Source organism: Lactuca virosa, chromosome 1, assembly GCF_052849685.1.
Source record: "Lactuca virosa cultivar CGN04683 chromosome 1, Lactuca_virosa_CGN04683_v6, whole genome shotgun sequence".
Classification (NCBI taxonomy): domain Eukaryota; kingdom Viridiplantae; phylum Streptophyta; class Magnoliopsida; order Asterales; family Asteraceae; genus Lactuca; species Lactuca virosa.
This window is the reverse complement of record NC_136426.1, coordinates 276057812-276129900: the sequence shown is the minus strand read 5'-3', so window position 1 is coordinate 276129900 and position 72089 is coordinate 276057812. Positions and strand designations below refer to the sequence as shown.

Here is a 72089-nt window from a genome sequence, read left to right as displayed (position 1 = left end):
TTCTAGGGTTTGCGTTAATCGGTTAACGTGTGCTTCAGACATCGTGTAGCTGCTGCTTATTGAGCTATGTTCTGTTGGCTCGTATGTTTAATTAGGCTTATTATGTTAAGCCGTGAAATGTTAGTCAATGCTGTTGAATGTACTGTACGGTTTAGCTACCAATACATAGGTCGAGATCGTCACCTCAAGACCTTTTAATGTTGTATTATCAGGGGAAAGATTATGAATCTTTTAGAACCCCTTTTTTTGTGCCACTAGTTTGGATTTGTATATTCTCAGCTCTGAGATGCTATTGGCACATTGTAGGTAAAGATTATGACTCTTTTAAGACCTACGGTTGCATTCTTGCATAGATTTTGCTCAAGTAGTGTAGGTGATCAGCCATTGTTGCTACTTGGAAAATACGCACAACCTCTTTACTTTGCGTTTTTGCAATTTGTTAAACAGAATTCTGGAAAGCTCTTTCGAAATGCAAATTATATTAACTCTTAAGAAAAACAAAAGAAGTAAAACATGAGACAATAGACTCTGAATGTCTAATTGTCGGGGCACGTGCCCGGTTTTTGCGTTAGCATCTGGAGTATGGTTATCCTGTGTGGAGTTTGACCATACTCCTTTTTCTCGGCCTCCGCTTTATTTTTCATTGAGTATTTGGCTATGACTACCTCATCGCAGCTGTGCATTCGTTGCCAGTGTTTATTGATAGGTTGGGATTTCTTATTGTTTCCACCATCAGTGTCTGGTGTGAGAGAGGCGAATTTCGCCTTTCTTGCTCCGGAGGCGTTCATTCCTTCCTTTTGTTCTTAACACAGTGTGTGTTGGGAATGTGGGAAGCGCCTCCCCTTAGCCGGGTGAGGGTACCACCTATGCTTTCCTACGTGCCTATCAACAGTGTGTTTCCCATTGTTGCTTTGGATTTCGTTTTGCGCACCAGAGGCTGTTGTTGGTTTTCTTCTATAGGAAGGCTTATGTGGTAGAATAAGTGGCCCTCTGCCTCTAGCTTTGGTGCTCCTGGTGCTTATCTCCTTCATTCCACTAGATTTTGGTTCATGTTCGACATTAGTTAAAATGTGCTTTGAATCCTGAATTGCTCTGTGGCCGGGCCTGGCCCGACCATCGATTGTGGGCCAGGTTGGTGCCCTTGCCTGCGAGTAGGCACTCCTCTGCTCTGCGGTCTTTGCTTCATACTCCGGCTGATCCATCCTTAGGTCAGCTCTTTTTTCTTTCTGTGGGAGAGATGTTGTGAGCCGACTGAATACATCTTTGTGCCTTTTTTTGGACTCGTGGGTCAGCACTTGTGCTATTGCGGTTCTCCGCTGTGAGTTTTCCATCTTCTGGAAACTTTCACTTCGACACAATTGGGTTAGTTGCTTTGCTTCTCGTTCGGCACCGCGTCTGTTGTCTGGCTTGGTTGCCACTACTGTTGTCGATCTATCACTCGTGCTGAATTTGAGAACACCATGAAAAGTAGACGAAATCGCTTGCAACTGGAACAGCGCTGGCCGGCCTAGTAGAATATTGTGGTCGGCCGGGCAGTCGACAACCGAGAATTCAATCGCCCTTGTTATCTGTTTGGTACCATCATGACTGATCAATGTAAATGGGAGGGTGACTGTTCCTGTTGGCCAGATGCCATGACCAGTGAACCCGACTAGCGGGGCTTGGCGTGGTAGCTGGAGGTGCTTTTCCCATTCAATTAGTAACTTCCGGAGGCAGTGTTCATAAATCACGTTGAACCTGCTTCCGGTATCGATGTACACTTGTTTAACACAGTTTTGGCTAAAGAAACCAGAGATGTACAAAGGATCATTTGGATCCTAGTGCTCTGGCCTGGGGTTGTTCATTGAAAATGCTATGTTGAGAATATTTTGATGGTATACCTACGCGCCCACGTGCTGGCGTTGGCGGTTTCTACATGAGTGGGGCCCTGTGATGGTAAGTATCTCTGCCCTCCGGTCATGCTCCTTTCTTCCATCCTTTTGGTTTCTAGGCGGGTGTTTATCCTCGTCGAATTTTACCCTGAGCTCTTTGGCTATGTCGACTATGTTTCCGACTAGTTATTTATCATCGATCTCCCGCTTCAATACTGTGCACTCGCTGGTATCATGAGTTTTGCTTCTATGATATTCACAGAACTTGGTCTTCTCCTTGTTCTCTTTTGCTGGAGTTTTGTTGAGTGCATGGAAATCGTTATGACCGCTCCTATTGTCATCTCTGTTAAACGGTCGATACCACTGTGACATGTGCCTGGAGTGGCGGTTGTGTCTCTGTTGGTTTCCATCTTGCTTCTCTTGTTGGGTTGAGCTTCGTCGGGACGCCGCCTCCTCCTGTTTGATGTATGCGTTGGCCACAGCTTTGAGATTGGCCTCTCTTTTCTCTTCCCCCTCGACTTGACACATGTATTTTTCCACCCGGAACTTGAGTTCGTCCCTCGATCTAGGAACTGTTCCTTGCATCTTGCTCGATAGGGGTCCAGGAAGCAGACCTTGGGCGAAGGCTCATGTCACCAGGAACTCTTCATGTCCTGGGATGTTCAAGGTAGCTAGCGTGAATCGTTCGTAATAGTCACGAATCAATTCTCCTTCCTTTTGCTTGCACGCCATCATAAAGTTGGCGTCCCCTTTTCCTTTCCTCAATTGCATGAAGTTGTTAAGGAAAAGGTATTTTCGCTGCTCAAAGCTTTAGATACTGCCTGGCCATAGAGACTTGAACCACTTGCCTGCGTTCCTTACAGGGGAAATAAGTGCACGTGAAGCGGCGATCCATCATAAGAGATGTCATCGTCCACTCATAGTTGTCGATGTGGTTATCTAGGCCTGTTGTACCATCGTACTTTGGCATGTTTGGTATCATCACAGTGTGCGGAATCTCGTACTGAAGTAGTTTGTGGCTGAAATTGGAGCTTGCGCTGTGCATGGGGTTGTCCATGTATGAGTAAGATATACCACCATATACCATGTGTTGTTGCATCTGGTAGGGGCTCACGTACATCTGGTTGTGCATGGCCGCCTGCGAGATGTACGGTTGATACTACAGTAGGTTTGGCTGCAATCCAAAATGCTGGATTGCGTATGGCCCTGTCGGGGGAGCCATGCATGGGCTTGCTCATATGTATTGTTGTGTGTACAGTTTGAACGGTTACGCGGATGCCATGAAGGGGTTGAATTCAGAGGCTGCTAAGAACTGAACACCGGATCCACAGGAGCCGGATCCCTGACTAGTCGAGGTCTGCACTCTTGTTACTTGCGGCTGACACAGTGTGGGGATAGAACATGGGGGCGGTTGTACAAGCTGGTTGAAGATCGGTGGTTGTTGTACAAATAGAGGCACATGAGGCATCCCTGCCATGGTGGCGCAGTGGGTGGACCATCGGGGAATATTGTGGCTATGACTGAATAGTGTGAGGGATCCAGGTTCCGGCGCCTGAAGTGTGCGGGAAGGATTGTTGTTGCGAAATGGGGATCTCTGTTTATTGCGTTGCGATGATTTGTGGAGTTGTGGTTGTGATTTCCACTTGTGGAGTTGAGCTAGCTGTTGGGCGCCATAAACCGACTATGTAAGTCGCCGCCGTTTCAGCTGCCGAACTGAGTGGTATCTGTGAGATTGGTGTGCGGTTTGAAGTGTGTTCTTCCTGAACAGAAGTTTTCCCACCATCTAGTGACTGCATTAGACGTAGCAGACTTTTCTCTGTTGTTCCTGATGTCACTGGAATGTCGCCCGCAATCGTTGCTTTCTGGGTTTGCTTCGTGGATGTATCGTTCTAGAGATACGACCGGATGGGGCCAAATGTTGTGATATGTTGGAGATGGTTGAGTAGGGATTGTAGATGAGATCCGTGCCAGTTTCTTCTCCTGATATCACAGTACAAAAGAGAGGGGTGATCGTTAGTTGACGTCCCGGAGGAATTCCCGGGACGAAGCTCCGACGATCAAGTTAGTATAAGGTCTAGGAGAGGTAAGAATATATTTACAGGAAAAAGAGTTCCGTCCCTTCCTCGTGAGGAAGAAGGATCCTTTTATACCTGTTTAGGGGGCGTGTGCCCCTCAACTGATTCTGTTGAGCATTCCCTCGTGAGGTGCGACGTGGAAGACCCATACTGGAGGATCTTCTGTCACGCCTTTTTGCCTCTTCCCCTCATTGGCTAGAGGGGGATCTTTTAATTATTTAGAGGATCGTGGCTATTCTATGAAGGGAAAGTGGGACTCTCTGATTGGTCCTACGTTTGTCGGGGTATAATTCCTTGGGGAAGAGGCACTACAAGAAAAACGCGATTTTGCTACGGAAGGAATCCGTTGCGAAAAGCTAAAACTCGGTTGCAAAATACGAATAGCGACGGAATTTGCAACGACCTATTTCCGTCCCTAAAAATGTCGTAGCAAGGAGTTTGCAACGGAAACGATAATTTCGTCGCAAATGTGACAACGGAATGAAATACGTGGTAGATGGTATTCCGTCGTGTATATCGTAGTAGGTTTCCATCACAATTTCCGTGGTAGTTCTTCCGTCACAAATTCCGTTGTAGTTAATCCCTAGCAAAATCCGTGGTGATGAATCCCTAGCTAAATCTGTGGTGATGAATCCCTAGGAAATTTCGTGGTCATGAATCTCTAGCAAATTCCGTTTGATCACTTCCTAGCAAATTTCGTGGTCATGAATCCCTAGCAATTTTAGTGGTGTATATATTATATACCAGATTCAATATGGACCGATGGATAATTGATTTATAAATTATATCCAAATAATTTTGTAGTAATATATGAAAAACAAAAAAAAAACAAAAAAAAATCATAACCATCATATCATAAAATAACAAAATAATTATTTATTACATTGAAAAAAGAAAGTTGCTACTCTAAAATACATAATCTTCGATAAACATATATCAACCTACTACTCTTGTTGTTTTGTAAATCCATTAATAAGATCCAATGCCATTTGAAGTTGTTTTTCAAGATGTTCGACCCTTACTTTGTTTTCCTCTTGTTGGGCGTTCATCATTTCTTTATGCTCTTCGTTTTGCTGTTGTTGTTTAGCAACAAGCTCCTTCATTTCTTCTATTTCATCATTTTTTTTCCGAAATGTAAGTTACATCCGTTTTACCATTCCTATTGGGAACCGCCATTGCAAAAGAGCCTAATTCATAAAGTCTTCTTTTTTTATCATGACCACCTACAACAACATAAAATAGCTTGTCCTCCTCAAATTCAATACCTTCAGTTTCCAACTCTTCCTGTTTTTCTGTATAGGCCGCCTATAAAATAAAAATATTATAAGTTAAAAGATATCAAATTTAGGAATGATATTATGGAGTAGCTACAATATAAAAGTTAATTTAAACTGAAATGAATATTACATGAATTTGTCTATCTTTTTCATTTGTGAAAGTGACTCCATCGTGTATACAGGAACAATTCACTATGGGGTGGCTCATGTCCTAATTTCCTCTTCTGCATAAATACCATATAAAAAGTCAAATATACAGATAAACATATGCAAACATTGATACGATGTACAATTTAAAAAATTACCAAATCAGAAGCTATCTTCAAATGACATGCGGATCCAGCATTATGTGTGGGTTTTGCTACTCCATCAGCCACACCATTAAGCCTATTCTTCTTGTTCTGCTCAGATTTTAGCTTGTATTCTTCTGTACTCCATTTTAATTGCCAGGAGTTCCAGCCTGTGGAATATGAGCTGGTTTAAAGCCATGTTTGTTTCTTTTTGGGCTCCTCATGTTAAAGAGATATTGACCATAAGTTTGTGCCGTTTTCCTTGCCCAAGCCTGCCTCACCAACGAGTCTATTGTCTCATCCCAAAAACATTTTTTCTACACATTAACAATATAAACATAAGTTGAAGTGTAAATGTTTACCAAACAACAATTTATGACTTATAGTTACCTGAAACTCCTCCCAATATAATTCATGCATTTCTTTGCTTACTTTTGCCCAAGCGTACCCTTCTGGATCTACTCTTTGTTTAAATGACTGACTAATAACGTGTGCACAAGGGCCTGGTGGCATTAGCCTGCAAGTAATCATGTGATGTGTTAAGTTATGAATTGATATGTAGGTGTAAACCAAAATTTAATACATAAAAAAAAGTTGTAATTAAGATTTGAATTGGTAACTCACGTATTTTTCCAAACATGAACATTAAAACGTCCATCTGGTCCACAATCTTCAGAGGAATTGTTTTCACCTTCTACACTTTCCACTACAGATCCATTCATGGGTGGTTGTGTTGGTGATGGGGTATATTCTGCGATAGGTATTGTTGATGGTGTATATTCTGGGGTAGGTGTTGGGATAGATATATATGTTGAGGATGTGGTAGTTCCTTTACTTAAGGAGGGTGTGGTAGTTATTATAGTTGTGGAGGATGGTAGTGTAGATGCAGGTTTTGAGGTTATGGTAGTAGATATATGTGTTAATGATGTGGTAGTGGGTGTTGGTGTTGATGATGGTTTAGATAATGTAGGTTCTGACGTTTTCGTTATTGATGTTCGTGTTGACGATTGTATTGTTCCAGTTTCTGAAGTTTTAAATGTTTTTTCTAAGGAGGGTGTGGATGTTTTAAGTGATGTCGAGGAAGTGGTAGTCATGGTGATGTTAATGATATAGGTTTAGGGGTTTTGTTGGTAGATGTTATAGGTGTTTTGGATGTGGTTGTTGGTATTGGCAAGTCGATTCCTTCATCTTGTAACTGTCTGTTTAGGAATTTTGCAGCAGAAATCCTATTGCGTTTCATAACTTGTCGTGCAATGAATTTAGTTGGCTTCACACCGGATGCTCATTTTGGTTTCGGGGTCGACATATTTCTGACACAAACAATAAAAATAAATTATATATGAAGACATTACTTTGCATGCAACCTATTGAATACAATTAAAACCAATTTACATGAGGATGATCAGAGAACAAAAAACGATCGATCATCACGACAACAGTAAATTAAAAAAATATAAATTTTAGACGAGTGACAACCTATATCGCCAAAGTCAGTGCACAAACGTATAATTAACAAAGATTTCGATGAATAAGCCGCTGGAGATGATGATTACAGAAAATTTAAACCCTATTTCTAATCGGTAAACTTAATTACCCTAATATGTAGCATAAACGTGTGTAGGTTGGAGGGAAACGAATTGTGAAATACTTTGAATCTCCGCTAATAAAAAATTTAAACTGTGCTAATTACCGCTAAATATTTAGTAATTCAAATTTATTTAAAGTAGTTACAGATTGATAAATAGGGTATATACATATAAATAACGTCAAGAAAGAACATAGAGTAACGATGTGTTCATAGTATAATTGTAACTTAAAATTATATACGAGGACTAAACATTAATAAACTATACATCTTTATGTTTTTCTGTTTAAACCGAAATTTATATACAAAAGACGTAGGGATCATGTCAATATATATGATAGTGGCTTATGGTTTCCATGGTAGTGGCTTATTGTGTCCATGGATGACATATGGTTGATTGGTGCACATGGTAATGGCTTATGGTGTCCATGGATGAAATACGGGTCATTAGTCAACATGGTGGTTGCTTATGGTGTCCATGGATGACATATGGATGACATATGGGCCATTGGTCAAGATGGTAGTTGCTTATGTTGTCCATAGATGAAATCCGGGTCATTGGTCAACATATATCATTTGTGCCGGTTGTGTATTAAAATTTAAAATTTTCAAATACTTAATTTTGTAGGAAATATTAATTTTTTTAAATAATTTTATTAATAATTTAGGGTCCCCGATTAATCCCCACTGAGTCTGATTAATCGCTTATCCCCAGTCGACCGTCGAGCGACGGACGAGCGATTTTTACAACCTTGATTAAAATAGAAATTGATTTTTCTTTTAAATATGACTTTTTACAAAACCACCCTTACTAATTAAATACGAGTCATTGTATGTATTAGGACAATTTGATCATTTTATAATGGAACATCTTCTAGGCGCCATAATGTTTTCCGACGAAACACGTTGTTTCAGTTCTTCACTCTTATTTCAGTCACTTGCAAACAACCCCAATTTTAAAATTCCGACAGTCAAAAAACCCTAAAATCATTTTCGCATAATCGTTATCTTAGTGAATGTTTATTATTATGGAAGCCAGTACTTCTTCTAAGAATCAATCAAGAAATCAAACAAAATCGCTAACAGACATGCCATTTGAAGTGATGGAGAAAATAATAGTCGACTTGGCAAAAATTTCAACAATCGAGGCTTTCAGGATGAAGAGTGCGTAAGTTTTGCCTTTGATCATTCTATTTCACAAGTGTATTTTAGTTATCTTTACATTATGGAGCGAATATTGTGTTTCGTTTGCAGTTGCACATTCTTCAACGAGGCAGGAAAAACGGATGAAGTATATAAACATATGGAGTTAGATGGATTACGATTTCGTGTTTGGTATGACAAGAAACATGCAGTTGTCAATAAATGTATAGAGATGAGAAACCCAAATATTCTATTCAGGAATGGATTGGTACGTTGTTATATATATGCATAGTAGTAATTAATCTGTTACTTGTTTTGCATAACTTTAACTAGAAATTATGTGTTTAATGTTTTTTTTCAGATGAAGTTATTTTTCTTAGAAGCTGAACATGAAGGGAAAACGATGCTTGAAGAAGCATCTGCATTGGGACATTTGGATTCAATATTTGTCCTGGGAATGATGCTGATGACTGAAGGGAGACATAGGAAGAAGGAAGCTTTGGACATGTTGAACAATGCTTACCGCCGAGCAAATGGTAAGTGGAATCTTAGAGCAACTTGTTCTAAGGTTCATCTCCACTTAAATAGGGAGGGGAGGAAACATGTACACTTCCATGGCTTCCATAGATCTTGTGCATTGCATAAGTCTGTAGTTAGTGTGTCAGACGCTTTTGTGAATGGATACAAATGGGTGTTTATGTGTGAAATTTGTTTATGGGATGCTTGTTTCGTTAGGTTTTCTAGGGAGTTTGGTATAAATTATGAGTAGTTTGTTGATATGTACTTTCATATTATGACAATTAATGCTTTGTAGATTCTTTTGGTTTAATATACCAATATATAGTAATTTACTTGATAAGTAATTATTTGATGTTGTTACTTGATTAGTAAATATGTTGTGTTGTTAATAAGGGACTAAAAGACTTAAAGTTTGGAATGATGTTTAAATAATGTTTGAATAATGTATTTTGGACTTTTAATATTAGTGTTTATATTGTATTGTGATTATAGTTGTATGTAGCAAATGTTTGTTCTTTCCTAGTATTAAATATATATAAAATACAATTGTAAAGGCATAAACAAACATGTATTTTATTTTGGAGTTCGTAATTTGGTTTAATATCAACTAGTGGAGAACCCATGCTTTTCATACGGTAAAATTGTAAAGGAGTAAACATAGGGACTAAAAGTGGCAACAAAGAAAAAGTATTGTGGCTAAAATCAAAGTAAAAAAAGTTACTATAAACATAGGGACTAAAAGTGGCAACAAAAGAAAACTATTGTGTCCAAAATCTAAAATAAATAAGTTTACTGTTAAAATCTTGTTCCACTTTTACTATGTATATTACTACATGAATATATACTAGTAATTTGGTGAAATGTTAATATAAATGTATTACATTATGGATTATGATATATATGTTATTTTTGTCTTTTTCATTTCAACAATCAAAAGTCCAATGTTACCTAGCTATAAAAGACTATAATATTTGAATATGTGTTTTGACACAAATACCCTTAGTATTCAAATATTTGGAATGATTTCAGGGGCAATTTGGTCTTTTTGCACTCTAAATTGTTAAGGCGCCATCATACCTCTGACGTCACGCCGGCGTTCCAGTTCTTCAACCATTCAGAACATCTCAACTTTTCCGAACGATAAATCTGCATACAAACACAAAAACCCCCAAATCGTCGAAGGATAATCGTTCTCAAAAACGATTTTCTCCGATAATAGAGACTCCTGTACTCCTCTCGACCAGATCAGCATAAAGTAAGTTTTTTTCCATACCTTGTTACACTGTCTTTCATAGTTACGCTTAATTTTTTTTAAAAAAATTAAAACCAACTACTCCAATGTGTATTTTGAAAGTAGAATGTCGAATACTAGAAGCCTCCGTTCGTTAGATGGTCTCCCACTAGAGCTTTTGAGTCGAATATTTGTAGTATTAGGTTCAGAATCTGCGAAAGACATCGTCTCTGCAAGACTTTGGTAATTCTCAATAAACATCAACTAATGAATGTATAATTGATGAAATAAAACTTTATTTGTTTGTTATTTACTATGTATTTAAATTTTTGAAGTTCAAAGAAGATGTATGAAGCAGGGGGTGATCCTCAAGTGTACAGAACAACATGCATTGACATGTTTGAAGGAATGGGTCCCAAAAATCTGAAAGTTGATGTATTTATACGCACATGTGCATTGCATAATAACATTGAAGCCATGTTCAAACAAGGAATTGTATGTGTAGTTTCAGTAATTATATGTAATCTATGCCATTTATTAATATTTAGTGTCATTGATGTTATATAGTGATATTGTTATTCTGTCAACAGGATGAGTGCTTTTATTATGGCAATTTTGATTTAGGAATGACTTTGTTGAGACAAGCAGCAGATCAAGATCATCTTGAGGCAATTTATTTGCTTGGAATGATCTACATTTCAAGAGGGTCTCATCAATGTGATGAAGGTATGTATATATGGTATATATGTAAATTAAATTATATATATAGTTAATTAAGGCATGTTTGTAGTTTGGGGTTAGTATTTAGTTGTGTTGTGTTGTATAATATTTACTGTTTTATTGAAAAGGGTACATTGGATTAATTGATGGATATTTTAATGTGTAGGTTTACAATTACTTGATGCCTATTTTGGCTGGGCAGTTCCGGATGATGGGGAGTACACGAGTGTTGTTGATAGTGCCAAAGAGTTGTTGCGGGCTGTTGATGTTGTTCATAGACTTACAACGAATAACATCACTTTCCAATGTGAAGACCCGCGTCATTCTGTTAAAAGGTGCATTGGCAATAGGCCATGAAGAGGATGATGATCGACAAAGATATTGCACAGTTTGTCGTTGGTATGTAGAGTATGGTAGGTTTTGTATATTTCTTAAAAATATTAATGGTTGATAATAGAATGGACATTGAATATTAGTGTTCTTATTGTATTGTATATGAAGTTCTATAGTACTACTATAATTTTATTTTGGTTTTGTGTTTACATCGTTCTGTTAAAAGGGCATTTTAGTCATTTTTGCTTGCTTTGCTGTTTGAGTAGGATGAAGCATACGTAAAACCCATGTTATTTTTGTGATGAAGTATAGTTAATGTAATTAAAAATAAGTTTGTAATGAATTCGTTATTAAGGAAAATTAATCGACATAGATTATATATACTTTAACATGCCCGGTTACTGTAATTAAAAATAACTTTGTAATGAATGCGTTGTTAATTATTCATTATATACTATGTTTTCAAGAAATTATACACAACTTGATTAGCACAACTGGCTTAACCGCGCCCTTTTCTAGCATAAGCTTAAGTTCGAGTCTGCTTGCCAGCAATATCTACTTTATAATTCATTTTTACATTTTTTATCCATTAGTTTATGCCACATATTACCAATTCAAAAACATTTCATTCAAACCATATCTTACAAATTCCATTGATCATAATAATAATTCATCCATAGTATAAGAATATTAATTAAGCATACAACATCCCAACAAATGCCATCACAAATTAGCTATGCGTTTTGTTCCATAGCAAACAAGCAAACGAAATCATATTCCATAGCAGAATTCCCTAGCAAATACCTACGAATGGTACCTTCGTAGCAATTTGTGACAACCGTCAATTTTGGCCAAGTCAAAGTCAACTTAAGTCAGCAAGTCAAACCGGTCAACTCATCTAACCCTTGTATATTAGGGTTTCCATTATGTTTCTTATTGAACAACTCGCAATCTTAATACAAAGTATCACTTAGAGTTTTCACGTGTTTGGAAATTCTAAACCCTAATCAGGGCAAGTGATGAAACTACTCGATAAAACACGGTTCCTTGACCCTCGGGGGCATATAACAATCATAACAAGACTTAACGAGGTTTGCGAACCTTGAATTTCAGAGCCAAACACTCAAAAAGGTCACAAAAGAAGTCTCTCCCAAATCTCTATCACTCTAACTCTCCCAAAACTCTCTAAGTAGGAGAAATCTCTCCAAGTATGTCAAATCTCTCCCAAATCTCTCTCTGTGTGAGAAACCTCTCCAAAAATGTGAAATCTCTCCCAAATCTCTCCAAGTATGTCAAATCTCTCCCAACTCTCTCTCTGTATGAGAAATCTCTCCAAAAATGTGAAATCTCTCTCAAATCTCCCTCTGTATGAGAAATCTCTCCAAGAATGTGAAATCTCTCCCAAATCTCTCTCTGTATGAGAAATCTCTCCAAGAATGTGAAATCTCTCCCAAAACTCTCTCTGTATGAGAAACCTCTCCAAGAGTGTGAAATCTCTCCCAAATCTCTCTCAAAACCTCTTTTGATTTTTTTTGTAATCATTTGGGGCATCCCGACACTTGACTTGGTGAAAAACCATTCGAAACGGGATGATACCTTGGAAAATAGCATTTTAGGGCCGAAGTCCCTCTATAGGGACCAAACCCTCCTTGAGCCGAAGCCCCAAGAACCAGAACCGAAGTCTCCTTGAGGAACCGCAGCCATCGGACCGGAACGACTAAGGACCGGAACTATTGAGGACCGAGGCTGATGAAGACCGCAACGCTGAACCGCACCCGCAACTGGAGCACCGCACCTGACCCCGCCTTCGGTCCCTTCGGATGAGTCCGCCTGCGGTACCTGCTCGGACCGAAGTCCCTTCCCCTCGGTTCCAATGCACCCACCCAAAACATCACTCCGCTTCTAAGGCTGCTGAGACCGGACCCTCGCCCTGACTTCGGATTTTCCATTTTCCACCCGGTTTTCGACAACGACTCCGTTTTAAGCCGGTTTTTAATTATTTTAACGAGGGATTTTCACCCAAACTTATATTTTGACATATAAGACCCCATATATTCATAAATTAAGCATATTTTTAGGGAAATCCTTATTTAAGAATAAAAATCTATTAAGTAAGATCTTGTGGTGGAGTGTTGACTTTGCCTTAGTGTATGACACAAGCAACCACCCCCATGCCCACTCCATGACCAACCATTGTCCTTCCACCATACCTAGTCACTTCCATCGTCCTTCCCATCATTTTCTTCCAGCCATACACTTGAACAAAAGATAGAAACATTATCTCTCCTCTCTCATTTCTCTCATTTCCACCAAAGAACAAACACCTTTCTCTCTCACTTCTCTCTCTCAAATTCGAGACTCAAGGGCTCATCCTCAAGTTTTCTTTCACTTTTGGTAAGTAATATTATCCTCCTTATGATTATTTCATTTCCTTCTACTCAAATCATAGATATCTTACACAAACATCATCACATTCATGTTAGATCTTCGAACCTTCAAGGCATCTTCTTAGTGTTCTTGAGTTGAACACTACCTTTCTCTATCATCCATCTACTGAAATCACTCAAGGTGAGTTCATACCCCTATCTTTTCACGTTTTTCTCAAGTTTTAAAGGGGGGAATACAAGTTAAAACACCAAGAACACAACTAAACTCAAACAACAGCTTTCATCAGAAAATTGAGTCTTATTCACCGACTGTTCTGACTATCTTATACTTAATATCTTTCAAAAATGTTTAATATGCAAATAGCTCAGGTTCATACCTTTAAAATGACTACTTGCGCATCTCCATACGATTTTTCGACCATTTATGGTGATTTTTACAAAACTGTCTATCATTTCAGAAACGAATTCGGACCAGTCTGTGAATATGAACATGTTAATACAAGTTAAAGACTTTCAAAAATCATAATAAAAATTATGAATAAACTAGACACATTTTGTGAACTTTCAGAATTTACGGATTCAGTTTTCGACTTCGTATGATTTTTCTATAGTTTCTCTAAAACAGTGTAGAAATGTTAAAAACTAGTTAACACCTTACAACTTTCATAACACTTTGTAGTATGTTGAGCAAAGTGTATAACCATAAGTTTTAAATGTTGAAAGTATTTTCTTGTTAATTTATCATCATAAACTGAAATTTAGTCATTCATGATAAGGTTTACTCATTCATTTCGAACACATATAATAAACTTCAATAAACATAGTTTATGGATTTTACTACATGAAAAAGGTTTTACACTCAAAACAAATGGGTTTTTCATATCCTACGTGATAAACTATAATAGTAATAGTTTAAGGATTTCATATCACTATTTATTCAGAAAAGGTGATTTTACTTCCTCCACGGAAGAGGTTTTAATATCAAACTATGTGTAAACTAGTTAACTTAGGTTGTGAGGCAATTCTCTCCCCGTACGTTCGAGTACGGGATCCCAATTCCTGTAAGTTATAACCAGAGTCTCTTGTAGGGAGAGCGTGATAATTGTGTATAGATCTATATTGGGTTTGACACCTTACACCTTGCTGCTAGCTACAGCGGGACCTGCAGGTCTACGGGTGACAAGAGTCATAGTATCTTAACGTCTGAAAAACGTTGTGCAGGTTATTTCTCGTTATAGTATGGTTATAGCGACTCACATAGGTAGTTAACAATCTTTCAAGTTTACATGGAAAATTCTACTTTGAAAAAGGGTTTACTTCTAAATCAAACGAGTTTATGTCGATTTAAACTTGCATGAATCACTTTAAGTATGGAAAATACTTGTTTACTTTCGGTCCTGGGATTTAGGACCCCATAACTTTTATAAAGAAAATATAGGATTTTCTTTGGAACATATTTCTATTAAAACTACATAAAACTAGAATTGTTAGACTTCAGCTATAATTGCTAAGTGTATATGATAGAGTTATATAAGAATCTAGTCACAATCGACTTAGAATTGGTGGACCCGCCTCATCTCCTGTTCCTTGTTTGGTTGTGGACCTAGGGCAGACCCATTATATTCAACGGTCTATTTAACTAAAAATTTATATAACTTATATACGATGGGCGATTATAGAAAGAATCTATGGGTCCTTCTAGGGTTCAGTACCGCATAACCAAGGAGCATTCATTCCACGCTTAACTAAGAAAATATTGGATTTTCTGGAAGCATACTTTGTCGCTTTTACAAGGAAAACGGTTTCTTTCTCAAACAAAACTCTTATGAACTCACTAACTTAATTGTTGACACTTTTTCAAAACTACTTGTATTCTCAGGAAATCAGTGAAACAGGAAAACCAACAGCATTTTGAGGATGGGACGATAAATCGTCAAACAGTTCATTTTGTCATCATAATGTAATTGATTTTGAAACATGTAAAATTATTCTATGGTGTAATCTTTTCAATTATATTTATGATGGTTGTATTTACTTTGAGCACTATTATACTTGTTATTGGGATACTATACATGAAGTCCTCCACCCCCGGACGTTTCCGCCATCCTTGGTTTGGGGGTGTGACAGATTGGTATCAGAGCATTGTTTATAGTGAACGAAGTATATCGAACCACATAAGATATACAAACTATAAATGCATTGGGACTAAAGTCTCTGATTAAACATTTTCAAAAGACTATTTTTAGAAATAAATAGTTTCGTGTTAAAAGTATACATGCATGCATACGTATTAAGGACAACATTATACTAGAACAAAACAAAAGTAATGATTGTTGAACGACACAAGTAGGCTTTGGGATGAATGGTCAGGTCTAGGAATGACATAGCCTGATCAACTATGTCTGACCCAGAAGTGAATAGCATATGCCCGGGAATGGTTGTGGCATTGCAACAAGTCTAAAAACTTACCAACTCTATCTACAAACAAACATCGAAAACATAAGACAAACATTAAAATACTATAGGAGTATTTGGTGATACTATAACCAACTTATGTGAGAACTAAAGACCCCTATTAGTAGGTCTATAATGACTGAGTGCATACGCTAAGGTTATACATAATTAAAGATATTATAGACTCAGAATCTATGACTATTGCTCTACTTCCTGTTCCTTGTTTGGTTGTGGACTTAGAGTAGAGTCATTTATTCGAAGGTCTATTCCATCTCAGATTATGTATAACTGGTATGCACTAGGTGATTATAGACATGACTAATAAGGATCACCCCCTATAAGTAATTATAGAATTAGGCGTCTATTAATTATCTCTTCTACCCCTATTCTCGCACGAGCAACGTGATGGGTAAATCTTAACGCCCGTACAAAACCTACTTCTACCCACTACCATACCTCCGTCTCAGGGACGTTAGCAGAAACACCGAGAATAGTTCAGTAAAGTGCGAAATTTATACGTGTGTATATAAATGGTAAGGATATAACTAGAGTATATCAATAAAAATTGGCATGCATTTTATTTCAGTGGGAGTTTACCACATATCTTATAACCTGTTATTACAAACGATTTGCTTATGGTAACTCTAAGATTACTTAATGTATACCTCAAGGTTATGTGTAATTAAGAGACGATCGACTTAGAAATGGTAAGTCCGCCTTAGGTCCTGTTCCTTGTTTGGTTGTGGACTTAAGGCAGACTCATTAAGTACAACGGCCTATTAAACCTTAATTACGCACAACTGGTATACATTGGGTGATCCTAGGAGTGGATCGGGCATGGAACAAATCACAAGATTACATTCGAGTCATTTCTACTAAATTCATAAGTTTATTTATATAAACCTCTACCATGAATTGTTTGCCACATTCGAAAAATCGGGAAATACTATACTTGAAAACTAATAACCTAGTCTTACGACGCCCGACTAATAACCATTACTAAAAGACTTATACCCATTTCGTCTCTGAAATTTTTATAACAGAAAAATGCCGCCTCGAAGGTCTGTTAGACGCACTAGCGGAACGCAAACAAATCCACCACCGCCGCCTCCCCAATATGATCCTGTTATATTCCAAGCTGCGGTCACGGCCGCGGTGGCAGCTGCTATGTCCCAAATCAGCACTGATGGTGCAGGACGGGCAGGGAGCGGTACTAATAACTCCACTCAAGGAGATAGCCAAGGGCGTTCTAGAGAATGCTCCTTTAAGGACTTCACCAATGGTAAACCCGATTCGTTCAATGGTAGTGGGGGAGTCATCGATTTGATGTAGTGGTTTGAGAAGACCGAATCTGTCTTCGAGATCTGTGTGTGCCCCGAAGCGAGCAAGGTCAAATTCGCAGCTCGTACTTTCTCCGGACGGGCCCTTACTTGGTGGAACGGCCACGTTAAGTCACTGACGCTTACAGTGGCTAACTCGATGAGTTAGGAGGACTTGAAGGCAAGGATGCTGAAAGAGTATTGCCCAAGGGGCGAGGTGCAAAAGCTAGAGCAAGAACTGTGGAACCTCAAAATGACAGACTCTGACCTTGCAACCTATACCGTCTGATTCTGTGATCTAGCACTCCTTTGTCCCGCTATGGTTACCCCGGAAAGCAAAAAGTTGGAGCGATACCTCTGGGGATTGTCCCCCCAAATTCAGGATAGCGTGTTGGCCTCAAGACCAACTACCTTTGAGAGTGCCAAGGAATTGGCACAACAACTCATAGACCAACGTGCCAACCATGACACTACGACAACCACCCCTGATCAAACAAGAGGAGGAAACAACAAAAGGAAGTTCTGGGACAACAAGAAGGACCAACCAGCCCAGGACTTCACTAAGAAGCAACAGATCGTTGTTGTTCATGCTGCCACAACCCACGCCGCGCCAACACCCATAAATCGATACGCTGGAACCCTCCCGAAATGCAACAAGTGTAACTTCCATCACGCTGGTGTTTGTCGAGAAATACATTGCAAAAATTGCAACAGGAAGGGGCACACTGCCCGTTTCTGTAAAGCACCGACACAACCCATCAACCAGGTCCCTGGCACTAGAGTAAGCTCAGCTTGTTATGAGTGCGGCGAAGCAGTGCACTTTAAAAGGGACTGCCCAAGAGCAAGGAATGTCGGTGATGGTGGAAGAGTGCTCGCGATCACCGCAGGAGAGACCACACCGGAACCACCCGAAAATATCAGTACGTGTTTCTAACGTCGACGTTCAAATTTTAAATTTCTTTTATCACTAAGTCTAGCATCGATTAAAGTATACCAACCATAAATCTCGAGAACACGATAAAACCCGAATAAGTCTTATCATCTATATAAAAACGCAGGGTTTTACTGGTGAATCTATGATGGCTAGTGTAAACATTATGGTCATGTATCATTAAGATTCTATGGACTTATAATGTGTGATTCCGCCTCAATTTCCTGTTCCTTGTTTGGTTGTGGGCTTAAGGCGGGGTCACCCATCCGAATGCCCTTGTAATCTTAATGATATACGACTAGTTTACATCAAGCAATTATAAAAGAACTAGTAGGACTTATAATGCGAATTTCATCACAATTTGTTGAAGCATTCGTAATAATAGTACTCACAAATTATATTGTAAAATATTCATAGTGGTAATACCAAGTATAAAGCGGAGAGCATAAAGGCACACGTAGAATACACTATCATTCCAAAACAATAACTCCTTTAAATCGACTCAGCTCAAGTTACAATAAGAAATTCCAAGGTCGTCATTTAACATCAGGCGGGTTGTTCCCCACCATATCAATTTCTTATACTACGAAAAGTTCCCCCCATCTTTCTTCCAAATTCTTGAAGTCCCAGTCAAAACACTAATTTCGAGACGAAATTCTTTCTAACAGGGGGATGATGTGACAACCGTCAATTTTGGCCAAGTCAAAGTCAACTTAAGTCAACAAGTCAAACCGGTCAACTCATCTAACCCTTGTATATTAGGGTTTCCATTATGTTTCTTATTGAACAACTCGCAATCTTAATACAAAGTATCACTTAGAGTTTTCACATGTTCGGAAATTCTAAACCCTAATCAGGGCAAGTGATGAAACTACTCGATAAAACACTGTTCCTTGACCCTCGGGGGCATATAACAATCATAACAAGACTTAACGAGGTTTGCGAACCTTGAATTTCAGAGCCAAACACTCAAAAAGGTCACAAAAGAAGTCTCTCCCAAATCTTTTTCACTCTAACTCTCCCAAAACTCTCTAAGTAGGAGAAATCTCTCCAAGTATGTCAAATCTCTCTCAAATCTCTCTCTGTGTGAGAAACCTCTCCAAGAATGTGAAATCTCTCCAAGTATGTCAAATCTCTCCCAAATCTCTCTCTGTATGAGAAATCTCTCCAAAAATGTGAAATCTCTCTCAAATCTCTCTCTGTATGAGAAATCTCTCCAAGAATGTGAAATCTCTCCCAAATCTCTCTCTGTATGAGAAATCTCTCCAAGAATGTGAAATCTCTCCCAAATCTCTCTCTGTATGAGAAACCTCTCCAAGAGTGTGAAATCTCTCCCAAATCTCTCTCAAAACCTCTTTTGATTTTTTTTGTAATCATTTGGGGCATCCCGACACTTGACTAGGTGAAAAATCATTCGAAACGGGATGATACCTTGGAAAATAGCCATTTAGGGCCGAAGTCCCTCTATAGGGACCAAACCCTCCTTGAGCCGAAGCCCCAAGAACCAGAACCGAAGTCTCCTTGAGGAACCGCAGCCATCGGACCGGAACGACTAAGGACCGGAACTACTGAGGACCGAGGCTGATGAAGACCGCAGCGCTGAACCGCACCCGCAACTGGAGCACCGCACTTGACCCCGCCTTCGGTCCCTTCGGATGAGTCCGCCTGCGGTACCTGCTCGGACCGAAGTCCCTTCCCCTCGGTTCCAATGCACCCACCCAAAACATCACTTCGGTTCTAAGGCTGCTAAGACCGGACCCTCGCCCTGACTTCGGATTTTCCATTTTCCACCCGGTTTTCGACAACGACTCTGTTTTAAGCCCGTTTTTAATTATTTTAACGAGGGATTTTCACCCAAACTTATATTTTGACATATAAGACCCCATATATTCATAAATTAAGTATATTTTTAGGGAAACCCTTATTTAAGAATAAAAATCTATTAAGTAAGATCTTGTGGTGGAGTGTTGACTTTGCCTTAGTGTATGACGCAAGCAACCACCCCCATGCCCACTCCATGACCAACCATTATCCTTCCACCATACCTAGTCACTTCCATCGTCTTTCCCATCATTTTCTTCCACCCATACACTTGAACAAAAGATAGAAACATTATCTCTCCTCTCTCATTTCTCTCATTTCCACCAAAGAACAAACACCTTTCTCTCTCACTTCTCTCTCTCAAATTCGAGACTTAAGGGCTGATCCTCAAGTTTTCTTTCACTTTTGGTAAGTAATATTATCCTCCTTATGATTATTTCACTTCCTTCTACTCAAATCATAGATATCTTACACAAACATCATCACATTCATGTTAGATCTTCGAACCTTCAAGGCATCTTCTTAGTGTTCTTGAGTTGAACACTACCTTTCTCTATCATCCATCTACTGAAATCACTCAAGGTGAGTTCATACCCCTATCTTTTCACGTTTTTCTCAAGTTTTAAAGGGGGGAATACAAGTTAAAACACCAAGAACACAACTAAACTCAAACAACAGCTTTCATCAGAAAAGTTGAGTCTTATTCACGGACTTTTTTGACTATCTTATGCTTAATATCTTTCAAAACTGTTTAATATGGAAATAGTTCAGGTTCATACCTTTAAAATGGCTACTTGCACATCTCCATACGATTTTTCTACGATTTATGGTGATTTTTACAAAACTGCCTATCATTTCAGAAACGAATTCGGACCAGTCTGTAAATATGAACATGTTAATACAAGTTAAAGACTTTCAAAAATCATAATAAAAATTATGAATAAACTAGACACATTTTGTGAACTCTCAGAATTTACGGATTCAGTTTTCGACTTCGTATGATTTTTCTATAGTTTCTCTAAAACAGTGTAGAAATGTTAAAAACTAGTTAACACCTTCCAACTTTCATAACACTTTGTAGTATGTTGAGCAAAGTGTATAACCATAAGTTCTAAATGTTGAAAGTATTTTCTTGTTAATTTATCATCATAAACTGAAATTTAGTCATTCATGATAAGGTTTACTCATTCATTTCGAACACATATAATAAACTTCAATAAACATAGTTTATGGATTTTACTACATGAAAAAGGTTTTACTCTCAAAACAAATGGGTTTTTCATATCCTACGTGATAAACTATAATAGTAATAGTTTAAGGATTTCATATCACTATTTATTCAGAAAAGGTGATTTTACTTCCTCCACGGAAGAGGTTTTAATATCAAACTATGTGTAAACTAGTTAACTTAGGTTGTGAGGCAATTCTCTCCCCGTACGTTCGAGTACGGGATCCCAATTCCTGTAAGTCATAACCAGAGTCTCTTGTAGGGAGAGCGTGATAATTGTGTATAGATCTATATTGGATTTGACACCCCACACCTTGCTGCTAGCTACAGCGGGACCTACAGGTCTACGGGTGACAAGAGTCATAGTATCTTAACGTCTGAAAAACGTTGTGCAGGTTATTTCTCGTTATAGTATGGTTATAGCGACTCACATAGGTAGTTAACAATCTTTCAAGTTTACATGGAAAAATTCTACTTTGAAAAAGGGTTTACTTCTAAATCAAACGAGTTTATGTCGATTTAAACTTGCATGAATCACTTTAAGTATGGAAAATACTTGTTTACTTTCGGTCCTGGGATTTAGGACCCCATAACTTTTATAAAGAAAATATAGGATTTTCTTTGGAACATATTTCTATTAAAACTACATAAAACTAGAATTGTTAGACTTCAACTATAATTGCTAAGTGTATATGATAGAGTTATATAAGAATCTAGTCACAATCGACTTAGAATTGGTGGACCCGCCTCATCTCCTGTTCCTTGTTTGGTTGTGGACCTAGGGCAGACCCATTATATTCAACGGTCTATTTAACTAAAATTTTATATAACTTATATACGCTGGGCGATTATAGAAGGAATCTATGGGTCCTTCTAGGGTTCAGTACCGCATAACCAATGAGCATTCATTCCACGCTTAACTAAGAAAATATTGGATTTTCTGGAAGCATACTTTGTCGCTTTTACAAGGAAAACGGTTTCTTTCTCAAACAAAACTCTTATGAACTCACCAACTTAATTGTTGACACTTTTTCAAAACTACTTGTATTCTCAGGAAATCAGTGAAACAGGAAAACCAACAGCATTTTGAGGATGGGACGATAAATCGTCAAACAGTTCATTTTGTCATCATAATGTAATTGATTTTGAAACATGTAAACTTATTCTATGGTGTAATCTTTTCAATTATATTTATGATGGTTGTATTTACTTTGAGCACTATTATACTTGTTGTTGGGATACTATACATGAAGTCCTCCACCCCCGGACGTTTCCGCCATCCTTGGTTTGGGGGTGTGACACAATTCAACTATGGAATTGGTTTTCGTCACAAACTCCGTTGCATAGCAACCACGATGATGAATTCCATACCAGCAGTACAACGGAAAGTGATTTGGTAACAAATGTCGTTGGAAAATTGCTACGGATTTTTGTTCCATAGCACTATCGGTAGCATAATACCAATGGATATGGAGTCGGTAGCATTTTCCCTAGCAACTCCCACTCTCGTTACCAGAAATAAAATTCGTAGACAATGTGGTAGCAACATTGCTATGGAACGACATTCCATAGCACGATCCATTGCAGATTAACAACGAAAATACGTTTCATAGTAACCTTCCCTAGCAAAATCGCGTTTTTCTTGTAGTGAGGTTAAGGCACGGTTCTGCACCTTAACCGCCACACCAGCGATCTTCGCGTTGGCGAAGGCCCGATCTTGGCCTCGGACTGGGTTCTGACCAGGCCAAGCCCGACGTTAGTTTGACTTCTCCTTTTTTGACGTTCTCCCTGAGAGATACGTTAACAGTGCCCTAATCAATGTTGAAGGGTAAAGGAAGTATGAAAAATTATAAAGATGAAGATATCTGTATGAAGGCATTTGGAATTGTTTTTATGGGGAAAAAACAGAAAGGGAAAAAAACTAAGTTCCTTTTTCAATCTTGTTATATTGAAAGATATACAAGTTCTCAGTATACGAATATTTTGGTTCGTATGAATAGCTGCAAAAAGAACAATGATGGTGACAAAGCAGAAATTCGAAAAAAAAATCAATTGGTATGCTGAGATAAGGAGAGTTATACATCAAGCAGCCCACATGCTGATGACTTAAGATTCGACACTGCTTACAAAAGGAGAGAATGTTGGGTTCATAATTCTACATTTTCTCTGTATCTCTCAATAGCATAATCGAGCCAACCAGATCATATTTACTCTCTGTGCTCATAATTCATTCAAAACTTTGATTTCGTTTCTTGTACTCGATTAATAACAACTATAACTGCTCTCTCTTTTTTCTTTTGTCCATTGAAATTAGACAAACACTTTTCTTGTATTCTTAGTAAAGTTGTACAACTTATGAGTTGTAATTTTCGAGTTTCGTTTCTAAGATGTATTTTGGAGAGAGTGGTAAATATGAACATGGTTCTTGAAACTTTGCTGAGTTTTATGATATGTACAAGTTTTGCAGCTGTATGTACAAACAAAAGTTCAAAGGATGATGTCTTACACAGAATATCACCAACTAAAAGGGATTTTCGTGTGATATGAACTGCCAAGAGTTTAAAAACTCATAAAATTTCCTTTCTTCTTCCCACTTTTCTGAACAAGTACCCAAAAGATGAACGAACACTGATCTGAGAGGCTTTTCTTATGCTTGAAAAACATTATGATTAGCTGAGAGTGGATTTTGTTGATCATATGAACTGGAAATGGTGTAAGAACTAATGTGAACTTCCGTTCTTTCCAAGTTGTTGGATAAAACACCAAAATATGAACAAAGAATGGGTAAAAGCTCATAAAAACTTGTTGTCTTCCTATCTTGCTGAACAACCCACCAAAGCAGGAACGAAAATTTATCTGAGAAGATCTTTGCAAGCTTGGAAAATGTTCAAATGAGCAAAAAACGGAGCAGATTTAGAGATCTGAGGCAAGAAACGAAGCAGATATAGAGATCTGAGCATTCGGTAAACAGATCTGGTCAGATCTTGTCGAGAGCCAAACGGATCTGAACAGATGATGGTTGAAATGAACAGATCTGAGTAGCCATGAGGTGAAGAACAACAGATCTGAACGTTTGGTAAGCAGATTTGGATAGATCTTGACGCGGGTCGAACGGATCTGAACAGATAATGGTTTAAATGAACGAATCTAAGCGGATCTGAGGTGAAGAATAACAAATCGGAGACGAAAATGAGGTTGAGACCAAGAGACGATAGTTATTCGTTCTTGGTCCCACGGATGGCGCCAAATGTTGCGACATATCACCTGGTCTTTAGGTCTTGGAGTCTTGGATCCGGATCGGAGATCAGTGATGTCGTTTGCGTGTTCCTCACTTGATATCTGGCAATAATCACAACAAATCGTTAGAGCTGCCCCAGGACATAAGCCATGGAGCAGGCTCCGATGATCAACTTAGATCGTTGTTGAGGATGAACGAGTTTCTCCTAGCCGGAGAGAACGACTTTGGTGTGTGGGGTGTGAGTTTAGCCATGGCGGCTGGTTAGATGCTAAGTGACTAAGGGGAAGTCTGAGGGTTTAGATCTCTAGGAAAAGTCCAAAGGAAGCTCCCCTTTATGGGGGAGAACATGTTTTATTTATGGGGGGACAATTAGGTCTAAGGAAAGTTAGGTCAGGCCTTGGGCCGGCCCAACTCAGGCCCAACTAGCAAGGAGCTGGGTAAGGCCTCATGGGGTCGTCAGGCGAACGCCAGGAGCAGGCACTAGTCGAGCCCTAGTCAAGGCTGGCAGGCGAGCGCCAGGAGAGCATCAGGCTAGGCTAGCATGCCAAGTCTTGATGCCTGGACCATGCTAATGGACCATACGTTAACAAACATCTTAGAACCTTTATAACAAATACCAATATTTCATTTTCACTCTCAAGTTCTTCGATTTTTTAATATCTTCGACAATTTACATTCTTTTTTTTAGAACGGCAAATACAATATTATATTAAAATACTCCTAAATTATTCCACCTATGTCCATAGTGGGACTTAAACCCTCAACATTAAGGAGGGAGGGCAACACCTGATACCGCTGAGTTAGAAGCTCTTTGATGACAATTTACATTCTATTCCTTAAAAATCTTTACTCAAACATTACAACACATTTATTAATTTGGTTGCGAAGTTATTAAGTTGATTTTTTACCAAAACAGTATCTTGTTTGTTTTTTTAAGTAAGTAGTTTCTATTTAATTGTTTATTTGTTGTGGTAATTTTGGTTGAAGACATTTCTTTGTGGTCAACATGGATAGGAGAACCCTTTTCGACATTGTGCATTATTATAATAAGAATACACTTCATTTGCAAGTTATTTTAGGAATATCATATAAAGAGGTTTGCACATTTTCGTTTTTTAGTAATTGTTTTTACAACCTCAAAATAGTAAATAAGATCAATAGACAAAGTAGGATGTTAATCATGAGATAACATTTATCCTATGTATTGTCGGATGGGAGTTTCAAGAGACTTGAAGATAAAGTAGTATGCTCTCTCAGTTGGATGAAAAGAATCCCAAAATACGTACTTTGAGACATCAGTGCACACCGGAGATTTTTGATTACACATGAAGTCAGCTTCAATTAGTCCACTCCCTTAACAACCTCTATGGACTTCTTCAAAATCTTTTAGGTTTACAACAAGAGAAAAGGGAGCTTGTGTTAAACAAAAAAACATGATCCTTATACCCACAAAATCGAAAACTATGAATGGTTTATAAAAATGGTTTGAATTGCATGCTGGGTAGTGGCAACATGCGAGAAAAATAACATACTAAATTGTATTTTTTATTTTAGGGGAAAAATTACTTAAATTTTTGTTTTCCACTAGAAAGTTCTTAAAGCAAAATGATCATTATATATATATATATATATATATATATATATATATATATATATATATATATATATATATATATATATATAATAGTAATCTGCAATCATATATTTACCAATTTGACGGTTTCTTGTAACCATATCCATGACGGGCTTGTATATATCAGCATAAATAATCCTCGTATCCCATCTTTGAAGACCCATTAATTTATTTTCCAGAAGTTTATTATAATCTCTTGAAATAGAATTAAAACGTTCAATGCATTTACGGCCATAAATAGGGTCCTTGGAGTTAGCGGTAATGATAGCAGGCAAACATCCAATTGGAGGCGCACTCACCACCCCTACTTTCTTTGCACCCTCATCCATCAAGCCCTGTCATCCAAAGTAACAAGAATGATCAGCTTGTAGGTTGTCTATCTATTATTACAATGAGTGTACCATTATATATTTTGTTAACTAGAAACTAAAACTGAGAAGAAATTTCTTATATGTATTCTCAACTCTTTGTTATTATTAGGTCACTCATATCCGGATTTGCAAGTTAATAGATATGGATTGTTACCTAGTTCTGCTTAACACACCCAAAATGATAAATGAGTTGAACATCCGTGCCATATGTTGAAGAATCAATATGCATATATATGGACGTTAAACCCTATCTTGCCGCATAGTCAATTAAATATATTATTATCAAATATTTTTAACAAGATTTTGTAACTAACATATTACAGTTATTTGTTTTAGTTATTTTTGTGTTTTTAGAACCTCAGCTTGTACATTTTGGTATAAAAAATAGAGTTTTTTTCTTTATTAACCCAAAGAGGAATAGCGTAAAAAGGGAAAGCAAAACATCAAACATATTGTTCCGCCGATATTTTTTACATGTTCGCAACATCCAACTGCCAATAGAAATATTCTATGAAAATTTTATATAGATGGACTACTAAATTCACAATTATCCAGTGTCGATTGATTTGAAGCATCTCCATAGTATAATACTTGAATATACCACATCTTTAAGTGTGGTTTCACATTTCGTAAAATAAAAAAATTACTCTACTTTTTACCAAATGGACGTGATAATTCAAAGTTCCCTGTATGGGAAAAAATTATGGCGAAAAGTGTATTTCAGAATAAACGAAAAAAGGCATGTACTTCTCTTCCGATAATATTCGTACTTATAGATTTTAAATTAGACATGTTTCCACATTGAATAAGCATATGTTTATGGGGCGAGTTTAATGTTTCACTGCTCTGTATTATGCTCTATTCCCAAAGTTGAAATCAAAAGTCTGCTGTCTCAGCATCCGGATGTAATTAATGAACGATATTAATTAAAGAACTGTATAAATATTTTAGAAAGAAAGAAATAAGAAACTGCAGACCTGTATGAAGCTTTCAATGTTCTGCCACAAGAAATTCTGATAACTAGAGATGGTCGGATAGGCTGTTCGTCGAACAACTATGGCCCCATAATAGTTGAAAGCGAAATCGTTTGTTCCTGAGCTCAAGATGTATACTGCTCTACTAATCAAATCATCTGTTCTTTCCTTGCCAATCGCCATCGCCATTTTTCTTTTATAGTCTCTGAATAAGTCCAATTGCTGTGATGTAGTGAGTGCACCCTGATTTGATAATATCGGCATAATAAGAAACAATGAAACATCATATTTATGGAAACCATATAACTTCACTAACATAGAAAATATTTCTATGTGACAAATTTTTGTATATACGATAATGGAAATCATTAGGAAACTAATATATCTCAGGGAGCTAATATATCCATCACAAGATTGCATTTTGTTTGCTAGCTAGGATTCATGCATAAAATCTTTTTTCTAGAAGAGCATGCTCGTACTTTATTAAATATGGTGACCATGTGACTCATTGATAAAATTGATTGATAGTGATAGAGTACAAATAAAGGTATGAGAGAGAGAGAGAGAGAGAGAGAGAGAGAGAGAGAGAGAGAGAGAGAGAGAGAGATACACTTAGTTTCGATGTAAATGGATCAAAACCACCACCAGAGGAGGCAAAGCTAACTCCAGTCATCAGATCGTCAATTGTTAAAGTTGGATCCAAGTAAGGTTGCAAGTTCTCCTTAACACCCAGAAATGAAGCTGACATGCGACCAAATCAACAGAACCATAAAAAAAATAATTCATGCAGTGCGCCAAAACACAGATCCACAACTATAATTACAGGTGTGCTGAAAAAGCGTGTATTCGAGGCTCTTGGTGTATAAGTTTTCTATTATAATGCACATCAAGGAAAATAAATAAGTTATAAAACATACCAATGAAATCTGTAACAAGACGACCATTACTAAACCTTCCAGTAGGTTTATGATTCACAAAATCCTTCCCGTAAGGTGGGAAGTTTGCTCTAGCAACGGTGGGAAGGTAGTTGTTGTTACCCGGGTCAACGGTAGAATCTCCAAACACAAATACAGCAGAGATTCGGTGGCTCTTAGCATTACAAAATTGATATAGTAGGGATACAACATTGATCAAGAAAAGTAAAAAGACAATATTAGGGATGGTATATCCTATTTTAGACCTCATGATATTCCCGAAGAGAAATAAAAGAGCCAATACGATCAAGTAATGTAGCCAATTGGTTTTATGTTTCTTTAGGAATTAGAAGTTCAAAGTTTGGATCCCTTTCAAGCCAAATTATTCATGTATATATTGTTGTGCATGGGACATGCTCCAACTATTTTAATTTATTGCGAATAATTTTTTTTAAGTTTCAGATTTGGAGGTTGTTTGTTGAGCACATTTAGTGTACCCCATGCTGTTGTGGCTGTGGTGCTTCAAGAAAGGTTACATTTGAAGAAGAAATTATGAAGAAGTGATGGGCGCTAAAGAAAGATCGTCGTATTTGTTTTTTTAATCAGTGGATCAGTAGACAATGAACATGAATTGACGTGTCACTTTTAAAATACTATCTAATTTACATTTTCAACACATAGACTATTAAAACACGAATATCAAAACAGAAACTATATATAAACACCAACAAAACTAGAACGTAAATGTAAAACAACGGGGGATGGCGGACACGTACGCTTTGCCGCGGTTATTAAGAGTTCTTGCAAAAATAGTGTTGTTTTGGAAACCCTTTGTATAAATGGGGTTGTTTTAAATTGTTTTGCATAAATGGGTTATTAAGAGTTTTTGAAAAAACGGTGATGTTTTGGAAACCTAGGTTGTTTCAAATTGTTTTGCACAAATACGGCTATTGGCCCAATATTTCGATTGATTTTTTAAAAGTTATATAAATGGTCTTTATATGTTACAATTCAATTCCAGCTTTATTTTATATAATAACTTATAAATTTATCCTTTAAACTATTTTTTAAATAACTATCATATGATCATATATTTATAAAAACTATTCATTTAATGTTTACACATTTAACCCTTTATTTTATATAATATGTTGTAAATATATCATTAGTATTTTTAATTTTTATTTTATAACTTTATTAAAATTTTAAATATAATCTTATTTGTTTTAAATATATTATTAAGTTCTACGTATTATTTTTAATATTTAATATTATTATAATTACGTAATACAAGAAACAAACACATAATTTACATCACGATGATAATATTCAGAAATTACAACCGTTCAGAATTAAATTCAGAAATTACAATACCAATTAGACATGAAATTAAAAGATCACTAAAACTAAAATAACAAGATCAGTAAAAAAAGAGTACATAGTTTATGTCACATGGAATTGTGGTTGAGAATTTGAACAATTTCTTCTATTATGACATGGTTGATGGCAAAATCCATATTTTCGAGGTTCATCAGGATGACAGGTATCCATCTCGTTATGAATTCGATTTTCAGGCCTCCAACCTCGACAAATAGACAGTTTTGAGTAATTTGCTTCAATTGCCCAATTTGAATCCAACTGATACTCATAATGAGGAAGTGGTATAAAAGCAGCGTTGTATTGTTGTTTGTACGTCATACTAGTGTACACATCATTCATAATTGAAAAAAGGTTATTTCCTCTATATCGGCAAAATGCAATTGTATGTGAACATAGAAACCTTTCCATTTTCCATTTATCACATGTGCATGTATGTTGAAAATAATGGACAGTATGCGTATTCATCATGTGTCATTTATTTGTGACCTTGTGTCAATTCTATAAACACCTTCGTTGTAGTTAAATTCAGATAAAGTATGGCTTTGTGCATGAGTTTCCCGATTAGCAAAGATACACCGCATACCTGGTGTTAGAGGTGTATTACAATTCATTGCAATATTACTATATTTTCTGAAAAGTTGCACATTTTTATTGAATGTAAGGTCAATACATGCCTTAATCGGTAAATGTCTTGCTCCTCGTAGTGTATTGTTCGTACTCTCAGAGATATTTGTTGTTAAAACCCCCCATCGACGATCTTCATCATATAAGAGATACCAATGATTTTTTTTTTAATTTTCCTTAAATACTGTCAAGCTTCATGATTGATTTCTTTTATTGATTTCCTATATTTAACAAACTTTATTTTTTTGTGGTGCTGCCAATAGACCAACACAATTTCTTAAGGCTCAAGTTCTTGTACCTTTTCATCAGATTACTTCTTATGCGTCGAGGACATAATCGAAGGTATGCCAATGGCTCTTTCCATTCCTCTATATTTTCCATTGCATGAATTGTTCGCTAATGGTTGTCTGAAGTTACACATAATTGTCTATTTTGAGCAACAAAATATCTAAATTGATATAAAAACCAACACCAACTATGCACAGTCTCTTCATCAATAATTGCATATGCAATTACTAATATATGATTGTTAGCATCTTTTGAAACAGCAATAAACATTTTTCCCTTATGCGAACCCTTCAAATGAGTACTATCGATAGAAACAACAGATCGACATATACGAAATGCATTGATAGTTGGTCCGAAAGCCCAAAAATCATACATGAATGTAGCACCTATGACGAGACACTTGGATTATGAAACCACTGCACAACTGTATCGGGGTTTGAATCCTACAAAGCTTATAATAGAGAAGACTTGGAATGTGAGCACACATGTTCTCAAGATGAAAATCTATTTGGATCAACTGGAGAGATTGGACTCTCCATATCCCCAAGACTTGGCTGCATATTTAATTCTAAACTCATTACATAAGTCTTATGATACTTTCATCATGAAATATAACATGAATGAGTGGGAAAAGCCTATCTTTGAGTTTCACTCGATGCACAAAACTGCTAAGAAAAACATCCCAAGGTAAACCCCTCAAGTGCTCATGATTCATCAAGGACAAGTCAAGAAAAAGAAACAGGGCAAGAACTTCAATGGGAATCCACGAGAAAATATGTTTGTTGATGATAATATTCATTCCTTCTTGAATGAAGTATTCTATTTTGAGGTTAGACCAATAAATGGAATTTATGAATTAATCCTTGACGAATCTTTATAAAATTCATTTATCATGATAACAACAAAAGGCTTAAACAAGATTTAAACCAAACATATCTATGACATTATCGCATTGGTCACACAAACTAGAAGCCCATATCCTAACTTCAAAAGAGTGGACTTTCTAGGGACAAATGACACTAAGTCATTTGATATATGTGAAGCTTGTTTATGTGGTAATATGATAAAGTCACCTTTCTCTCGTTCGAGTGATAGGGCAAGTGTTTTCTTAGGCATCATACATACCGATGTATGTGGTCCTTTCAAAATAATGTCTAGATATGGTGAAAGATATTGCATCACCTTTACTGACTACTTCAGTCGTTTTAGTTATGTTAATGAAACACAAACATGAAGCATTTGAAAAGTTCAAATTATTACAAAGTGAAGTTGAAAATCAACTCGACAAGACAATCAAAGTCCTTCGTTCAGATAGAGGTAGCGAGAACTTGAGCTAAGATTTCGAATATCATCTTAAAATTCATGGGATTATCTCACAGCTTACTCCAACCCAGAACACCACAGACTAATCATGTGTATGAGAGGAGAAATTAGACCTTACTTGATATGGTTCAATCTATGACGAGAAAAGGTACTCTCCCTTCATCATTTTGGAGTTATGCCTTACTCACCGCAACCCGTATCTTGAATATGGTACCAACTAAAAGGTAGACAAAACACCTTAAGAGATGTGGTATAGAAACAGCCCATCCTTATCTTATATAAAACTTTGGGGTTGTGAAGCTTATTTTACAAAGGAATCTTCAAGCAAACTTGAACCTAGGTCTACTAAATGCATCTTTATAGGATACCATAAATATTGTTTAGGTTATTACTTCTACACCCCTAGTGAGAATAAGATCTTAATTTCACAAAAAGCTGAATTCTTAGAAAACAAGTTTCTAATGGATGAAGTAACTGGGAGGCACATAGAACTTGAAGAAGATCAAGAACCACAAACCGATGCAACTCAAGTTGGCACTAGTACCGAACAAGAGGTTGTTGAAAATGAAGAGATTATTGTTCTTCAATCTATTGAAACACTAGGCGTTAGTAGATCCGGTAGGACTCATTATGAGCCTGAGTGATATGGATTTCTCGTTGATGAGTGCTTCATGATGATGAATGTTGATGATTCGATCATCTATCGATATGAAATTGCAGATCTTGAATCTTATAAATGGCTTGAAGCCATGAACGCAGAGATGCAATCCATGAGAGAAAACCAAGAATGAGATTTTGTTGAGCTTCCTCCCCATTATAAGACTGTTGGGATTAAGTGGGTCTTAAAGAAAAGACTGACATGGATGGAAATTTACATACATTCAAAGAAAGACTTGTTTCAAAAGGATTCACTAAGTCCTTAGGAGTTGATTATGATGAAACCTTTTTACCATTCGCTACGATTAAATCTATTAGGGTACTATTTGCAATAGGCGGATATTATGACTATGAGATATGGCAGATAGATGTCAAAATTGCTTTTCTTAATGGACACTTGAAAGAAGATGTCTATATGGTTCAACCTGAAGGTTTTGTCGATCAAAATAATCCTAATAAAGTTTGTAAGATCAAGAGATGCATTTATGGGTTAAAACAAGCATCTTGAAACTGGAATCATCATTTCGATGAAATCACAAAGTTTGGTTTCTTAGAAACGAAGATGAATCTTGTGTTTACATGAAAACTAGTGGGAACTTAGTGACCTTCATGGTTATATATATATGGATGACATACTTATAATCAGAAATCACATCCAACTATACAAGGTGTAAATTTTTGGCTTGGAAAGTGTTTTTCGGTGAATGATCTAGGTGACGCAACATACATTCTTGGCATTAAAATCTATAGAGATAGTACAAAATGATTAATGGCTTTAAGCCAACATACATAAATTTACAAAGTCTTGAAGTGGTTCAAGATGGAAAACTCCAAGAGAGGATATGTATCAATGGTACATGGCACAATACTAAGTTATTATTAATGTTCTAAAGCAAAGGTTGAGCTAGAGAAGATGAAAGATGTTCCATATGCTTTGGCAGTTGGTTCCATCATGTGTGTTATGAATTGTATTAGGCCTGGTCTTGCTTGTGCTATAATCATGACAAGCAAGTATATACAAAATCTAGGATAAAGTTATCAAATGGCTGCGAAGAAGATCCTTAAATACTTGCAAAGAACTAAGGATATGTTCCCCATGTATGTAGGTGTAAATCAAGACATAAGTGTAAGGTGATATATTGATGCTTATTCCACAATAGATCGAGATGATTGTAAGTCACAATCAGGATATGTTTTTATCATCAATAGGGGTGCAGTGTCTTGAAAAAGTTCCAAACAAAGTGTCATAGCACAATCCTCTACAGAGTCAGAATACATCATTGCTTCAGAAGCTGCACAAGAAGATGCTTGGATAAAGAAATCCATTGGAGATCTAGGGGTTTTTCCTACCATTCATGATCCCCTAAAAATGTTCTGTGACAAATAGGGTGCTATTGCTTTGGCCAAAGAACCCAGATCACATGAGAATACCATGCACGTTAACTGAATGTTCAACTATATTTGTGATGAATTTGGAAGTGGTGAAATCATTATTCTCAAAGTACACACAAATCAGAGGTTGGCGGACCCTTTCACGAAGCCCCTTCCTCAAGCCAATCTTGTAGGTAATTTTCGAGGAATCGGACTTTGCTATTTTAGTGATCGGATTTGATCTCTATTTTGGTATTCCTATTAGAACTATATAAGACAAAAACTAATGTAATGAACTTGATATATTTGGAATATGATCTTTCTCATTAATTACTTGTTTGAGTTTTATATTAACATGTTTAATCCTTGAGCAATTTTATTCACTCTAAAATCCATAGTAGGTTATTATTGTGGGAAAAAATAATGAAGTAAGACTAATATGAATTGGAATGGTTTAAAAAGCATTGGAACTAGATTCATTGGTACTTGGTGGAGAACAAGTATTTGATTGAACCATTCAAGATCACTTCATGGATCGTTTTCAAGAATGATGCTTGATAAATTTAATATCTTTATATCCTTAAAACCCTGAGATACATATTTGGGACTTAAGTACATGGAATGTTATGTTTTAATGTAGTAAAATGTTGTTCTTTAATCAAGCAAATATAAAGGCTATTTTTAGGTATGATGCAAACCATACGAGTGACGTATGTAGTTGAGGTAAGATTTGTTCCTCTTATTCGTTGAGAGTTAGATATCTAAGGCATTATAAAAGGTTGAACACTGAAATGAGATTGACCGCGATTTGTGTCTCGTGTTCAACATGATGTATGCAACAAAGGGGTGACTGGTTACTTACGTGATACATCAATTGTATCTTTGATCTTTTAAAAAATTGGATATTGATGGATGGAAATTCGTCGTGTGTTATTGAGGACAATGAAATGTTGCTAGATGTTCACCACTATTTAATATGAGTTCATAATGAAACATGTGCAAGTGGGGGATTGAAAGATCTTTATGCTCAAGGATCCTTATGAAATGATATTTCCTAACATAATATGATCCTATAGGGTCACACGATATAACAGGTATACACTGATTGATTATTTATTAAGTAATATGATTATTAATAAATTAAATCATCATTTCTATTTAATTGGGGAATTATTCTTTTATGAAAATAATAATTCAAATGAGTATAACTTGTGACAATTAATCACTTAGTGTTATTTAATTGTCACGTTTATTCATGATTCTCACACGTTTATTTATATGATTGTTTTATTCATGCATTAGTAGATTGATTTAGATTTATAATTTTTTAGCTAGTGAATCTTTGAGTTCATTAGATGATGCACAATATTGTGGTGATGTACGCGGAAAACATGTCTATAAGCCATATGTACTTGTTCAACTTATTCCATTTAAAGGTTTAATCTTCAAATCATTAAAGTTGGCCATCAAAATGTATTCTGAGTATGCTGAAATTGGTGGTTTTAATGTGAGATTGAGCACACAGGTAAGGTTTGATAACAAGATTATAAAGAAGAAACATCTTATATGTAATCGTGGTGGCATACAGAAAAAGAAATCTTGTGACACATTGGGTACAAGTGGTGTTAGGAGGAAACGAAATTCAAATTCAAGAGCTATTGGTTGTCAAGCAAAGATTATATTTGAATATGTGTATGGAACTCTAGATTATAAAGTTTTCAGTTTAATGAACTTCAAAACTATCCACTTGAGAAGAGAAGTGATTTAAAAAAAGCGAGGCAAATGTCATATTCAGAAAAAGAGTTTATAGTGCGTGCTTCCACATCAAAAATAGGTCTCACTATGGCTCATAAGTTGAGGGCAAGTCTGAGAGGTGGGTATGAGTTTGTAAAGCCCAAAGTAGTTGACTATAAAAATTTATGTAGAGATATCAACAATGCTATAGGTTATAAAGATGCCCAAATGATAGTAAACACAATGAATGTCTGTCGAGCTCGCTATTTAAATTACTCATTTGAGTTTAAGTGTCAAGATGATGTTTTGGACTCTATGTTTTGGGTTGATGAAATGGAGAAGGCATATTATGCTGAATTTGGTGATCTTATCTCGTTTAATGCGACTTTCCGAACAAACAAGTAAGTTATTTTATCTACTTTTTTAAAGCTTATTCATATATGAGTATTTTAACTTTATGTTCAATGTTTAGTTTTTATTGTTGAAATTATTTTAATAATATATTGTAACTGTATTCATACATGAATATTTATATATTCACTTATAAATACATCAAAAATTGACTTTAATGAACACTTTTTTTGTGTGTTAGGTATCGAATGGTTTTTGTTCCATTTACTACTATTGACAATCATAAAAAATCAGTTACTATTGGAGCGTGGTTGCTATGCAATGAAAGCATTGATTCCTGCTCTTGGTTGCTTAAAGAGTTTCTTAAAACTAATGGGAAAGAGCCAACACTTGTTTTAGCCGATCAAGATGTTGCAATAAAACAAGCTATTGAGAATGTGTTTCCTAATTCAAAGCACCGATTATGTATGTGGAATATAATGAAGAAGTTGAAAAACAAGGTGTTATAGTATTTAGTTATTCATAGATGAATATACTAATTTTTTCAAATACTAGTATATTCATTTATGAATATTTATTATTATTTTACTTATGAATATTTATTCATTTATGAATATATATAGAAGCTTATTTTATTTGTGTTTTAATACAGATATCAGATGATTTATTTACGAACACACACTTTAGAAAAAGATTCTCGAAGCTTGTTTGGGACATTAATATGAAATATGATGTCTTTGAGGTGAAGTGGAGTTTGCTTATGAAGGAATTCAATCTTGAAGACACGAGATGGTTTAAAGACATGTTTACAAAACGAGATTCATAGATACCTGTATATTTTAATGATATTCCAATGTGTGGGTTGATGAAGACTACGTCGAGGTCAGAGAGTATGAATTCATTCTTTAATACCTACTCAGAAAGTGGTAATTTACTTTTGAATTTCATGATGAATTACGACACTGCCACTCAAAAGCAAAGGAATACTCAACGAGAGCTTGATAAGACATCAAAGAAAGCATCATATAAAATGCAAAAACCTCGAGAAATAGAACTACAAGCATCAAAGGTTTATACAAGTACATTATTTTTTGACGTGCAAAAGGAAATATATAAAGCAAGTTTTTTCTGTACATACTCGTATGTTGGTATTGAAGATGGGTAGGAAGTTTACATTGTGCTACACAACAGCAGTAAAAGCAAATTTAAAAATGAATTTAAGGTAATTTAATAGTTTTTTTATGAAAAATGTAATGTTTATATACGAATATGAGAATATTCATATATGAATATGAGAATATGCATATATGAATATTCTGATCATTTTAAAATTAGAACATGTTCATATATGAATTTAAATTAATATCTTATATGAATATTTACAATGTGATTATTCATATATGAATATTTATTTATTATTTTTCATATATGAATATGTATTATTGTATATGATTAGAATGTAATATTCATATATGACTACTTATATATGATTGTTCATATATGAGTATTCATATATGAATGTAAATGTGTAAATTTTGTTTAAATTGTTTTTTCATTTTTTATTATGTTTTTGTATCAGGTTGAAATAAAAGCTGAAGAGAAAGAAATAAATTGCAGTTGTGAACATTTCAAGCATATGGGTGTTTTATGCAGACATGCTTTTACAATAATAATGAGATGTGGTGTTAAAGAAATTCCTGGAAGGTACATTCTGAAAAGATGGAGAAAGGATGTAATATCAAGAAATTATTGTTTTAGTTATGTTCAATCTAATTCAGGGGATTGTGAGAATGTGAAGCTAGTCAATGATTCACATTATAGTTTTGAATCATGTGTGGATATTGTAAGAGATGAAAAAAAGAAATTGGATTTGTTTGCTGAGAAACAACAAATGTTGTTGAAGGAATTTGAGAGTGATTATGCATCTGGTGGATTGAAAAGCAAGACGGATGGTAAAGTCGTATGCAAGCTTATGGGTGTTTCTATTCCTATTCCAAAAGAGATTAATATTCATCTTCCTCAAGTTCAAAGCAATAAAGGTTCTGGAATCAAGAAAAGAATTCCAAGTGCAGGTGAAGTAGCATATGAAAATTCTAAAAAAGAACATAGAATGTGCTCAGGATGTGGAAAACGAGTTCCTCACAATTTACGTACATGTCCAGTAAGAATTGTAGCTGCTCAAACAACAAAATACATTTAGGGTTTTTTTTATGTTTTTTGGTTTGATTCATTTATGAATATATGCAGATGATAACTATAAACAATAATATTCATGTACGAATAATAAACATTTATATTGATATGGTGAATTGATATGTGAAATATATGTTTTTTTTAAAATGAATATATCATATTTGTTTTTTTAATTTACTATTAAATAAGTTATATTGATATGGTAAATTGATATGTGAAATACACATATTATTTGTAAATTATTCATAAATGAATACATAATATGTGGATTCATTTATCATTGAAGATGTTATTATTTACATATAAAAGGTAAATTAATATATCATGTTGGTATTCAATTATGAATAAACTTAAATAAAATTGATAATTAGTAGAAATGAATACATCATAAATGAATACAAATATGTGAACTGTGTTATACTAACAAATAAGATATATTCATATATTAACTTTGTTATATTCATATATGAACTTTGTTATATTGACATATTACTGCTAACTTAATTATAAATGAATATATATCATATTGGTATTCAATTATGAATAAACATAAATAAAATTTGAAAATATTTAAATATAAAAAACTAACAAAAATAAGCAAACTTGTTTCTATTACATAATCATCCAACACAAGATAATAAAACTTGTTCATAAGAATTTCACAAACTATTTAAACGATTTTTAATAACATTTAGCAAACGATCTAAAATTTGTTTCACAGAACCATCTTACATGTCCTCAAAATTCATTCAACTTCAACAAAAATTGTTCAACACCATCACACTTCATCACAAGCACTCCTCAATATTCTTTTAACCTTTTTTGAATTGTTTGCATAGCCTTGTATGTATGAGCGATACACACTTTGAATTCAACATTTTGATATTTTTCAGCAAGATCCAACACCTTAGCCTTCAACATGTTAATTTTAGAAGTTAGCATTCGGTGTGCATACCATTTGCCTGAGCTTCTCTAAAGTAGTTTGTTGAATTGCACTTTCTTTATGAAGACCTGGTTTCCACTTTGAGATTGGTTGTCCCATATAGGTCTCCATATGTCTCATTGCAATGACCCCATAATCAACTTTGTTTTTAACTGTTCTCCATGACATTTCAAGTCGTTGGGGTGTGATACTTTCTTTTGAGATGGCATTGGCTCTTGGATGGTTTATTTCTTTAAAGTATCTCACAAACAAATTTTTCTGATCATTAAATAAAATAAAAGATAGATATGTAATAAATTGGTTCTTATATGTTGTTGTGAATTGGGTACTTACCAAAGGTTTCAATAGTACTCCATATTTCCCTTCATAATCCCCCTCAACTGCACTGTTGTCTAGAATTTCAATTGATGGTTTCTTTAAGTTGAAGACAATCACAAAAATGTGAGCACTTCTAACAATTGGAAAGAATACATGTTTTTATGTATATAATGGTAAGTATTTTGTTGATAAAATATATATATAAAAACAAGTTTAATTAACATACCATGTCAATTTCTTTTATGTTCAAGATTTTTTTGTACCCATCAGTACTGTCATGAAAGTTCTCCTTGAATTTTTCGTACTTTCTTTCATCAGACAATGTTGAAGATACATAAGCATTCTGTAACCAATATAATTTTAAAGGACTAGTAAGTTTTTAATCATAAATGAATACATCATGTTGGTATATTAACCATAAGTATATACTAAAGATATTTATTTTTGATTTTTATATTCTAAGATGAATACATCATTTTGTTATAATCGTATGTGAATTTCAGTTGCATATACATAATTATCTTAAAGAATACATCATATTTGTATAATCATATGTGAATTTCAGTTGTAAATAAATATAATATTCATAAATGAATACATCGTATTGGTATATTCATTTATCAATAAAGAAGAAATTAATGTTAGAACATAAACTTACAGAAACTCCAACTTTCAAGAAGAGTTTGTATGGTGAATTTCCGAAATCCCTTCCCAGTTCATGGTGGTTAAGTAAATCAGCCCAAGTGTCTAAAACTTCTACAAAAATCTCTGTGTTTGTATATAGAATTTCCATAATTGCTCTTTTTGTTATCTGACCATATTATTTCTTGACAACCACATCTCTACAAATATATAATCAAAATGTCTTACATTATTATCTATATAATAATCATGTATGCATATGTCTATAAAATAAAGTCACTTACGATGTATTCCCTTGCAAGTTGAACAACCACTCACAGACAATACTCTCCTGATGTGTCAGCTTAGCTTTTGTGTCTATTATCCTGCATTTGTAAGGTGATTTGAAAGCATCAGCAAGCTTCATCTCTCTTGGTTCATCCAGATCATGCTTTGATGGTCCTACTTCTATAGGAATTGCTACAGAGATTGGATTTGGATTAAGAACATTTGTATTTGCTAATCTGATCACAACCCTCTAATGGTCGTCTTTGATTTGTTTCTTTGTAAGTCGTTTTTTGGTGAAGATTTATTAGATTTTTACTTGAAGTTTGATCTGAATTATGACTGAGACCTAGACTAAAGCTTGGATGAGTATTATCTGCATGCCAGGAGATTTATCATATAAATAGCTGTATGTTAATTATCATATTTCTTTATATTTTGAAATGTTTTTCCAAATTGTTACCTCCTTCATTTTCTTTTGTCTTGTCAACTTCTCCTCCTTTTTTGTTTTCATTTTCAGACTTTTTCTTTCCTGAAAGATAAAGAACATATATGAATATTGTATCTATATTCAAAAAATTGTATTAGTTATCCATAAATGAATATAAATATTGCAATATATTAATTTTCGAATAAGTAATGCATAGCATTACTTATGAACAAGTAATTCTATATTTTACTTATTAATAAATGAAAAGTGTGTTATTCAAAAAATAAATGTATGCATTACTTACATTGTCTTATTCACTTGTGAATAAGTAATGTATTCAGTTATGAATAAGTAATGGATATCATTATTTATGAATAAGTAATACTTTATTTTTTATTTATTCGTTTATTGTGTTATTCATTTGTGAATAATCAAACTTATTATATTCATTTATTAGTGAATCAACTATTTACCTCTATCATCTGCATTTCCTTTCTCAATTTCTGTTTGTTTATCTGCACCTCCATCTTTTGTGTTCTTAGCTTCTTCTCCTCCTTTATTTCCATGTTCGGAGTTTCCCTTGCCTGAAACATATACATCATATATGAATATTCTATCTTTTTTTACTCATTTATATAGTGTCTTATTCACTTATGAATAAACAATGTTATTAAAAAATGAATACAAATATTGTAATATATATTGAATCATTCATTTACCTGTATCATCTCCCTTTCTTTTTTCAACTTCTTCTCCTTATTTATATACACCTTTTGATATTCCCTTTTCTGCAAGATCCATTTAGTATTATATATTAAATATAATTAATTAATGAATTAGTAAATATATAATAAGTTGATAGTAACATACCTTGAATAGCTTGACTGATCAGAGTATTAGTTTTACTTCTAGTCATTGGTGGCCCTGGTCAAAATTTAATAAAAAAATTTGTTATTGTGTATTAATATTTTTATAAAATAAAAGTAAGTCAAAATTTAACTATATCAATATTATCCAAAATAGTTTTCATTTCAGGGTCATTTCAGATTTCATCTTCTTGATTATTTAAACTTGAAAATCCAATTCCAATGATATTATCCACAATGTTGTTAACAACTTTATCCAACATATTTTCATTTTCACTTTGTTCAATAGTCTCTCCATGATTATTTGTTTCTTCAGCCTCATCATCATTTTTCTCTTCATCATTCTCATTTTCATTGTTCATTCCATCTTTCTCTTTTACTTCAGTTTCACCTTCTTTTTTATTGTTATCTCCATCATTCTTTATTCCTTCATTCTCTGCTTCGTTTGAATCAAGCAAATAATCTACTTCTGGTTAACTTCCATCATTATCATTGTCTTCTTCACCATTTCCCTCTTTATCTTCATTTTCTTTTTGATCATTTGTTTTTTGACCCATTATTGGTGTCAAATTGATACCTTCAACTCCAGTTTCATTACTTGGAAACTCAAAAAGTGTTGTGCTTTCAGTTTTTCTTCAACAATTATATTTGTCATCTTTTCTTTGAAAATCGTAAAACTTTCCTATTCAGGGAACTTTGTTATCGCATCATTGAGTTTTGAATTCAGCTTTTCCTTCATCCACTCAAAACTATTAAGCATTTTAGATAATTTTGATTCATATGCCTATGTAATAAAAAGAAGTATGATTAGAAATTTAATAATAATTTAACGTAATAATATATTATTAACATGTTCAAAATAATTACCTCAACAGTATCATCTTCATCTTTATCAGAATCACTGTCTTCGAGATCTGTATCTCCTTCATCTTGTTCATTAACAAATTTTCATTTAATTCTCTAAGTCCAAATCTACCTTTTTCTTGTTCAAATGTATCTCGATATCTAATCTTCTCTGAACTCCAATAAAAAGATGTTGGACGTTTATGTGTTACCGTTAAAGCTTCTAATGGATGTTATCAGCATAGAACAACGGCAGATAAATGATAATTAATTGATATTCATAAATGAATTTTATATATATATATATATATATATATATATATATATATATATATATATATATATATTCATATATTAATAAGTAATGCAAACCACTACTGATTCATATATGAATATATATATATATATATATATATATATATATATATATATATATATATATTATATATGAATAAGTAATATTATCTTTTACTTATTCATATATGAATATGTGCTATTCAGCTATGAATAATTAATATTATTAAAAATTGAATATAAATATTATAATAACTTACCACCAATAAAGCTGAAGGTCCAACAAAGTAGTTGGTATCTGAGTATAGTATGTATGAGCTCTTTGTTCTGACAAGACAGTCCAAAACATAGTTGCACTAGTCTATGTTGCTGATATCTATTTTTCTTGAAATATAACTCAAAGGAATCAGGTTGCTTCTTCCCATTGATGTTGACTCACAAAACGTGTTGACAAAAAGAACTAAGAAGTTCAATTTGAAATTGAAATCAACTTTTGTGGTACAAACAATAACTTTTTTGATTGCATTCAGTCGGATGATTGCTCCATCTTTAAATTGTTGCTTCCATTCATCATAATTTGTATCATCTTTAGGCCATTGATCCAGTTGTGTAAGTATGGTTCCACCAGTTGTAATGCCCAACATGTCATGAACAGACTCTGTTGTTACTTTCAGTTCCATTTCTTCAACATCTATCACCATTCTCTCATAATCAAATTCTTGAAGAATATAAAATCCCAGCTTCAGTGGTATATCTGTGATTTCCATTTTTAACAGACTTCCAAAACCCATAGATCTTACACATTCTTTTTTTTGTTTGGTCAACCCAAGGATTATAGATAGCAATGACTCTGGTGAACATCTGTTTTTCATCGAGTAAAATTCCTTTACCATTGTTTTTTTCTCTTTCTTGATTGTTGACTCCTTTTTTGCCTTCTTTGATAAACGACTACTTTCAAAAACAGAGTCTGAATCATGTAGTTGTCGTTTTTCAGGAGTTTTTCTTTTTGATGGACTTTTTTTTTGCTTTGATACGCTGTTTTCTTTGGTGTTTTTGTTTCTTTTTTTTTTCCTGGGAAATGAAAACATATAATACTTGAATAAGTTGTAATTATTCATATATGAGTAGTGCAAATATATAACATGTATATACAAGTTATTGATATATGAATATTATATATATATATATATATATATATATATATATATATATATATATAAGCCATATATAGTTATTCATATACGAATATCCTTGTTGATTTATTAATATTTATTTATTAAAAAAATATAACAGAGATATACAAGTTTATTCATATATGAATATATTAGATATGATAGGAATTTTGTGATGGATTTTAGTATACTACAACATCCTATGGTGCACATACAACCCTAAATACCTTGGATCTATGTTTTCACTAATTATACATGCAAATGGTTTCCAAGGCATTAAACCTATAACTAGCATGCAATTTGTCATAAACAATACAAGATACTAGTTAGAGTAACATACTTTTTATGTGGCTTGAAGTCTTGATGTATTTGATGTTGCTTGAAAACACTTTGGCCTTTAAGAACTTAGTGCCCCAAGTGTTGCACCTCAAATGGAATCACAAATCACCTAGGACAAATGTGACTATTGAGAGAGAATTCATGCACCAAAAACACCTTCAAGAACTCCAAGAACTTCTAGTGGCTTTTTAGGCAATGGACTACATATTTATATGTGGGATGTCAAGAGTCATGGATATAATCCAATTCCATACCCATTGGTTTTATGATCAATGGTTCATGTGGCACAACTCTTTATGTATCCATACATAAACTTGGTCCAACATGGATCAAAGTCCAACACATATAAATATAACTAATTACCATAATTAGTCCCCATAGATTTAATTAGTCTCTTTTGATCATTAAATTAATTCCAAATTAATTCTTGATCAATACTAATTAAAACATATGATTTCATATTAATATATTATAACTTATAATATATTAACAAATCATATATATATAACCTTCTCTCAAGAGTCCATCCTAACAAATTGTCCTGGTGTTATGCAACCCAAATGGACCATGCTACTCTCGGGTCGAGTACATACCAATAATTGTTATGGGCATAGACACCTAATCCAACAGTCTCCCACTTGGATAAGTCTAAAACTATTATTGCATATGACTCCATGATCCCGACTAGCAATCGTAGCTCTTAAAAGCCGCTGTCGAACTCAGACCTAGTCAATGACTTGTCCATTATATAAGGGATCGTATATTCCTCCATTATAGATATCATATGGACTGAGACATGGATTATAATCATTCTCTCTGTCCATTTTTTGTTTCTCGATTTCCGATTTATGACGACCAACTAATTGAACAAATCAAATCAGTCCAGGCCCGGCTGAGCACTTACGTTTGTAATCACTAACTCACCGAGGGGCCCACAGATATCACTTTTATCCCTCCAAGGGTAAAAGGAATAGATAAACTTCGACTCATATGCTTGCTCTATATACGCACCAAATTACACACAAAAATGCGTTTTATAACACCAAGTTCCTGGTGCGTTTTCACATAGTCAATGTGTAACCGACTTGTAGACTGCAACTCATATCTCTTGGTTTGAGGAATATAAGATATTATCGTCTCATGATCACTCGTGATAAAATCCATTAAATGAGTCAAATGAGTGTGGGTTTAATGCAATACTCGAATCTCATTCCAGGAGCACTCACGAGTGTTGCAGCAACTTTTGATATATCTAAACACTTTAGACATCTACAAACCCAATTCATGACAGTCTTGCCTTAATACCTACTTCCAACGTATTATCGACTGTGGATGGTTTGAATAACTTAGTCATTCGGGAAGAATAACCTAGTTATTCTGGAAGTCAAAACATGCAAAGTGAAACACAAGAATAATCGAATCCAATATGGTCTCAGAACTTATGAATATAAATAAAACACCCTTTATTTATCACCATATTGATTACACATTATTCATTGTATAATGTTTCGATTTATCAACCTAATACTTGAATTAAAACAATAGTCATGACACGCTCCAAGCATGCACACTATGTTTGTCCAAACAATAGTTATGCCATGCTCCAAGTATGTACACTATGTTTGTCTATGATCCTTACTTTGTGAAATAGATCAATTGACCATGATTCCAATTATTCTCATTCACAATCCCAAATCCTTACCGCAAATGTATGATTACAAGATTCTTTGCCATTTACTGAAATCTGTTAGATTCTAAACTTATATGCATTGATCCTCTTGTAATGACTATGCACAAAAGTCACAAAGACTTGACAACAAACATTTACAAAGTATTCCAATGGAGAGCAATTCCATGGAAACGAAGTCTCAAATTCAAAGTACATTCCTTTGAACATCCTTCTTGCATTAAGTTTTCTAATCTTACATAGATTTAATGAATAACTTCCACCTATGGAAACATTTCCACATTCCCATTTTGACTATCACTTCTGAACAAGAGTTGCCTCCTTTCAGAATATGTCAATATGGTCCTTCAAAATTAACACTATACTTCTAATTGTCCATGAGCAACCAATCTTTGATAAACCTCAGATCGTCCTCGGCAATTTCTTAATCATTTAGTCATACCCAGTTCTAGTACTTTTTCCCTCTTAATGCCCTAGGCATTTGGAAAATTCAGAACAGATTAATATTACAGCACATGTAATCGATCCTATATCTGAAGCATATGGGACACGATTCATGATGTCTCACATAAAGACATGATACTAGACCAGTCTTTTGCTATAATATTTCTATTTCTATTTTCCATGTTCTCAAAATTCAGATTATGAAAAAGGGATGTCGTAATCATAATCGAATTTTAGAACGTAAATAATGACTATGACTAAAGTTGATTAAAATCTCACAATCTAAGCTTTTAGATTTGAAATTAAGTATAATTTCCTCTTCCTTAATTATAGAAAAACAACCTTTTCAACCCCTACAACTTCACAAATTGAAACTTTTGTTTTCTATAATTAACATTGCTCACTTGCAATATTTACCATAACTAATTATGCTCTCACTAGCATAATAATTATTATATTACTAGCATAACACTTATGCTCCCACTAGCTCTGACATGTATCCAGAAATCAGCTGGACTTCTAGAAATCAATACTTTATTGACTTTCTTACCAAAGTTCAGATTTCTGATACGAGATGCTTTGATAAAACTTTATCAAAATCATACACCTTTCCTTAGATAGCTCACATGTGTGTCTAAACAATTTTTAGAACTATGAAAAGGGATTTCGTAATCATAGTCTCAATTGTTTAGACCTTTTCCATTTCTCACAAGTCCATGTTAATGTACCGGTTAACCACACATACTCCACTAACGACTTTGAGAATGCAAATATCATAATTTTTATCTACTTAAAATCTACTTAGTGAAAGCGTTTCCTCACCATCATTTTCATGAATCAAAGAGAAACCTTATGACACTTAGATTTTATGGTGTATGTGTTCCTATCCATGTAAATTTGTCAGAACCATAATCACAAGACAAGGTTAGTGACAAATCCAAACTCATATGGACTGAACTTGTGTAATCTTAACTTCTTGCCACTTGGCAGCACAAGGGCCTACCATTGCTTCCAGGTTGTTATGCAAACAATTGAGAACTCATAGAACTCATATGCATAGTCAACTTTAACTGGAATGGGCACATCAACAAGAATATGTCAACATGATAAGTTGCAAACCTCAAGTTGTGTGCTAGTGATAAATAATAAGTTTCAACCTTGATTAGTTCTTGAGACTTTCAAGACCTTTAAGACTCCCACTGTCCTCTTGACATATAAGACTCTCTTGTCAAGAATCATTACTTGACAAACAAATATTCAAGAGTTAGTGCGGATTGTTTATGAAGACAAACACTTCACACAATTGGTCACAGTTGGTCTTTGTCTTATCCAAGACATCACAACTTGCCAATTTCAAATGCACAAAAGTAAGACAACATTTTACTCTACATTTGACAAGTGTTATAAACCTTCTCAAGATTATGTCACTCAAGTTAAAATCTTGGAGTATTACTCTAAGACTCAATTTAGGAACGAAGTATGACTTATCCTTTTGATTTAACCAATTCAACAAATCACGCTTCCTCTTCTTAGTCAAACAAATGCACTAAGATGTCCTTAGAGAATCAATTGTGATACGGTTTCATAATCACTAAGATAATCATAAAACAAGATACTCAAGTACTCTCCCATCTTTTCAGATTGGAGAAACTTTTATCTTTCTGCCTAATTTGATTATTCTTATTCGTTCTGCCTTACATTGAAACTTTTCCAATGTACCAGAATTACACTTAAACTTGTAAGTATAACCATATTCACTAAACTTTAGTCACGACGAATAGCCTTATCGATCTTTGTGGTGGACCTGACCAACGCACAACCAAGTGTACCCGATCTCCTAGTCCTTCACTTGACTCACATATACATGTGCACAAGGAGTTAGCCTTAATTTCCCAAAGATGAAAATTCTCATTCATCATACAATACAAGTTGCATGATTCCAAGTTTCTATCCAACTGAAACTTGGGTGGTGAGAATCTTTCCTTATTTGGTAAATTATGACACTACCACAAACGAAAGAATCAAATCCATTTTCCAATATTGCTATCAATGGAATCATATAAACAACAATTTTTCATAAATGCCATTGTAAGGATATTTAAAATAAATAAAATCAAAACTTTTATTTTATTTTAAAACTTGCGGAAAATTTATCCTTACAATGAAAATGCATATGAAAACTATGTTGTAATCTATTCCTAAGCAATCTATCATAACTTTAAGTAGCAGCTCAAAATTCTGATCTTCACGATCAGAATCAGCTTACTCTTCCTTTAAGCTTCCTTTCTTTGATTCTACAAAACATCAAAATGTGACCCAGTCACATCATGTAATAGGAATCTCAAAATAGGAACTTAATAGAGTTAGATAGTGGACTTTACCCGAAGTAGAGTCAAACTTTTTGACTTTACCATCCTTATGATCTTTCAGGTAAATAGGGCAGCTTCGCAACCAATGCCCCTTCCTTTGGCAATAGAAACATACGGACTCTTTGGGAATGGCACACGGGACTATCTCAGACTTAGCCTTTCTCTTTACCATTTGGTCAACTAAGTTAACTATGGCCGATCCCTTTCCATTGGGAAGAGAAAGCTTTTCTGGGTTTCCAATGTTACCGTTGTCAATGTCCATTGAAATTTGGGAAGTAGATCTTCCAATCAAATTTGCTTTACCAGTGCCCCAAATCATTGTTGATTCAGCAGCATCAAGCAAATAGGTAAGATCATTAAGGGTCATGTCATAGTCTATTACATAGTAGTCCTTAAAGAACTCACTATGTGACTTAGGAAGTGATTGAAGGACCTAGTCCACAACCAACTTCCTCAAGACTTTGACATCCAACTCTCCCGACTTGTCAATATGTGACTTCATCTCCAAGAGGTGAGCACACACAGACTTTGCTTGCCAATAAGGCTTGAGTGACCTTGACCTTGTGGGTTATGGAGAATAATTAGAGGAGGTGGAGGAAGTGAAGTATGATTTCCATGATCCAACCACGGGACATCATCTTCATTAGGAAAGCTTGTTCCAAGAAATTTGGGAAGATCATAGTTGTCTTAACTAGACATCTATGCGGTAGAAATTCAAGTTTAGTTTATTTAAGTCCTTAATTTAACACCTAATATGAAATATTAAGGCTAGGACCCAACACAATATTTTATAACTTGGAAGAGGGATGCCGTAATCCAAGCTATAAATTATTTGAAGGTAAGCGAATGACGATTTACCAATTTCCACCATGAAAAATGAAAAAGATTTTTAGGTCTTAAGTGAATTGAAACTCCTAGATCCTTTGAGATTCATTGAACTTTTCAATGGCATATTTAAAGCTCGATTGTGCCCTCTCAAGTTTGTGACTGGGATGTCGAGGATCACAAACAAGGTGTGAATAACCATGAAAATTGACTTGGTACCATTAATATTTATCACCTAATCGATGTGTCGGTTACCCACACGCGCTCCACCGATCTATGATAGACATTAAGTCACCCTTTGCCACTCTTACTAGTCCATGTTAGTGTTCCGGTTACCCACATACGCTCCACCAACGACTTGGTAAGGTACAAAGTGTAATTTCATGGGTTAGCACCAAATTCACATTTTCCTAAGTAACTAAGATTGGAAATTTATAAGTGTTTAGTTACTTAGTATTTATCATTATACTTTTAATGAAGGGAGAATTAATGTCCTGTCAAACACGTTCGGCTAACGACCCTCCACCAGTCAAGGAAGCGGTGGGTGAGAGTGGACACCCATTAAACTGCCATTTTATAGGCAGTAACCTTATACCCCCCTTATAAACCGGCTTCATGAATGAGGCCACTAACGGTAAGACTGACTTTGTTCTTATACATATATATAACTATTAACTATTAATATTATAATAGTATATGGGTTGAATTTTAACTTTTAAAATTCTATGGGTTTAACTTGGAATTAAAATATTCATGGGGGGAAACTTTACAAATTCCAAAACTTGAGGGCAAGTTTTGAACAATTCAAAAGCTTTTGGTTTCCATAACTTATGAGTTTAAAGTAGTTTTAATGAAAAAACTCTTCAAGTTCCATAACTTGAGGACAAGTTATGGAAGACTTTAAAACATTTTAAAATGAGACTCTTCATTTTCATAACTTATGGAAATCTTATGAGTTTTAAAAATCATAAATGTTACTTTTCATATAACTTGAGGAGAAGTTACAAAAACACATTTTATGAAAAACTTTTAGATCAATTTGGATTGAAAACAAATTATCACATAATTTTTCTATTAATCTAAACTAACTCATAAGAACAAGATAATTCAAATCATCAATCTTCAAGAAATTAGCATGAACATATAAACTAATACAAATCTTGAAATTATGACAATTATCTTTGAAATTGGATTAGCATGAACATTAACACATCAAAAAACAGGTTTATAAGTTCAAAAACAGCTTAGGGTAATGCTCCAAGTCCAATTCCAGGCTTAAATGTCAAATAACTGCACTCTGGAGCACCAACTCGTCGAGTACATGAACTAACTCGGCGAGTTGGTCAGATTAGTACATGGACTCGGCGAGTCCATCAGTGGACTCGGCGATTCCAAGGAAAAATGCATGCTACTCGACGAGTATGTCAGTGGACTCGGCGAGTCCACTGTCCAGACAGCCAGAAAATCGATTTTTTTTAGCAATTTCCATCAAGTATAATTGACAACAAACCAGGCTTTGATACCACTGATGGATTTTAGTATACTACAACATCCTATGGTGCACATACAACCCTAAATACCTTGGATCTATGTTTTCACTAATTATACATGCAAATGGTTTCCAAGGCATTAAACCTATAACTAGCATGCAATTTGTCATAAACAATACAAGATACTAGTTAGAGTAACATACTTTTTATGTGGCTTGAAGTCTTGATGTATTTGATGTTGCTTGAAAACACTTTGGCCTTTAAGAACTTAGTGCCCCAAGTGTTGCACCTCAAATGGAATCACAAATCACCTAGGACAAATGTGACTATTGAGAGAGAATTCATGCACCAAAAACACCTTCAAGAACTCCAAGAACTTCTAGTGGCTTTTTAGGCAATGGACTACATATTTATATGTGGGATGTCAAGAGTCATGGATATAATCCAATTCCATACCCATTGGTTTTATGATCAATGGTTCATGTGGCACAACTCTTTATGTATCCATACATAAACTTGGTCCAACATGGATCATAAGCCCAACACATATAAATATAACTAATTACCATAATTAGTCCCCATAGATTTAATTAGTCTCTTTTGATCACTAAATTAATTCCAAATTAATTCTTGATCAATACTAATTAAAACATATGATTTCATATTAATATATTATAACTTATAATATATTAACAAATCATATATATAATCTTCTCTCAAGAGTCCATCCTAACAAATTGTCTTGGTGTTATGCAACCCAAATGGACCATGCTACTCTCGGGTCGAGTACATATCAATAATAGTTATGGGCTTAGACACCTAATCCAACATTTTGTACCTTTGGCATTTTTCCTCTTCGAATCTGTTTCTCTCATTGTTGTTTGTTCTTTATCAGAAATGACAATCTTCTTACCTTCATACATTAGTGAGTAGAAGATAAATAAATTTTAAATACATTTTACAAAGAAACTATTTTATATTCATAAATGGATAAATGAATATAACAGATAAATCCATATTTATATATTTACATATGAATATATATGTTATATTCATATGTGAAGATATTGAAGATCAATCACCAATTTCAAAAGAAAAATGTTCCAAAACAAAACAACATAAAGGTATGAATAATTGTTTCCATTCACATATGATTAGCTTTTGAATACAAACAAAGCCAAGCCATACATATTTATTCTTATATGAATACAGGAATTCAATAGCTTTTTTATTATAAAACATATCCAGATTGAAGTATTCATGTGTTAATAGAAGAAAATTATAGCATGTATATACAAGTTATTCATAAATGAATATAACAGATATATTCATATTTATATATTCACATATATTCATATGTGAATATATATGTTATATTCATATTTGAAGATACTGAAGATCAATCACCAATTTCAAAAGAAAAATGTTCCAAAACAAAACAACATAAAGGTATGAATAATTGTTTCCATTTACATATGATTATCTTTTGAACACAAACAAAGCCAAGCCTTATATATTTATTCATATATGAATACAGGAATTCAATAGTTTTTTCTAATATAAAAAATTTCCAGATTGAAGTATTCATATGTTAATCGAAGAAAATTATAGCAGAGATATACAAGTTATTCATAAATGAATATAACAGATATATCCATATTTATATATTCACATATGAATATATATGGTATATTAATATGTGAAGATACTGAAGATCAATCACCAATTTCAAAATAAAAATGTTCCAAAACAAAACAACATAAAGGTATGAATAATTGTTTCCATTCACATATGATTAGTTTTTGAATACAAACAAAGCTAAGCCATATATATTTATTCATATACGAATATAGGAATTCAATAGTTTTTTTTAATATAAAACATATATAGATTAAAGTATTCATATGTGAATAGAAGAAAATTATAGCAGAGATATACAAGTTATTCATAAATGAATATAACAAATATATCCATATTTATATACTCACATATGAATATATATCTTATATTCATATGTGAAGATACTGAATATCAATCACCAATTTCAAAAGAAAAATGTTCCAAAACAACACAACATAAAGGTATGAATAATTTATTCCATTCACATATTATTAGCTTTTAAATACAAAGAAAGCTAAGCCATATATATTTATTCATATATGAATACAGGAATTCAATAGTTTTTTTTAATATAAAACATATACAGATTGAAGTATTCATATGTAATTAGAAGAAAATTATAGCAGGGATATACAAGTTATTCATAAATGAATATAACAGAAATATCCATATTTATATGTATTGACATATGAATATAGATGTTATATTCATATGTGAAGATACTGATGATCAACCATCAATTTTAAAAGAAAAATGTGCCAAAACAAAACATCATAAATGTATTAATAACTGTTTCCATTCACATATGATTAACTTTTGAATACAAACAAAGCTAAGCCATATATATTTATTCATATATGAATATAGGAATTCAATAGTTTTTTTTAATATAAAACATATACGGTTTGAAGTATTCATATGTTAATAGAAGAAAATTATAGCAGGGATATACAGGTTATTCATAAATTTTAGCAGGGATATACAAGATATGATATGAATTTTATACCTTTGTGACTTTTCTACATTATTCATGTTTCTCTCATTGTTGATGGTCTTTATCAGAAATGTTAATCTTTTTACCTTTATTCATTAGTGAGTAGGAGATAAATGAATTTGATATACATTTTACAAAGAAACTATTTTATATTCATAAATGAATATATGAATGAAACATATATTCATATTTTTTATTCACATATGAATATATATGTTATATATTCATATGTGAATAGAACATATATAAGTCATTTTTGTTGTATTCATATTTGAATAATGTATATATGACAGGAAATTATGTTCTATTCACATGTGAATATAACATATATAATTTAGTTTTGTTTGTGTTCATAAGTAAACAAAACATATCAAAACAAAATTATTTTCAGTATCTTCATTTTCTGTTGTATTTTAAAGTAAAATCTCATCTAAATGTTGGCAATCACTTATGAATAAAGTTAATCAGATCTAAATGGAATACCTATTTTATTTACCTTTTTCATTGGTTTTTGTTTTTCCTTTATATGTATGCTTCACTATTGGTGTTGTTTCTGTAAGAGTAAGTAGTTAATATTAGGACAACATAAGCGAAATGTGAAGTAACATTTATATTTTAACAGAAAAGTTGTGAATAAGTATGAAAAATGAAGACAAGATGTAAAATCATTTATATATAAACTAATAATGGATTATTATTACAAAAGTTTCAAGTAAATCAAGTAATAATGAAGGAGGATTACGAGAATGAACGAGGATCACAAAATTTGAAGTAAAAAACCTAGTTTGAAGAATGAACTGCGTGAATACAAAATTTTTAGTTCTAAATCAACTGATAATGAACGACGATTACGAAAATTTTCAAGTAATCAAGTGATAAGTTTAGAAATGATTATAAATCGTTAAAAATCGACGAAAAAACGCAGATGATTACCTTTCATAGTCAACAGTGAGGAAATGGTTTCGTTTAGGTTTTCGTCGGAAGACATTTTTCTTCGATTTGTTCTTCGCGATGTTGAGAATGCTTTCTGTGATTGAATCCTTCTGCAAATGGTTTTCCTGTTATGGGGAAACGATGATATGTTCCAAGAGGGAAATAATGGTTTTATTGTCGAGATTTGATGTGCGATGAAATTACTCAAGTGCCCTGACGGTTTAATGTTTTTGGATTATTTACATGTTTGCCACCGCTCATTAATGTATTTGGATTATTTACAAGTTTTCCACCGCGTTTTTATGTTTTTTTAAGCTCATTAAATGATTGGCTGAGAATGGTTCCCCCATTCTCAACTTTTTTTTCTCAATTGAACCCTCCTCCATATATATATATATATATATATATATATATATATATATATATATATATATAGAGAGAGAGAGAGAGGGGAGACTAAACTAGTTAGATTTTAGTTCTTTTTATGAAGAAAAGTTGAGAAAAAAATATATCTCCCTTCTCCGTTCTCTTGCAAAGTTAGTTGTTAGTTTTGGTGCTTGATCTTTTTCTCCTTTTAAGGCTTATTTTATATAATTCTTAGAGGCTTAAGAACAACATCATAAAAGTTAAGGACTAGAATCCATTTGTCGGTTGGAGACTTTTTTTGGGTGGATACATATGAAAGCTCCTTACACTACAAACAATATTACATTTAGTGGCACATTCGTTTTTGTGCGACTAGAGTATATTTTTAGTGGCGTATGCGTTTTTTGTCACTATATATCATTGTTTTAGTGGCATATCTTTTTTGTGTCACTATATCATTGTTATTTTCATTTTACTGCTTATGATTCTCCTAAAATTAATCTTCCTGCTACACGCAAAGTCTGTTTTTCATTTTCATCTTTTAATTTCCTCTTGTTTCCAGTTTTTTTGATATGATCCCCCCACCCCAAAATGAGAACGTAAAAAAACCTTTATCCAAAGTTGACATGGTTGCTTCGGTGAACACCAACACTTCGCTAGGGTTTGACGGTGGTGGTATGGCTTTTCGAGATCAAAGATGGCCTCAGATTCTACATGCACTGACAACAACAACTGGGTTCTTATTAGCTTGAAGTATGTCATCTTCCACTATCTCCTTGATTTCTTTTGGAAATCATCAAATCGAACCTCAGGTAAGCCAATCTTTTCCTTCATATTTCTCATTTGCATGTTCAATTCCAATTTTGGTATAAGCTTCAATGGCCTTCTAGTTTTTACTATTGGTAGGGGAGATTACGCCACATCAGCCTTCATTAACTTTATTGTATGTGCCTGCCTTCTCATTCTTCTCCTGTGATTTCATCAACATAGGCACCGACTTCTCTTTCTTCTTCTTTTTCTGATTTCTTCTTTTCTTTCGCAAACTTTTATATTTTGTTATTATATAGTTAAGTTAATGTTGAAGAATTATGGTTATTGATTATCACATTGTTAAGTTTTTTGTTCTTGATATCATTGAAACAAACATGAAGAGAAGGTGTTTGATGAAATGCTTAAGTGAAAAAAAAATCATTTTACTATGGGATTAAACTACATTTTCCCTTTTTATAGTGTCTAGGTGTATTTTCAACTAAAATGAAGTTTGCAATGAATTTAGAGCTCGTATGATTTCTTAATTCTATGCACTCTTATATGATTTTAAGATCTTATGCCAAGATGATTCATACTAGACAATTTGGATTTTGATGTCAAGTATTCAAGTTTCTCCAACATATTAAATCTTATCTGAACTTTCACTTCTAGATTGTTATTAAGGTAATTTGTGTAGTTTTTAATGTATGATAACAGTGGGATGTGAAATTAGTAACTTCAATTGGGTATGCTCTTGGTTTATAAACCTTTTTAGGTCTATATATTGTCACACCCCCAAACCGGAACGGCGGAAACATTCAGGGGTGGAGGAAGTCATTTGTAGTATCAGAACCATTGCATCATAGTAAGCATAGTAAACACAACCAAACAACGAATACATATATGAAAAGGTTTACATTGATTTAATACATACTTTCGTTCTAATCAAAAATGAAATAGAAAGACGTGACTCTAACGCGCCGACTTCTCCAAAAGCCTAGAAGTACCTGTCTAATAAAACCCTGAGAATACAAGCAGTTTGAAAGAATATCAGCATAAAGTTGGTGAGTTCATAAGCATTTAAATTTTATGGAAAAGCGTTCCTTTGGTTCCTTTTGAAAATTGTTTCTCAAGAAAATCCTATATTTTCTTACAAAAGTGCGTTTGAAAACTCATTCCTTCCATGACTCCCAAATCCATGCAAGGTATGTACGATCCAAGGTGTCATGGAGTGAATATGGATATTTGTTAACTTTTTGTAAAACAATCCATTTATGAAAGGTCGGGTTATCCCAGAGAAAATCCCATATTTTCCCTAAAGTTGAAGGTTGATTATCCGTTCTAAAATGAGGTGTACAAGTATCTACCATACTTGTATCGATGATCGAAGTTTCCTGAAAAAGCCTTAATTTCTCTCGATGGAGTATATTAGCCTTATTTTATAAACAAAACTAATAAGAACGGGGTGAACTAGATCCTAAAGGTATTATTAATACCTTCTAGTAATCAAAACGATTATTACTTTGAGGTTAGTTCACTTGATTCATTATTACAAAAGTAAATCTCTGTTATCTAAGTTGTGAGTTTTATAACCATACATTAAACTAGATATGGCATGTAACGGGGCCAGTGTCCTTTTATGACTTTGTCACCCGTAGACCTGACGGTCCAACTGTAGCTAGCAGCAAGGTGCGGGATAGTCAGTCCCGTATAGATCTATACACAATAGTCACGCTCTCCCTACAAGAGATTCTGGTTACAAGTGCTAGTCCTACACTCTCGAATCCGGTGGGAGTGTTACCAAGGACGTGTCTCCAACTTTAGACTAACAATTTGCATGTAATAATATCGAAAATCCTATTTATGTTTTGTATGAATTCTTTATAAAATATTAGATTTTATGACAAGATTCACAAGTTCCTTGCTTTAGTTTTGTAAACTGTTTCTACGAGTTGATTTCTTAATCGTTTGGTAAAACTGTTTTCTGTGATAAAAGCATACTGAACATATAATTATTTTAAACAAAATAATATACTTTGAGCACAAGTTTCCTTGTACTTTTGCTTGTATTCCCCCCCTGAAAACATGAAAAACTCGGAAAAACGTAGGGGTATGAACTCACCTTTGGAAGATGTTTCGAAAGTAGATTCGCGTAAGGACAAGAAGTTCCACGGCTGAATTACCGGGACACAACGAGTCCTAAGTGACATATAGAGACATATATAGACATGAATATAGTGTTTAAAAGCAACTATATGCAAGGGAACCCTCTTAGGGACTAGGAAACACTTTAACCAAGTGTTGGAATCACATGCGATTCACCTAAGGGAAGTGTACGGCCCATATGAAGTGTGTACGGTCGTGGGTGTGCGGCCAGGTGGCGTGTGCGGTTGCACACAGGAGTGTGCGGCCGTACATAGGGTGTGTGCGGCCGTACACAGGGGTGTGCGGCCGTACAGAGGGTGTGTGCGGCCGTACACAGGGGTGTGCGACCGTATACTCTTCATTTATGCTCCAAAAGTCGATTTTCCAGTGTTTTAAGGTTCAAACCAAGTCCAACTAGAAGATAGGGGATCAAACTCTCACTTTGGAGGGTCTTTGAGGTGTGTACGGCCACCTTATGAAGGTGTGCGGCCGTACACCTTCAAGTGATGAAGAAGACGAAGAACATGAAGAGTTTTAGGCTTTAATCAAGGTGTCTTACCAGTATAACAAGCTGAATGATGGATTACTTCACGTTTTTGAGGCCTTTGGAGGGTCCTTATGTGAAGATTCTAGAGAGAGAAAGTAGTGTGCAGCCAAAAGGGAAAAAGAGTGAATGAAGGGGGTCTCCTCCTATATATAGAGGTGGGTGTACGGTTGAGGGGTGGGTGTGCGGCCGCACACCCATGTGTACGGCCGTACACTCCTCTCCAGAGGGTGTATGGCCCGATTTTGCTACCTTACGACTTTACAGTTCATCCCTAACCTCAACCTTGGTTGTACTCAAGCTTAGAACACTTAAACGGACCCTTAAACGGTGATAAAAGGAGACGGAGTCGAGTTTAACCTTGATAGAAGTTCCTGGTTGTCACATATATAAGTCAATTTTGTAAATGAGAAAAAGATTCCCAAAATAACATTTTTAGCTTTATTTGTACATGAAGCTTGCCTTGGTGAGGAAAACTTGTGGTTAAAGTTATGGAAGATATATTTAACATGTCTTGGTAGTGGGTTTCTTGAAAGAGGAGAGGTTAACTACAGTTGAAGTGAAAATTCGGGATCTATGTCTTCATGTAATGGATCGTTTCTCTTTGTAGTGCGTAGTTATACTACATTTGAATTCCGACTATTTATTTTTTGTCATTTATATTATAAAATTTTATAAAATGGAAATTACATATTGATAAATGGTTGAGAATTTTTTTTTGTAAACTTTTTATTAAATTTGCTAATTGAAGCATCAAGCCAACATGGATTGTGAATATGTTGACCAAACATATATGTATGTGTGTTTTGTGTTTATATGATATTCCATACGTTGTTTGTATGATGTATATGATTTTTTTAAGGAGAATGTCATGAAAATGCAATGTACTTTGGGCAAAGGGTAAATGAAATTAGCATCTAAATTTAGTTTCTATTTATTAGTTTTTTTTTCATTTATATGTTTTTATTTAATCAAATTGTAGGATGCGAAAATATATAAAAAAAAAAAAAGGTTGACTGTATGTATATCTTCTCCTTCTTTTGATAGCCATGATAACAATGGTAATTACTTTCAACTCAATAACTAAGTACTACCTATTCTTATTTTCAAATTTAATATTTATTAGTAATATTCTTACATGTTTTTATGTGATGTATTATGGTTATATAATAGGTAATCGTTCGTAATTTGGATAAACAAGAGGAGAATTATACAAAGATCAAGGTGAATCAAGTTTTATTTAGTTTGATAGTTTTATGTTTTGAGTACTTCCACAACATTCAGAATTTTTTTTTAAGACATGTGTTTTAAGTATGTAGAATATTGTTGTTAGACACATTAAGTTTAAGTTAAAGTAATGACATCGTGTTTTTCATTCATTATCTTAATTGTTTTTTTTTTATATTATATTCTATTTATATTAAAAAAAATGGACCAAATATTTGAATATAATATTTTTCGTGGTAAAAAAAATATGACACTAAATGATGGGTTTTCTAGGTTATAAAAAAATTCATGTGGCAGAAAAACACTTAAACGCTTAAATTCACATGCAACATAGAAATGATCTATGTTTTCTCTATTCATAGCAATAACCTATTAACATCAAGAAAGCCTAGAGAGAGGCTATGAAAATCGAAATTAACATAAAGATTAGGGTTACATACCTTTTGACTATTATAGAAAATAATCAAACCAAAATCCTCTTGAAGTTCCTTGGAAAGCAAACACCAAAATCTTAGATGTCTCTAATGGCTCAAAACCAAAACCCTAGAAACCCTAGAATGATGAGGAGAGAGAGGAGAGAGTTGGAATTTTCGTTCCTATTATTGTAGGAAGGAGGGACGAAAATATGAGAACATTAAAGGGCTATTTATATATGATTAAGGTATTCTAAGGTAACCCTAAATTGAATATTCTAATAATATCTCAAATAAGATAGTTTCATTTTACCATTTCCTTACCCTCCAAGGCTTTCTAGAAGCCCTAGTGAGTTACCACAAAAGTGTCCCTTCTAGGGAGGTTCTAGAAGCTTTCCTTTGCCTAATTTTTTAGCATTGTCACATTTAGTCCCTGTAATTTTAATTAATTTAATTAATCCAAAAATTAATTCCAATTAATTTCTAATTAATAATTAATTAATTATAATTGATTTTTTATTAATTTATTAATCATATAAATTAACAAATCAATTATTTAACAATTGATCTCATATTAATTTATTAATCACATAATAAATCAACAAATCAACTGTCTATTTCCAATTAATATATTAATCTCATAATATATTAAATAATAATTTTCCCATAATTTCTAATTAGTTTATTAATCATATAATAATATAATAAATTATACTTCTCTCTCCTAAAATCATTTCTAGCCATTTCTGGTCATGAGGGCAACGCAAAAATGACTTTGCTTCTAATTACAAATATATACCAATTTAGTTACTCTCTTAGACACCTTAATCCAACAATCTCCCACTTGAATAAGTCTGTAAATATAATTGTAAGTATAGACCTTGAGTTAAAAAGCAAAGTGTGCTTTCCATAGCCACTGGCAAACTCTGATTCAAATCAGCTATTGGCCCTAAGATAAGTGAGCAACTATTCCTTCGTTCTACAAGGTATCGTATGAGCTGAGTCATGGATTAAGTGATCAACGTCATGTTCATTTCTTCTATTTACCAATTTCTCAATTTTGTGATCAATTTAAACTACAAAATCGAACGCATCAATTTAGTCTGGACTAGGAGCCTGGTTTTCATAGATCAACATAAATCACCGAGGGGACCATAAATATCTCTTTTTGTTATTCATGAAAAAGGAACGAATTACATTGACTATATAGTCATACAATTTACATATCAAATCACACAGGGAATAACCCTTTATAACATTCAGTTACGAGATGCGTTTGAGCAAAGCAATGCGCAACTGATCTGTAAACTACGAACTATATATCTTTGCTTTAAGAATAAAAGATTTTATCGTCTTAGAATTACTTGTGATTAAAATCTTTGAAGTAATCTCTAAGCATGGGTATATCCAATACTTAAAATCTCTAATTTTCAAAGTACTCATGAATATTGTAGAATTTCCAACTGCTTACTTCCAAAAGTATGAACGGTTGTGGAATTTTGAATAATATTTAAATTACTCATGGAAGTAAATCATGCAAGGTGAAACACAATAATAAATTAATTAACTATGGGATCATACCTATTGATTATAAATAAATCCCTATTATTTAATCACCATAAAGATTATGAATTTATTCATTGTATAATGTTTCGAGTAATCAACTAACCACTCGAATTAAATAACATCAGTCATGTAATGTTGTGAACATGTATACTATGCCTATCGATGGTATTTCCTTTGTGAAAAGATCGACTGGACATTAATCTAACGACGCTTAATTCATAATTCCAAATTCTTATCACTATCTGAGAGGTAGTGGAATTTCATCTTTACAAGCATTGTCTTTCTATGATGTTGAGGTTCTAAAGTCACAGAGACCGAGCCTTCGATATCATATAATGTTCCACTGTAACTTGTTACACAGAACAATTTCATGGTAATGAAGTCTCAAATTCAAGCTACTGTCCTTGAACAGTTCTTTGCATTAAACTTTCTAACTCACATGTAGATTTTTCAAATATCTCCCATTATGGAAACATTTCCATATTCCCATATGACCATCAACTATGACCAAGAATCATCTCAATCCAAAACGTGTCACTATGGACTTTTCCACAGAATATTATACTTTCAATTGTCCATAAGCAATCAATTCTTCGGTAAAACCATAGAACGTTATTGACAATCGTTTGACAACTTCAGTCACATGCAATTCTAATGCTTTTCACACAATGCTAAAAGCATTTGAAAAATAGAATAATCAAATATTATAGCAAATCTAATCGGTCCTATATCCGAACCATATGGGACTCAACTCATTATTATGAGGGTGTAATATCTATTTAATTATAGTGAAACAATAATTAAATAATACCTTGCGATTCCTCAAAATTCGAAATATGAAGAGGGATGTAGAAATCATATTGTGACTTTGAGAATGCAATTTTCCTCATAATCATTTTTATAATTACAACGAAATCTTTTTGTCACCAAGATTCGAAGGTGCGTACGTTCCAATCCATGTAGAATTCTCATTTTCAACCTAGAGACACAATACAAGGTTTAGTACAAACCAAAATCATATTTAGTTTTCCTTCTGTTGGATTAATGTCTAAGTCCATAACTATAATTGGTAAGACTTGACCCGACCCGGCATGGTCCATTTGGGTTGCATGGCATCATGCATTTGGATAGACTATAATGAGAGAAATAACACTTAAGGTTGGTTAATATATTATAAGTTCTAATATATTAATAAGGTTATTTAACTAGTATTGATCAAGAATGAATTTGGAATTAATTAAGTGATCAAAAGGAGACTAATTAAATATATGGGTTGATTGTGTAAATCATTCATTCTTATATATGTGGGCTTGTGATCCAAGATTCCTTATGTTGGACTAAGTCCATGGGGTGACCCATGGATACTCCATGGAGGTTAAAATCCATGGAGCATAAGGAATGGGTAAAGTTATGAGTTACATGGTGTAACCCTAATAGCCACCATATAAAAGAATCCTATGGCTCAAGAAATCGTGCACTAATGTGTGAGTGTGAGGGCTAGACGATTTCAAGGAGTGTTCAAGTTTCTCTCAAGTTATTCCAAGTGTATTTGGTGTTGTGTGAACCATTTGAGGTGTCACACTTGGGGCACTAGGCACTCAAGCTTCATGAAGACATTCTACATCAAAGAGGTATGTATTCTATCTTGTTATATTTATTATTTTGTATGCTAGATTAGGATAATACCTTGGATGTTCATAATTGTATGTATAATAGAGAAAACATAGATCCAAGGTATTTAGGGTTGCATGTACACTTAGGAGTGTTAGAATGCTCATAACCCAACAGTGGTGTCAGAGCCTAGGCTTGTTTTCTTGTTATACTTGCAAAAGTAGCTGAAAAATCGAGTTGGATGCATATATTCGATTGTTTTGGCTGGAATTGGACTAGGAACATTACCCTAAGATGTTTTTGGACTTATAAACTTGTTTTTGATGTGGTAATGTTCATGCTAATCCAATTTCTAAGATAATTGTCATAATTTCAAGATTTGTATTAGTTTGTATGTTCATGCTAATTTCTTGAAGATTGATGATTTGAATTATTTTGTTCTTATGAGGTTCTTAGATTAATAGAAAAGTTGTGTGAAATAGTTGTTTTCAATCCATTTTAATCTAAGAGTTGATTCCAAAGTGTGTTTTTGTAACTTGTCCTCAAGTTATATGAAAAGTCACATTTAAGAATCATAAAACTCATAAAAGTTGGCAAAGGTTACAAAATGAAGAGTCTCTTCATTAAATTAAAAAAAAAGTGTAACCTTAATTAGTTCCATAAGTTACAATAAAAAAAATGTTATTTTTTTTTATTAATTAGTTTAAAGTCTTCCATAACTTGTCCTCAAGTTATGGAACTTGAAGAGTTTTTTTTAATTAAAGTAGTTTTTTTTTAATTAAAACTACTTTAAACTCATAAGTTATGGAATTAATTAGTTTTGAATAGTTTCAAAACTTGCCCTCAAGTTTTGGAATTTGAAAAGTTTTCACTTATGAATACTTTAATTCCAGGTTAGCCTTGAGAATTTTAAAAGTTAAAATTCAACCCTTATACTTTATAATATTATAAGTTAATAATATTTATATATATGTATAAGAGTAAAGTCAGTCTTACCGTTAGTAGGCCTCATTCACGAAGCCGGTCTATAAGGTGGGTATAAGGTTACTGCTTATAAAATGGCAGTTTAATGGGTGTCCACTCTCACCCATCGCTTCCTTGACTGGTGGAGGGTCGTTAGCCGAACGGGTAGGACAAGGACTATAATTCTCCTTTCATTAAAAGTATTAATGATAAATACTAAGTAACTAAACTCTTATTAATACCCAATCTTAGTTACTTAGGAAAACGTGAATTTGGTGCTAACCCATGAAATTACACTTTGCACTTTGCTTAAGTCGTTAGTGGAGCGTGTGTGGTTAACCGGCACACTAACCTGGACTTAACAAGGTAGGCAAAGGGTAACTTAATATTTATCATAGTATCGGTGGAGTGTGTGTGGTTAACCGGCACACTGATTAAGGGGTAAATATTAAGGGTACGAAGTATATTTGCATGGTTATTCACACCTTGTTTTGTGATCCTCGGCATCCCAGTCACAAAACCTGAAGGGCACACTCGAGATTGAAACATGCCTTTGAACAGTTCAATGAATCTCAAAGATCTAGGACTTTCAAATCCAATTAAAACCTAATAAATTATTTCGTTTTTCATGGTGGAAATTGGTGAATCGTCATTCACCTACCTTCAAATATTTTATAGCTTGGATTACGCCATCCCTCTTCTAAGTTATAAAATAGTTTGTTGGGTCCTAGCCTTAATATTTCATATTGGGTGTCATATTAAGGACTTTAAATCAACTATCTTGAATATCTCCCAAAAAGATGTCTGGTCTAGACATTTATGATCTTCCCAAATCTCTTGAAACAAGCTTTCCTAAATGAAGATGATGTCCCATGGATATCATACTTCTTTCACCTCCTCCAATTATTCTCCCTAACCCACAAGTTCCTAAAAAGTTTAAGGTCACTCAAGCCCTATTGGCAAGGCAAGGTCTAGGTGTGATCACATCTTGGAGATGTAGTCACATATTGACAAGCCGGGAGAGTTGGGTGTCAAAGTCTTGAGAAAGTTGGTGGCTCAACTACTTTCTAAGTCACATAGTGAGTTCTTTTGGGAATCCTATGAAACAGACTAAGACAAGACCCTTAATGATCTTATCTATTTGCTAAGATCAACTTCCTAAAACGCTATGGACATTGACAATGATGTCATTGGATATCCAATAAAGCTCTCTCTTCCCAATGGAAAGGGATCGGCCATATTCAACTCTGTTGACCCAATGGTAAAGAGAGAGGCGAAGTCTGAGATAGTCCCATTATCAAGGATCCATAGGTAACTATTGCCAAAGGAAGGGGCATTGGTTACGAAGCTGCCAAATTTACCTAAGGATGTTAAAGTCAATAAGTTTGGCTCTACTTCAGGTAAAGTCCATTGTCTAACTCTATTAAGTACATGCTGATTCTGATCGCGAAGATGGATTTCAATCGCATGGTTCGGTGATCAGAATTTTGGGCTATTACTTAAGAGTTATGATATTTATATTGCTTAGGAATAGATAACAACAAGGTTTTCATATGGATTGTAAGGATAAGTTTTTCCGCAAAGTTTTAAAATAAAAGAAAAAAAGGTTTTGATTTTATTTATTTTAAGTATCCTTACAATGGCATTTGTGAAAAGTTGTTGCTTATAAGATTCCATTGATAGCAATATTGGAAAAATGGATTTGATTCTTTCGGTTGTGGTAGTGTCTAATATTACCAAATAAGGAAAGATTCTCATCACCTAAGGTTCAATTGGACCGAAACTTGGAATCATGCAAGTTGTATAGTATGATGAATGAGAACTTTCAGCTTGGAAAATTAAGACTAATTCCTTATGTGAATAAGGAAAGGACTAAGGGATCGAGTACACATTCTTGTGCACTGGTCAAGTCCACCACAAAAGATCAAGAAGACTATTCGTCATGATTTACTTAAGTTCAGTAAATATGGTTATACTTATAAGTTTAAATATAAGTCTGTAGCATTGGAGAAGTTTCAATGTGAGACAGAACGAATAAGAAGAATCAAAGTATGGCAGAAAGATAAAAGTTTCTCAAATCTGAAAAGATGGGAGAGTACTTTAGTATCATGTTTATGATCATCTTAATGATTAAGATACCATATCACAATTGGTCCTCTAAATTCAAGAAGACGAGTCATGAATTGTTGAAATGGTTAAATCAAAAAGATGAGTCATACTTCGTTCCAAAACAATTCTTAGAGTCATACTCCAATATTGTAACTTGAGTGACATATCTTAAAGAGGGTTTGTTAACACTAGTCAAATGTAAGAGTAAAAGGTTATCTACTCTTGTACATTTGAAATTGGTAAGTTGTGATGTTTTGGATAAAACAGAGACCAACTTAGGCCAATTGTGTAAAGTGTTAGTCTTGATAAAGAATCCGCACTATCTCTTGAATATTTGACAAGGGAGTCTTATATGTCAAGAGGACAGTGGGAGTCTTAAAGCTCTTGAAAGTTTCAAGACTTAATCAAGAATAAAACCTAAAGTCCTTCACTAGCACACGACTTGAGGTTTATAACCTATCGTGTTGAAATTTTTGTGCCTATTCAAGTTGGCTTTGCATAGGAGTTCTAAGAGTTCTCAATTGGTTGCACAACTACTTGGAAGCAATGGCAGGCACCTGAGCTGCCAAATGGCAAGAATTTAAGATTGCACAAGTTTAATCAATATGAGTTTGGATTTGTCACTAACCTTGTCTTGTGATTATGGTTTTGACAAATTCACATGGATAAGAACACATACACTATTAAATCTAAGTATCATAAGGTTTCTCTCCGATTCATGAAAATGATGGTGAGGAAACACTTTCACTAAGTAGATTTTAGCTAGATAGCAATTGTGATATTTGCATTCTCAAAGTCGTTAGTGGAGCGTGTGTGGTTTACCGGCACACTAACATGGACTTGTGAGAAGTGGCAAAGGTCTAAACAATTGAGACTATAATTACGGCATCCCTTTTCATAGTTCTAAAATTGTTTAGACACACATGTGAGCTATCTAAGAGAGGTGTATGATTTTGATAAAGTTTTATCAAAACAATCTAGTATCAGAAATCTGAACTTTGGTAAGAAAGTCAGCTGATTTCTGAGTACATGTCAAAGCTAGTGGGAGCATAAGTGTTATGCTAATAATCATCATGTTAGTGGGAGCATGATAATTATGACAAAGGTTGCAAGTTAGCAATGTTAATTATAGAAAACAAAAGTTTCAATTCGTGAGGTTGCAGGGGTTGAAAAAGTTGTTTTGCTATAATTAAGGGAGAGGAAATTATACTTCATTTCAATTCTAAAAGCTTAGATTGAGATTTTAATCGTATTTAATCAAGGATATATATATGAATTTCATGTTGGAATGGCTCAACATAAGGAAATTCTATATATGGGTCCATTATTTGCGTTCTAAAATTCGATTATGATTACGGCATCCCTTTTCATAATCTGAATTTTGAGAACTTGGCAAATTGAAATGGAAATATTATAGCAAAAGACTGGTTTAGTCTTTATGTGAGACATCATGAATCGTGTCCCATATGCTTCGGATATAGGATCGATTACATGTGCTATATTCATCCTTTCTAAAATTTTCCAAATGCCTGGGGCATTATGAAGGGAAAAGGTCTAGAATTGGATATGACTAAAATGATTAAGCAATTGTCGAGGACAATCTAAGGTTTACCAAAGATTGGTTGCTCAAGGACAGTTGGAAGTATAATGTTAATTCTGGAAGGACCATATTGACATAATCTGTAAGGAGGCAACTCTTGTTCAGAAGTGATAGTCAAAATGGAATATGGAAATGTTTCAAAGTTAGAAATTATTCAATATGTGTAAGATTAGGAAACTTAATGAAAGAAGGATGTTTCCAAGGAGCTGATCTCCTTTGGAATGCTCTGTAATGATTGTTGTCAAGTCTTTCTGACTTCGTGCATAATCATTAAGAGGATCAATGCATATAAGTTTAGAATCTAACAGATTTCAGTAAATGGCATGAATATTGGAATTCTTGCATTTGCAGTAAGGATTTGGGACTGTGAAAAGAGGATCATTAGAGTGATGTTCAATTGATCTATTTTACAAAGTAAAGATCATAGACAAACATAGTATGCATACTTGGTGTATGGCATGACTAGTGTTTAGAAAACATAGTGTACATGCTTGGAGCATGGGACAACTATTGTTTTAAATTCAAGTATAAAGTTGATAAAACCGAAACAATGAATAATGAGTAATCAGTATGGTGATAAATAAAAGTGTTTATTTATATTCATAGGGTTTGATACCATATTTGATTCATTTATTCTTGTGTTTCACTTTGCATGTTTTGACTTCCAGAATAACTAAGTCGCTCTTCCTGAATGATTAAGTTATTCAAACCATCCACAGTCGGTCATATGTTGGAAGTAGATATGAATCAAGACTGTCATGGGTTGGTTTGTAGAGGTCCAAGTTGGTGGACAAAGTGGTGCTACAACACTCATGAGTGCTCATAAGTTCTGAGTATTGGATTCAACCCGCGCTCATTTGAATCACTTCATGGATTTTATCACGAGTGATCATGAGACGATAATATCTTATATTCTTCAAACCTAGAGATATGAGTTGTTACTATGAGTTGGTTGTACATTGATTGCATGAAAACGCATTCGGTAACTCGATGTTATAAAACGTGCCTTTGTGTATGATTCAACAAGTAGTAGAACAAGCCATATGAGTCGAAGTTTATCCATTCCTTTTACCTTCGGGATAAAAGCGATATCTGTGGGCCCCTCAATGATTTAAAGATGATACATGTGAGTGCTTGGCCAAGCCAGGACTGATTTGATTTGTTCAATCAGTCAGTCATCATGAATCGGAAATCGGGAAACAACAAATGGACAGAGAGAATGATTGATAATCCATGTCTCAGTCCATATGATATCTAGAATGGAGGAATATATGATCCCTTATCTAATGGACAAGTCATTGACAAAGGTCAGAGTTCATCGACAAGGTCAGAGTTCGACAGAAGCTTTTGAGAGCTACGATTGCTGATCGGTTCCTGAAGTCATACGCAATAATAGTTTTAGACTTATCCAAGTGGGAGACTGTTGGATTAATGTCTAAGTCCATAACTATAATTGGTAAGACTTGACCCGACCCGGCATGGTCCATTTGGGTTGCATTGCATCATGCATTTGGATAGACTATAATGAGAGAAATAACACTTAAGGTTGGTTAATATATTATAAGTTCTAATATATTAATAAGGTTATTTAATTAGTATTGATCAAGAATTAATTTGGAATTAATTAAGTGATCAAAAGGAGACTAATTAAATATATGGGTTGATTGTGTAAATCATTCATTCTTATATATGTGGGCTTGTGATCCAAGATTCCTTATGTTGGACTAAGTCCATGGGGTGACCCATGGATACTCCATGGAGGTTAAAATCCATGGAGCATAAGGAATGGGTAAAGTTATGAGTTACATGGTGTAACCCTAATAGCCACCATATAAAAGAATCCCATGGCTCAAGAAATCATGCACTAATGTGTGAGTGTGAGGGCTAGACGATTTCAAGGAGTGTTCAAGTTTCTCTCAAGTTATTCCAAGTGTATTTTGTGTTGTGTGAACCATTTGAGGTGTCACACTTGGGGCACTAGGCACTCAAGCTTCATGAAGACATTCTACATCAAAGAGGTATGTATTCTATCTTGTTATATTTATTATTTTGTATGCTAGATTAGGATAATACCTTGGATGTTCATAATTGTATGTATAATAGAGAAAACATAGATCCAAGGTATTTAGGGTTGCATGTACACTTAGGAGTGTTAGAATGCTCATAACCCAACACCTTCATGGACTGAACTTCGCTAAATCTAAATTTCTTGCCTTATGGCAACTCAAAATTCCCACCAGTGCTTCCATGTTGTTAGCAGCTCACCAATATTGATCACTATACTTTCACTGACCAACATAAAACTCATAGGCATTGCCAACTCAAATGGAAGTGCACAAAAACTAGAATGTGTCAATAAATACAACATGTAATCAACCTCAGGTCGCGTGCTAGTGATAACCAAAATAATCATTATTAGTTGACTCTTAAAACTCTTAAGATCAATACGACTCCCACTGACTTCTTGACATATAAGTTTTCTCTCAATAAATATCCCTTGACGGGCTAAAACAGATATTCAAAAGTTCTTACGGATTTCCGACAAGAAAACAATTCATAAAATTGGTCCCAATTTATCTTTTGTTTCTCGATTAACGAAAACATCACAACTACAATTCTAAATGTGCTAGAGTAAGAAAAACATTACTAGTACACATATTACGATGTGTTATTATCCTTATTAGTTTGGAATGAATTTCAAGATACGATTTATAGTTACTAGAGCATGGCTTTAAAATTGGATTTGGAATAAAGCATGACTCGTCTATGATCGAACCATTTCCAACAATGTTCGATTCATCTTCTTAGTCATGCAATTGCACAAAGATGTTCTAGGAGGATTAATTATGATACAATTCCACAATTCCTAAGATGATCATAAAACATGATACTAAAGTACTCTCTTTTCTTTTCAGATTGGAGAATCTTTTATCTTCTTTTCTAATAGATTCTTCCATTTGTTCTGCTACTCTTTGAAACTTTTTAAAGTATTATAATTTTGATTAATCTTATAAACACAATCATATTTACTAAGTCATTAGTAAATCACAACGAATAGAGTTATCGTCCCTTGTAGTGGATCTAAAGAGTTCATATCAACATGTACCAGATCCTTCAGTCCTTCACTTGCCATCACATAAACATGTGATGTGACAACCCGAAATTTTCTATCATGTTCAGTCTAACACTTCTCTGAAAGTCAAACTTATTCCTGCTATCATTTAGCACAATTTGGAACCTGTTTGAATGTTCTGAGCCTTGTACACTTAAGGAATAAGTGTCGGGGTTTATCTGCTGGATCTATAGTGCAAAGAACGAGCCTGAAACACCCTGACCTGGAGTTCACGGCCACCACATGGGAGTTTACGGCCGTAAACTCCATGTGGGCCGTAAAATCCACCTAATATGATGAAAGGGTGGCCATTAGTTCATTACTTTCATTCCCTTGGCTGAAATCCTCTCAAGTACCATCCCGATCTTCGTCCCCGATCTTCAAAACTCGTAAGTTTCTTGTCTTAACTAGTTGATATATTGCATGATCTAGTGATCTTACATGATTTCATCCGTGAAATCATTCCATTTTGTAGATCTTCAAGTTCCACCAAGAACACCAAGAACACACACTAGTGTTCTTGGCCAGAAACGACCATTCAAGCTCCTAGATCGTAAGTACTCTTGTTCTAACTCGTTGTACACTAGGTTTAACATGTTTAGAGCTTAAAAATCATAAGGAAACCCAAGATCAAAGGAGTTTACGGCCAAGACATGTTCTTGGGCCGTAAACCCCTATAAGTGGGGCAAATTGCACCCTAGTTCCTTCCTTATGCCTAGAACCTAGCTTAGATCACCTCCTTGAAGTGTTAAGGACCTTAAACATCAAAGAAACCATGTCCACATAGAGTTTACGGCCGTAATCTCATAAGGAAATGGTCCTTAGGCTGTAAACTCTATAAAGGGGTGATATTGTGCCCCTAATGCTTCCTAATGACTAGAACTTAGCTTAGAACCAATCACCATTAAACCAGGAACCTCAAAACATCAAAATGGTACTTCCCACCATGAGTTTACGGCCGTAAACTCATGGGGA

The 72089-nt window shown here is 34.3% G+C and overlaps 2 protein-coding genes and 1 pseudogene across 2 annotated transcripts; 2 read left to right on the top strand and 1 right to left on the bottom strand.

Moving 5' to 3' along the window:
- Window positions 1-8186: 8186 nt before the first annotated feature.
- LOC145130015 (putative F-box protein At1g67623) lies at window positions 8187-8894 on the top strand. Its single transcript, XM_079064869.1, has 4 exons — window positions 8187-8266; window positions 8353-8509; window positions 8603-8777; window positions 8830-8894. The coding sequence occupies exons 1-4, from the start codon at window positions 8187-8189 to the stop codon at window positions 8892-8894; spliced, it is 477 nt and encodes a 158-aa protein (XP_078920995.1).
- A 16720-nt stretch (window positions 8895-25614) lies between these two features.
- On the bottom strand, window positions 25615-28585 carry LOC145130004 (GDSL esterase/lipase At5g45960-like; annotated as a pseudogene).
- Window positions 28586-35799: 7214 nt separating this feature from the next.
- Window positions 35800-38355, top strand: LOC145129996 (protein FAR1-RELATED SEQUENCE 5-like). The gene is made up of 6 exons (XM_079064843.1): window positions 35800-36092; window positions 36284-36542; window positions 36695-36784; window positions 36914-37111; window positions 37622-38203; window positions 38290-38355. The coding sequence occupies exons 1-6, from the start codon at window positions 35800-35802 to the stop codon at window positions 38353-38355; spliced, it is 1488 nt and encodes a 495-aa protein (XP_078920969.1).
- The last annotated feature ends 33734 nt before the right edge of the window (window positions 38356-72089 follow it).

Excerpts from the sequence above, each read along its gene's own strand:
- LOC145130015 (XM_079064869.1), top strand. The coding sequence starts at position 8,187 with ATGCCATTTGAAGTGATGGAGAAAATAATAGTCGACTTGGCAAAAATT. Across the intron at positions 8,510-8,602 it reads TTCTATTCAGGAATGGATTG|ATGAAGTTATTTTTCTTAGA; the intron begins GTACGTTGTTAT and ends GTTTTTTTTCAG. Across the intron at positions 8,778-8,829 it reads TGCTTACCGCCGAGCAAATG|GGAGGGGAGGAAACATGTAC; the intron begins GTAAGTGGAATC and ends CCACTTAAATAG.
- LOC145129996 (XM_079064843.1), top strand. The coding sequence starts at position 35,800 with ATGGCTCATAAGTTGAGGGCAAGTCTGAGAGGTGGGTATGAGTTTGTA. Across the intron at positions 36,543-36,694 it reads TGAAGAAGTTGAAAAACAAG|ATATCAGATGATTTATTTAC; the intron begins GTGTTATAGTAT and ends GTTTTAATACAG. Across the intron at positions 36,785-36,913 it reads TGAAATATGATGTCTTTGAG|ACTACGTCGAGGTCAGAGAG; the intron begins GTGAAGTGGAGT and ends GGGTTGATGAAG.